Below are 72,089 nucleotides of genomic sequence, written 5' to 3' on the forward strand. Positions count from 1 at the left end.
GCTATGGGGCGAGGTGGACACGCCGGAGGGCAGGGAACAGCTGCAAGCAGACCTGGACAGGTTAGACAAGTGGGCAGAAAACAACAGAATGCAGTTCAACAAGGAGAAATGCAAAGTGCTGCATCTAGGGAGGAAAAATGTCCAGCACACCTACAGCCTAGGAAATGACCTGCTGGGTGGCACGGAAGTGGAAAGGGATCTTGGAGTCCTAGTAGACTCCAAGATGAACATGAGTCGGCAGTGTGATGAAACCATCAGAAAAGCCAATGGCACTTTCTCGTGCATCAGCAGATGCATGACAAATAAGTCCAAGGAGGTGATACTTCCCCTCTATCGGGCGCTGGTCAGACCGCAGCTGGAGTACTGCGTGCAATTCTGGGCGCCGCACTTCAAGAAAGATGCGGATAACCTGGAGAGGGTCCAGAGAAGGGCCACTCGTATGGTTAAGGGCCTGCAGGCCAAGCCCTATGAGGAGAGATTAGAGAAACTGGACCTTTTCAGCCTCCGCAAGAGAAGGTTGAGAGGCGACCTGGTGGCTGCCTATAAGTTCGTCAGGGGGGCACAGAAGGGAATTGGTGAGTATTTATTCACCAAGGCGCCCCCGGGGGTTACAAGAAATAATGGCCACAAGCTGGAGGAGAGCAGATTTAGATTAGATATTAGGAGGAACTTCTTCACAGTTCGAGTGGCCAAGCTCTGGAACGGGCTCCCAAGGGAGGTGGTGCTCTCCCCTACCCTGGGGGTATTCAAGAGAAGGTTGGATGTGTATCTAGCTGGGGTAATGTAGGCCCAGCACTCTTTCCTGCTTATGCAGGGGGTCGGACTCGATGATCTATTGAGGTCCCTTCCGACCCTAGCATCTATGAATCTATGAATCTATGGACTTCCGGAAGGCTTTTGACACTGTCTCTCACCCTGTTCTCATTAAGAAACTGGGGGGCTGTGGTGTTGACACCCACACAGTCAAATGGGTTGTCAACTGGCTGGAGGGCCGCACCCAGACGGTGGTAGTGGATGGGTCCTTCTCAACCTGGAAGGACGTGGGCAGTGGGGTTCCGCAGGGCTCGGTCTTTGGGCCCGCACTGTTCAACATCTTCATCAGCGATTTGGATGAGGGGGTAAAAAGCACCCTGTTCAAATTTGCTGATGACACTAAGATGTGGGGGGACGTGAGTACATTGGAAGGATGCAACAGGCTACAATCTGACCTAGACAGGTTACAAGGGTGGGCGGACGAGAATAGGATGGGTTTCAAAACAGACAAGTGCAAGGTGATGCACCTTGGGAGGAACAACCGGCACCATACCTACAGGTTGGGGAACTCCCCTCTTGTCAGCACAGAGGCGGAAAGGGATCTGGGAGTGATCATTGACTCCAAGATGAACATGGGCCGGCAGTGTGGAGAGGCAGTAAGGAAGGCCAACTGCACCTTGTCACGCATCCACAGATGCATCTCGAGCAGGTCCAAGGAGGTGATCCTCCCCCTCTGTGCGGCACTGGTCAGGCCGCAGCTGGAGTACTGCATCCAGTTCTGGGCGCCGCACTTCAAGAGGGGTGTCGACGGCATGGAGAGGGTCCAAAGGAGGGCCACTCGTATGATCAGGGGACAGCAGGGCAGGCCCTATGAGGACAGGCTGCAGGACCTGAACCTGTTCAGCCTCCAAAAGAGAAGGCTGAGGGGGGATCTTGTGGCCTGTTATAAACTAGTCAGGGGGGATCAGCAGGTATTGGGGGAGTCACTGTTCCCCCGAGCACCGCCAGGAGTGACCAGGAATAACGGTCACAAGCTGGCAGAGGGTAGGTTTAGGCTAGATATCAGGTGGCGCTACTTCACAGTCAGGGCGGCTAGGGTCTGGAACCAGCTTCCAAGAGAAGTGGTAGAGGCTCCTACCCTGCAGGTGTTTAAGAGGAGGTTAGATGAACATCTAGCTGGGGTCATTTGACCCCAGTACTCTTTCCTGCTATGGCAGGGGGTCGGACTGGATGATCTGCTCAGGTCCCTTCCGACCCTACAAACTATGAAACTATGAATACCCCACCAAGCTATACTTCCTCCTTAGCTGTCTCAGTCTCAGTCTCAGTAGCTTGGGTGTCTGTGGGCCTGTTTCCTGCATAAATAGTGTGGGAAAACAGTATTGGGGAGACCCCCTGCCTCTCCCTCCCACAGGGCCATTGTGGGGCCAGTGCGCACTGGTGCTGTATGCAGCAGCAGAGGATCAGCTTCATGTCGAGCAGTGCCAGGCACTGCTGCTGCCCCTGACCACTGTGAAAAGTTTGCGGGGGCTAAGCCCCTTTAGCCCCTGCCTTCTGCTGCCTATGGTTTCCTGAGGTCATCTTCCCAGGAAGCTATTCTCCCTGCAGCACACAGGACCAGACTGCCCCCTCTGCTTTAGGTCCTGGGCTCATATACTTCAAAGCACTGCCCCTTCCTGTCATGTCTCCCCAACCATACACAGGACTTTCTCCTTCACTTAAGAGTCAGCCTGTGCTTCTCTGCTGCAGCCCCACACAGCCAGCAGCACCCTCTTAGAGTAATAGGAGCCTTGGGCTCCCCGTTACAATGATGTTAGAGTTTTAGTAATTTTTTTTAATGCATCATCTGTTTTAATTCCTAAATTTGAATGATATTTAAACTTGCTGTTTTCCTATTCGTATAATATGGGTTAGACTGAGCCAACTTGTAGAGACTCTTATGGTTGATTTTTTGTTACTTAAAAGAAATAAATGTGAAACCTATTTGCCAGTCACATGACTCATTTTGGAAAGAATAAATCAGCAAATGTGATCTGCAAAGATTCTATGAACACATTTGTCCCCATAAAAATGCAAGTTTAGCTGCATAACTAGTTTTGGGCACACTGTCTGTAATTGCTCATAGAGAAAATTTGGCATTTGCAAATTCCTAGTAAAAATCTAACAAAATCTCTTGTTTATGCAAATACTTATGCAAAATACAAAACAAAACCAAAAATCCCCACAGTAATTCCAGATACAAGTTAGATATGTAGCTGTGTACCCTCGTAAGTGTGTGAGTCCTCAAAAGTGTGTTTCAACGGACTTTGAAGTCAGTAGCAAAATTCCCATCGACTTCAATAAGAATGAGAAGAAGTCCCTGATCTAATAAAAATCCTTATGAATTTTCACATGGTCTTTAAACAAGAGTTTCATGCTGACTGTATGTTAAATTAATGGTGACTACATCTCCAACACTTTGAATCCAACCAGGAGAACTGAGGCACCTCCATTCCACATGACCAAAAATCTGTTAAAGAACCAGTTAAACAGATTCAAGGTGTTAAATTACCCTTGACAACTGTTGTTCAGTCTCATAATATGCTTTTCAGAGAATAAGCATTGAAAAGATGGCAGGCCAACTTCAATATCTGCCCTCTAAGTTCCCTGCACTTAATTGTTCAGGCCCAAATAAGGTTTCGGCCACCAACAAGCCTCATAGTTGGTAAGCCTCTCATGACAATGACCAGAGGCCAGACAACCCTGATGAGTCTGCTTTAGTGATCTTGGATACAGATGATCACAGGAAGTTAATAACAAGAGCATGGGACCTTATGGATGGATGCAATTGCCTTAGAGCAGTTCTGCTTCATTCTTTTCTAATCATTTCCAGAGGGTGATGACGGGCAAGTATTTCTTCTTCTTGAGGATCCTCAGCTGTGAAATCCTTTACAGCTCAATCCCATTTTCCCTCAGCTGTTCAGCATTTAGATGAAGTCCCTGGAGATTTCATGAAGTAATAGGTATGACGGCATCAAAGTGCACTGATTATACTTAGCAGTTTGTCTCCTTTCCACCAGACCCAGACACTCTGGTCACCAAGTTTATCCAATATTCACAGAAATTGTTTTGGGTGGACGCCAGCTGGCAGAAAGTCAGTGCATACAATATGGAGAGGATGCTGATCAGGAAATATAAATTCTGGGGATCTGGCAGCATTGATTGTCAGGATGGTCCACAGCCTTCAAATATCACGTCCCTCATCACTGTTCAGGTCATATCATAAGCCAGAAGCACCTTCTTTCATCTATGGCTACCAAAGAATCTATGCTTCTTCCTCTTAGATCTCAAATGTGGGCTGCTAACCCCAATATCTCTTGGCTTGTTTACCATGCCTAGCTGTACTTGGGCTAACTGTAAAAACAACTTAGAAGCTCAGAAGCAAGAGTTTGTGATCTCTTAGAAATGCTTTTGGGCACAAAGTGCCCTTTTAGGACACTCCAGAAAATGGATGGACCATTTTCTTGGTAAGATACACCAACGAGAGCAACTGTGTTCCACAAGGGGGCAGAGGTAATACTTATATTCCTCTCTCAAAACTCATCCACCAGATTTGGAAACACACGTAAGTGAAGGAAGTTTCACTCCATAGGATTATGGAGTAGAGCAGGATTGAACCCAGCAAGAGAGGTTTGATTTAGTGTCACTGAAACTCCATAATAGGATTTTACATGCCTTTAAATATGTATTGGAGAGATTTGTGCATCTCTCTGTAAATCTTCCCATGATGTTAAATCCAAATAGTAAATAACTGATTACTACAACCTGCAAAATATCATGTTAAATTTTGAAATCCTTTTAGTATCTGGAACAAAGACAAACATTTTGTGGAAAAGTACACATAGTAGGCTGGATTCATTATATATTAGTAATTTTAGATCAGGTTAAAATGTTTCAGCCCTTAACTGGAACAAAGACATAGTATAAATCAACAAAGTAAGTTTCTAATAGACTTTGACCTTGGGAAATTCTCTTATATACTCTTTTTGGATGATGTTATTGTTTTTGGGGAGCTTATCTATTATCTTGCTGGGAACAACTATCCACTTTAATAAAAGTGCCCTAAAATTGTAATAAACATACAGCTTATATCAATAGCATCAGATTTCCCTACATACTATTTGTGTGTGGTTTAATTAGATGGAAGGATTACAGGAAAAGTTTGTGTCATAATGATTCTTTAAAGTGAAACCACAGATCAAAGTTCATAGCTGCCAAATATACAACTCCCAAAACAAGCTCAAGTGCTGCTATTAATCATGGTTGCTGAGGGATTTGATGACAAAGATTAAACTGCTGTAAAGGATACTGCTGTGCATCAAATTCTTGCAACTGTCATCAAATACTCTGCCAACCATTAATAGATCAGGAGAGTTGTCCAGCTTTTGCCATAGATGCTTCTGTTACTACACGTAGAAAGTCCTTGGAATGGTGATAGTTGACAAGCACTTAATAGCCAGAGGTTCAGAACTGTTTTATACTGTGGATCATGACTTAGAGTACATTATGGATCTCAGCACCTCCCATTTGCAATAACACAGACCATCTCCTTTCCCCCTCATTATCAGAAAATATCCCTTGGACAGCCAAGAGCAACTGCTGTCAAGAAACCTAATGTTACAAAGTACATAACGTATACTTCTCTATAAGAGAGGAACCATCAACTCATGACTGAGCAGCTTTGACCCACCTGCAAGTGCTATGCAGTGGGTCTCCAACTAATCTTAGACTACACTTGCAGTACTGTTAACCCAGAACTAAAATGTAAAAATGCTGCTGTTGCTTTGTAGGGAAGGCTAAAGCAATGTAATGCAGAAGTGGGGATTATTTCCTGAGGTCCAAATATACCCAGTCTAAAATAGATATCAATTTTTTATCTAGCTCTCAATGAAAGAGAGAGGCCAATTATACAACATGCTACAAGTTACTAGAGGACCAAACCAAAACCAGGACCAAACCAAAACCACAGGTCTACATGCTCATCAGAGGCTAGGATGGTTCAGATACGAGTTCAAATTTTAAAGCCAAGTCCAGCAACATAAAAAAACCTTTTCTAAATAATGGACTGATCGAAAATTCTTTATCTAAATAAGAAAAGGCAGACCTGAAGAAAGGTGGTTTGTGTCTACAATCTTGTCAACCCGTCTCCAGCTAACAATTGGTCCAATAGATGTCACTAAAAACCTTTTCCTTTGTATATTTCCTGGGCTATCGTGGCTACAATAATACTCCAACACTACTTCAGTTTAAGGAAAGTCTGGGGGTACATCTGGAGGTATGGTTTCCACTTCAGACTCATCTTTACTAATAACATCTTAAAATCAAAAAGGATATATTAAATTTTTAAAATTGTGTACATTCAACATTAAATTACCATATGCATTTCAGTCTTTCATTTACCAAACAAAAACCATGTCATTGGAAAACCGTATCATCAGTGAAGGGCCCATTTCATAGACCACTTCTCTTTTTCTCACCACAATTCCCTACTGCTGAACATCTTAAAAGTTTTTTCCCCCTACAGAACGTAAGTAGTCCACCAAAGAGTTATACATTATCAGAAATACTATAAAATAACTAAAACTATGTTTACTTTTCATTTATACCCAGACTTCATTTATAGAGTCTTTATTTAACTATGTTTCTATATGCTCCTAACTGAAAAAAAATCTTTTGGGGCTGAAACTTTCAACTTTACATTTTAGTGCACAGGCAACTTTTTCGTTTTCTCAGAAATGTTCAGGAAATCCATTGATTTTTCTCTGAGTTACATAGTAAAGTGAAAATGAATGGTCTCTTAAAATAACCCCCTCAACACTCATTTTCAGACTTCCCTGATTTAATCACCACAAAAATAACTGGATTGTATGGGCAAAAAATCAAGTTTAGCATGTAATTAGTCCTCTCTAGTTAGGGACCGATCTCTAATTAAAGCTTTGGGTTAAGATTTTGAAATCACCTCCTCATATTAAAAAGGCCAGATATTAGCATACAACTGTATACCTGAGCATATAGATGCACAAAAAGGTGTATGATTTAGGTTTAGCAAACATGGAACCTTAAAAAGCAAGTAGTAAAATCCCCATTAAAGTCCATTTCAAAACTCACATTGACTACAGAAGTTCTCTCTTCCAATACATATTAAGCTTATCTTGTGTTCATATTATAGCACTTATCTGAAACAATTTTTCTTTGAGAAAGATGGTGATTCTTAGATGTTGTTTTTATCCCCGTCAAGCAGTCTTTGCTTGTTTGTCATTTTGTGGGAGTGTGACATAGGATTGGACTGTGCATGTTACCATGATGCAAGAAAGCTGGAATTGCCATGGTCAGCCAAGTTTGTCCTGCAGGGAATGATGATAGAGTGGTTGGTTATGTGCATTCTCCTGGACTGGAAGATCTAAAAGCATTTCACAAATATCAGCTATGTGTACTTGCCACAACTGCTCTGTGGAAACCAAAGCACAGATAAATTAAGGCCAACTTTTTCAAGCTTTATAGCATATGTAATCAAGTACCTTCAAACTTTAAAAGCTTAATTCAACACAGATATCAGAATTTAGGCCTGTGTCTTCCTTGACAAAAGCTACAGAGTAGAATCAGTATCTAAAACAGGATTAAATCTCAAGTAAAATTTCCTTGTAGGTAATTTAGGAGTCTGCATCCCATCTTCCCAAATGTCTCAGTTTACATCTATTTGAAGTTTGATGGAACTTTAATTATGCAAGAGCTTTTAAAAAAAATTAACCTTTTGTTCTCTGAATCACTTTGCCATTCTTAGTAGCTAAAGATCATGTTAGCCAGACAAGTAACTTGGTTCAGTTGCAGGAAGCTGGTTCAGGAGAAACTTATCCTCATGTCACTAGAAGCCGAAGAAATACTGAACACCACAGCTGGGAACTTGATCTGATGTCTTTCAGAGCATCAAGAGGCAAATGGGTGGGAGAGTCTGGAACTCTGAACTATGAAAAACCTTCAACTGCAGCAGTAAATTTGCATAGGTTTACTTTGCAAGTCTATGGTCACAAGAAAAGGAGTAGAAACTTATATTCAGATGAAATTCTAAATACATAATGTGAAGGTCATTCAGATAAAGTGGGCTCAGGCTTCACGGTGAATTTGCCTTGACGATGCTCCTTGTCTTAGTCCAAATGCTCTTGCAAGGATATAGGGCATTTCTAAAAGCTTTGACTTTTTGGTTGATATATCTCATTTGTACCAGGGTCCCTAAAACCAAGATTATTTTCATAGGTTCTATGTCAGAGATCTACTAAGTGGAACAGAAGATAACTACTTTGCACTATTTTTTCTTTCTTGGCTAATTAATTTTTTTTCCTCAAAAGTAGGAGTTTAATAACAATGGTTTTAAAAAAAAGTATTTAAATGAGATGAATCCTGTTAAGTTTTTATTCCCTAATCAGTCACTGACAACATCAATTAACTCATTGCTACCACGATTGATAAAAGACCATGTCACCTCAGCTTGGCTTAACAACATGTTGAATTACTTGTGTTAACTGATTCATAAGAATGAAAATAAAGCAGGATATGTAGGCTGACTTAGTTCAGTGCAGATTAAATAAGACATATATACTCAAACTTTTCAGTAAGTATGAAGAGAAGTATTATAGCTGAGCCTTAACACACAAATTCAGAGCCTCACTGACAAATCAATATATTTTGTCAGGAGGAAGCCTAAAAGTATTAGCAATTTAAGGCTTATGATAACTTATTTAACTGAAATTTATGTTTGAACTCCAAAATAAACCTGAAAAAAATCATGCCATGGAAGTCAGAGACAATATGCAGCACACAATGAAAAAAGTCTTTCAATATATAAAAGGGCTATATTTATTGCAGTAAAATTATAAAACGATAAATCCTTAAAACCAGTTATTTTGTGGCTTATTTTTTTAAAAGTTCCTATAAAAAGCAATTGGCTCCTCTATGTTTTTTTAAAGTATAGTTGGGTTACAAAGCTTTAAAGCTAATCCTAATGATGAAAGACATTTCCACTGCTGAATTGCTCATAGCATAGATTTGCTGGAACTAACCTCAACATAATGAATTTAGAGCTACTCATTGCCCCCTTCCTTCAAACAAGGAGGTAAACTTCTAAAATATTAGGTCAAGTCCCACAGAACTTAAGGAGACCATTTTCTTATAACCAGTGAAATGCTTCCCCCCTCTCTGAATAGCAGGATCTGCCCATACAGTGTTCATTTGCAACACCGCATAGTATCAGTAGAAGACTACTGTCCCAATCTGGTATTATTTTAATCTTGTACCCCAAAGCAAGTGTAAGTATAACACAGAGAAATAGAAAGCAGGGCTACCCTAGATAAAAGTATTTTTTCAGTAGGTTTATTTACCTCCACACCACTGACTGTCAACTCGGTTGTATGTTACTAACTTTGACAAATTTGCACTTGAGGTCTTACCTCATGCTGATTTCTTTGTTGAAGGTGCAGACCAAAATAAAACCCCTTTAATTTTTCAAATGTTAAAAGAAGTGTTTAGATATACACTTTAATATAATTTCTGTGGCAATTTTTATAAAATACAGATATATAATTATAGACAAAATGCATATATAGCATTTACTATAATGATAAAAAGCTAGTCTTTGAAATGACACACCAATCACTATTTACAATATTAACTCAACTTTACAAGAAAAAAAATGTTTCAGAAAAACACTGTGAGGTTATATGCTAAAATAATGTGAAAGAAGGAAAAAAGTGATCAGTAAATTGTACCAATAAATTTACCAAAAAATTACAATGTAAATATCATCTTCAAGCACATGTGCACCTGTACACACACATATAATCCTGCAGTCTTTAATACAGGAGTTGTCCCTGTGGAAGGACTTGTAAGATTTAGTCTACCAGCCACATCCACTCAGCCAATGTTCTTCAAGGTGACACACATTATAGTGAAAAATATCTTGCTTATCCCTTTAAAACATAAGAGTAAATATAGCATTACAACCATTTCAAGCTTTGTCTGATGGTGAGATTTCAAATGCTTGCCAGAAGTCTGATATGATATGAAACCATGTTGCAAATGGAAGTCAATGAAGTTGACCATTTATACAACCGAAGATGTAATCACTACTGCATTTTAAAGCATTTCACAGTATGTATTTCCTTTGTCAGAAAGCATTGATGACGTGGGAAAGGCTGAAAGAAAAATCAGAATCACCAAGTCCCACTGATCTCTCCAGTCCTATGGGAGAGAGAGTACTGGACCACCTCACACTCTTGAATGTATCCAAACACCACCCTGCAAGGTGGGAAAGTGCTATTATTCGATTTTACAGACAAGGAACTAAGGCACAGTGGCTGAGTGAACTGCCCAAGATTATGCAGGAAGTCTGGTGAAGCAGGATAGTGAATCCATGTCTCCCCAAACCCATGATAGAGTTTTAAGCTTCCCAAAATTTGAGACTGGAGCTTTGTAGATGGGACTCCCTTACAAATTATATAAAATACCTAGCTCAGCCCCAAATAATGGGGAGGAAGCTGTTTTTCTCCCTTTACCTCAATTCCAGTGAAGATGTAATATAGTTATAAAATGTGTTTCTTAAAAGTTAAACCTGCTGAAACCATGCCAAAAGACATGGACTCTGTTGAGAAATGCAACAAGCTATTTCAATTGAAAGCTGAAAGTGAAGAACACTAAACTTACAGTTTTATTCCTATTTATACTAAACTGCCCATGCACAACTCTTGCCATGAGGGGGATCCTCAAATGACATTTGTGCCCTCTTTAAGGTATTTCTGCATCATTCATGTAATATGAAAAAGCCTCGATGTTAGCAAATATAAAGCTCTCTCCTTTATGTATGAAAAATCTTCTCCATGACGCGCAGGTTTAAAAAAATCTGGTAGGTACATAGGTGAGAGTACATCTCCAAAAATGTAGCAAAATGTTGATTTTGCTAGGATTGCACAGGTGTAACCAAAGTGAGAATCTTGCTAATGATCTTGCTTTTGACATAGGTGCACTTCGCTGTCATCCAAGAGAACTTTGTCAGGAATGGTTTGGGGCCTGTGTACTTAAAGAAATCAGTTAAAATCAACTACAGGAAGTGAACAACTTAAATTCCATGGAGAAGAGCATTTGAGAAACAAACCAGGAGTGACCTAGTGACAGAAAGGACATAGAAAGAAAGACCGATCCCAAAAAGAGGGAAATAGGCACTATATGCCATGCTGTGGAATCCCAAGCAAAGCACCATAGAATTTGATTTGTAATCATCCTGATCCCAATTCTCTCCGGTTACATGGGGCAGCTACTACCAAGTTCTGCTTCCAATAGCAGCTCTGAAACTGAAGGAAGAAACGGGCCACCTGCTTAATTTAGGCTTAAGAATCAGCATCCTTTTTTGGGCCTCTGAAGTGGAAAGAAATTTTTTCCTTAATAAGAAACATGAGGGGTATAACTGATAATGGAATTTATCATTCCATTACCTTAAACTGAAATACAAAACATTAAAAAAAAAAAAGTCTGCATTTGGGAGGGGGGTTATATACAAAAAACATTGATATATAAGAATATTCTATTTTCCTGCAAAAGTTTTAAAATAGAGAATTTCCATAGAAAACATTTTAAAGGAAAAAATAGATCAAACCTTTCCCTTGACAAAAATTAATCTCCCAAAAATCGATTCCATGCAGAGGAATGCTGGTATTTCTGTTACTGCTTATAGTTTACTCTTAGCACCATAATTTGCATCTGCATTGGTTTTTAAATGAGGTCATATTATAAGGCAAAACTAGATTAACCTCGTAAGAATGTCAAACTTCTGACAAGCTAAAAAAAGCATAGCGTGAAAAAGAAAGCTATTATTTCAAATTTATTTTGTACCTAATCCATAGCTAAATTTCTATTTTAGACTGGACTCCACATGCTTCACACAGCCAAGTCCAAATGCCTTTCATATCTCTTATAACAGAGAAGAAACGTGCAACTTGCCTTTGGTGCACCAGCTCAGCACAGTACAAACATTTTAAGGAAATCTGCTGGTTTTATGGGAAATGTATGTGGCTTTGTTGTGTTGTTTAATTCTTTAAGTGTCATTTTGTTCCTTAAAAGGGTAAGAAAGGGGGAGGGGGAAAGAGGAGAGGAAGCCTTGCTTAATTTGTTGCATATGTTCCAATGTGTTATACAACTAAGTGTATTATACTAGAGAAGCAAGTGGGCTGTGCTGCAACAAACTCAAGTGTAACTCAAAATAAAGAACAAGGCTGGCCACAACCAAGTCAAAAGATTCAGTGAAACTTCTTCTCATATTATATATACATTTACAAGCTAGATTAAGTGTTTTTTTATATTGCAAAAGAAATACATTGTAGACACCAAACATACTGTACTTTTACTTAAAGACTTAATCAAACCATATGTGCAGACACTTGAGATGAGGAGAGTGTTAAACTTCCTAGGGTCCTAGAGTCAAAGAAATTCTGCTGCCCCCCGCTGCTAAGTAAGTGCACTCCTTCCACAGGGGGCAACATCTGCCGATCAGTCATGGTTCCACTTGGTGAAGACCCCAAGAAACTTCCTTGGGAAGAAACAATTTTCTCAGGACTGGCAGCCAGTTTGGGGGATGTGGAAAAGTTATATCCATACAAGGCACAGGGACTGTGGAGTCTAAATGTATTGTAAGAGCTTTGGTGGGTTTGATTAGTAGTAAAGGCATTGCTGGATGGGGATGGCATGATGTACTGGAGCTGTGGAGACATCCCTGAAATCTGCATGGATAAGCCGGTTTGTGGGCAGCTGAATGCATCACTATCATTGCTCGCCATCGACATGTTCACAGTTGTGCTACTTGACACACCAACGTAAGAGGGAGTCCGTGGGGGTGCAAAGGTCTCGCTGGTTTGGTTTGTGAGCCTGTTGTAGGTTTCAGCCAAAGAAGTGCTGTATCTGTTAAGGGTTAAGCCTGAGCGGGCACAAGCTGTATAATCAGCTGGAGCAAGGCTACAGAGCTGGCTAGTGTTGGGACTGATGTGGAAGGCAGGAGAAGAGCAAGGAGACCCTGGTAAGAGGTGAGGGTGGGTAGATGGAACTCCACTGCCAGATCCCTGGAGTAAGGTAGAGGAGCCTGTGTTTCCTGAAAGACAATATTAAAAACATAAATCGTGTACTGCAAAAGAAGAACATCCTTGATGGTGTTTAAATCACTGACTTACATCCGACTTGCATCTTTCTTTATAAAGCTCTGACACAAGAAAGTTTGATAAGAAAGAGGATGGACGTAACACTGAAATGCTATACAATTGTGAAGAAATACCCTATCTAATTAAAGGCAACCAGCCTGACTGGCACTTTCATCTAAAGCCAATTCAAAAAGGCCTGCTGAAGTACCCAGCCTATACAGATGCTGGGGAGCTAGGTCAAACTAATGCACTCTCTCTTCCAGTAACGTGCTGTTTCCCCTCTGGAATGTCTGCCAGTGCTCTACATTTCCAGGAGGAACAGGGCAGTAGCAAGACTTACTTCTTTATTTTATGTAGTTCTTTATATACATTCCTGTAAATAAAATGTTGTTTCCATATCACAAGTATCATCAAAATACTACCAGCAGCTCAGCTACTGCATCAGGTACAAGCTACAGTGCTCAGCCAATAGCTACAGCTGGGAGAGGATTAGAACACAGGACTCCACTCCTTCAGGTTGCTGAGCAGACACAAGGGCTGTCATCTTAGCAGCTGCATGGCATGCACAGCATCTCCAGGAGTGCACCTTTTCCAGCAAAGAAAATAGCTTCCCTGCTTAAAACTCTCCCCTGAAAAATCAGGTCCCTCAAACTGGGGTGTAATGTGTGTATTGGATACAAAAAAATACGGTATTTTTACCATACTGTACTCTCCAGCTTGTTATGATCAGGAAATTAGTGTTCTTTTTGAAGCATTTACTCAATTAATGCAGGTGAGGAATAAGCCTAAAAATGGTTGTACCAAGTAGTGCATCTGCTCTCAAGATACCAAAACCTTCCCTGCTGCTAGGGGAATTTCCTGTTCTCCCTAGCAGGTATCTGAGAAGCAAGCACCTGAAACTAAAAGCCAATGGCATGTAGAGGGGAAGGAATCTAATATGCCTACCCATTCAAGCATCGTATGTGACAATCAGACAGGCCAGAGGCAGCTTTTGCCAATACACTAACAATTTTTCAAGACAGGCATAAACCAGGTCATTTAAACCACTGAATAGGGCTCCCAGCTCAGTGTGTGGGGAGAGGAGGGGGCATATGAGTTCACTGTTTGGTTATTCTACTGTTCCCAAAACAGTGACAGCTCATGAGCCCCACATGAGCCCAGGCTCCGATTCAAAGCATAACTTGGCTCTCATGTCCTTTAATCTGGCCTTAACTATAACCAAATATATAATAAAAAGATACCAGATTTCCAGTTAATTATTTTCTGCCGCCTCTCATTCTGCTTGCAACCAGGCACTGAAAAGCACTCAAAATCCCAAATAAAATTGGGATTTATCTATTTACTTCTCTCTCACGTTCTGAAAGTGTCCCCCAATGCGGAGAAAAGGTGAGAATGCATTTCTAAAAGGGGTGAACTCTAAACAAAGGAGAAATCATCTGGCCTCTGCTCTGTAAAAAGAGCTACCCATTTAAGCAGACTGAGAAATAGGAGATCCAAGATTTTGCCCAGAATCTAGCTCCCATTTCTCTCACCTGCAAACATCAATAGGAACTTCCACAGCATCCAAAGCCCCAGAAAAACCGAGCATGAGCTGTCGTGTCTTAGAAACAGAAAGTTCATTACCATGAGCTTCCTCACACAAAAAACACTGTTGTTTACAGGCATGTGGGTAGGCTGATCAGTCCCCTGGGTAGATTTGCCTGAGAAGCAAACTGCCTTTGGAGTCTTACATATTCAAGTATCTATATTCTATGGACTTTAAGTTGGGAGCTAACTTTTCATTTCGTTCCTTCATGCACGTGAACTCACATGCACACCACATAGGTGTGCACACATGTGCGCACTTCACCAGAATTCAGCCAACTTGCTTGAAGTTTCATGTGTGATCTTATGCCAGCGTGGAATTATTCTGGGGAGGCTGAGGTAAGTAAAACTGTGCATGCTGGAGATACGAGGAATTTTAAATGAAACAAAGAAAAATGATCTCACCTCCTGAACATTTTCCTAGCCCTTTTGGTTCTTTGTAATTCAAAATGGCTTGGCACAGAAACTCCACATTTTTTGTATAGCAATGGCAAAAACTGGTAGCTATGACCAATTTTTTTTAAGGAAGGAGGAGGAAACTAGTTATTAAAAGTGGTTTCTATGTGCCTTATGCACACTAAAGATTTAACTCCTCATGATCTTGATGACACTGCCACAAAGAGGTAATGGTGGGAAAACTACCATAAGGCAAGCGGAGAGAGAGAGAGAGAGAGAGAGAGAGAGAGAGAGAGAGAGAGAGAGTGCATGTATGTGTGTGCATGTGTGTTGGGGAGTGAGAAGAACATGCAGAAGAGCATGGAAGATCTAGATTTGTTTTGAAAGGGGACAAGAGACACACGCACGCAAAGTTTGGGCAGAAGAAATGATCCAGAGACTGCTTCCCCTATCCCCTCCACCACCTAGTGTTCCTTATAATAGCAAAAATGGGACAGATGAAGTTATGAATGAGTGATGCTGCTTGGAGAGAAGAAAAAAGAGAAAGCCACATAGGAAGAAGCAGTCTCCACCTCTTTGCAAGTTCTAGGGACCCAGCAACCTCCACAGAGACTCCTTGCTCAGAGATTTGTATGTTTTTAAGAGTCTAAGGGCTTTCTTGGAGAAGAAGCTAAAGTTAAGGCTGCCAATATTTATGACATCCCCGCACACACTTATTTTTTTTTAAGTTAATCACATATACACACCTAGAAAACAGTTTGGAAATGCACACCTGAAAGTCACCTATAAAGTAAATCTGTTTTACATCTCCACCCCAAAAGTAGAAAAAGTGCAAGACACTATTCATTAGGCCTCTGTGAAGTGGCTAGTATTCACTTCAGATTCAGTGATTCAAATCACTGCCCTGAATTGATTCAGCCAAATCCGATTCAGCCGCTGCTGAATCAGCCAAATGTCCAAATCTGACAGGCCCCATCCCCTGCCTGCTCTCCTGCGGGGGGGGCGGGAATCCCCACTGCCCCCCAGTGCCCTGCACTGTGTGGAGGGTTTTGCCACAAGCACCCCAACCCCCGCCCGCTCTCCCAGCCCCCCCAATGGCTGCCCCATCTACACCCAGCGCATCAGCTCTTTCACAAAAAAAAAAAAATGGCAGAGGGCAATCCCTAAGAGATCTTGATGGCTGCTGCAGCAGCCAGTGAGTGCAGTGTTGGGGGTTTTTTTGTAAAGAGTTGGGAGCTGGGGCTGGACAGGGCAGTCATTAATGGGGCTGGGGTCTAGAGGCAGAGCCCTCTATGCAGTGGGGAGCACTGGGGATGCCCCCACCCCACCCCCCCACACACACACACACACCTGGCAGCAGTGTCAGTAAGTGGGGGCTCTTAAAAAAAAAAAAAAAAAAAAAGAGCCAGAAGGGACTGTCCAAACCTCCAAAGCTCTCCAAAATGATTTTGAAAGCTACGAATCAATTCGGACCTTTTTAACAGTTTCCTGATTCAATCTGGATTTGGAGATTCGGCTGAGGGGGGGGAAAAAAAAAAAAAAAAAAAAAAATCAGGCCAAATCTCCTCCAAATCGAATCAGTACCTGAAGCTTTGCACAGCCCTACTATTTATATTCTGTCTTTAAATAACTTGTAGCTTGATCCATAATCAAGTAAAAATATCAAGGTCTGCTTAAACCTAGCAAGCTAGTCCAGTTGAAAACATGCTATTTTCTAGAGGCAATAGCACACAAGGATGCTGTATGGCTAGCTTCACATTGGCCGGCATTGACTCCCATACGCAAATGACCATATATTCTTTTACAGCTGGCTTGACCAAGGCCACCCTTTGTTACAGGTCCAGAGCTGGCCTTAATAACATTAGTGTTAACAAAAGCTAAGAACTGATGCATCCGGATTATAGTACTCTTTCAGAAAAACTAAATGTATACTGAAGCTGCATTTAAATGGAAGTACCCTCCTCTGTACTTTATCATTACTACAAGGCCCTCTTGCCTGTTTTTTAATTAATGCCCTTCTATGTCATTGAAGTTTGCTTTCTTCATTTCTTCTTCAGAAGGGACCATATCCTCGGAAATTCTGCAGACATAGGGAACTTCAAATGCTGTGTTGTGATATGGCAAGATAAATTACTACTGGGCTGGGCTGAGACTAGTATGTTGCAAAATGGGTCAAAACAGATTCAGATTTAAATTTCAAAATCATTTTCATGATCACTCTTATGCAAAATAAAAGCCACGTACAACAGAGATTGACACAACACAGTTATCCATAAATTCCATATCCTTATCAAAACCCTGTTTACAGAAAACCTTCGCTAGAAATGTCTCTGCAAACAGGGTATAAGAGGTCCACAAGAGGTAGTGTAGAAAAGGGCTAAATTAAAAGTCATTCACTTTGCCCTTCCACTTTACTTTTCAATGTAACCTTTATTTTGAATTTCCTGTCTAATATTTCAGGGGTGGGCATTTCTTGCCCTACTTTGAAAACCACGAGGTGCAACTACACGTCCCTACGGTGCCTTTATTACTGCACTATCATTTAGTACAGTAACAGCTTGTACTGTGCCGTGCACACTGTGCACCGGTATTTTTAGATGCTACATCACCGTAGCAATGAGCTATAATGAGGGAGCATGTTGCTACGACAATGTAGCTGCGGCATCAGTTTGTGACCGCTGATGTTACTTCACTGTAGTGCATTGTTGCGGCAACATAGCTTCACGTGTAGATGTGCCCACAGTGTTCTTATTACAACTTCAGCTCCAGATTAGTGAAAGGTGTTTTGCTTAATGGTAGATCGTAGTCTAGATTGATAGATTTTGTATTTTTAATGCTGGAGGGAAAATATGTTATTGGAAGTTGTTCAAACCACAATGCAAAACTATCAATAATAAATATATATTATATATGGATATGATATAGATCATATATAGTACACACAGTTTTATATAAATGTGTGCACACTTGTGCATATCTGATCTATATTCCTATGTCCATACACCCACAATTTCTTTTTTATGGATGACAGTGACTTTATCGAATTATTCTGCACCGGACATTGTAAGCTTCAGTAACAGATCTTACTTGGTCCTATACATTACCAATGTGGTTAAACTAGCGGCGCTACTATACCTGAAAATAAAATATCATCTCTATTATGATAAATGTTTAGATTTTTTTTTCCTGTAAGGGTCATTTTTTTTAGGTAAGGAACAGTAGTAATTTTATCTTTGAGTTTTCCAGATCATCAAAATAACAAACAAGACTGTTACCTTGTTTTGGTATCCCAGGTATATCTTCAAAAGTAAGTGTCCTTAGTGATGGTCTCCAGAATGCATACGACTCAACTAAAGCTTCCAGTCCCATTCTAATCAAAAACAAGAAAACCAATGGTGAAGAGTCATCTGTATTTTGCTTCTAACTATCTGATAAATTCTCTCACAGATGCACACACATGCAGTCACAAAAAGCAACTTTGCAAGATGCCTGTGCCTCTGTCTCAGCCCCCATCCATGGACTAGCTATGATCAGCAATGAACTTGCTGGTGGTCTGGAGAGACACCTGGAATACAGGCTCTCTTCCTCATTTGCAGCTGCCAAGTCATTTTTTTTAGAAGCGAGAATGGAATTAAATACTTCTAAAATATGGCTGTTTCAGATAAACATCTTCTCTAAGTGCCAGAGGAATGAACTGCCATGCCTGATTAGAAGGAAAGTGATCCACGGAACAAATTTCTAGTAAGATTAGATTCACAAACACTGTTTTTGGCTCCAAAAACTGTCCTTACACAAGGAGTGATGCATGGATGCACTGCTGAGTTGAATGTGCACAGGCAATATTAGATAAAAGTGTCTTTAGCAATTAACTTTGTTAGTTTTCTCTAAGCTTTTTGTTTCCTTTAAGCTTTTGTAATGAGAAAATAGAAATAAATGATCATCCAGCCATTCAACTAGATCTGCTAAGTAGGATAATTCCTCCCCTTTCTTAAATAATAGATGTTCCTTATTTTTTCTGCCATGAACTTATAAACAAAAGTCAGAGCATTGATATAATTTGCTGCTACTTTTTGTTGCAGCACCCATAAGGCCTGTTAAGCATCAACATCAAGTGCATACCAAATACGAGTACTTGCCTTTGAGCAGCACAGTTAGTAAAATAGAAATATGCAACTGCTCTGATTTAAGGCTACCAACATTCTCTTCCTATATTACTTTTTTCACACTGCAATTCCAGCAGGATCACAGCAGATATGTTGCAGGAAACAGTTATAAAGTATTTATTAGCTGAACCTGGACTAAAAAATAGCCTTCATTTTCTGCAGTAATGGTGACTTTTCATTTCTAGTTAAAGTGGAGATAAAAGTCACCTCCTGGAGGAGTGCAGCCAAGGCGATAATTTATACAAGATGCCTTCGAACAATTTCCACATTTTATCACCACCCTAATTTATGCTATCAAATGGCTAAGTTTATTTAACAAAACAGTTATGTTTTTCCTGAAGTATTTAAAGAGAAGAAATTTTGGTCCTTTCCTGAATAAAAGTTTTTATAGGGTCAAACTTAAAGCCTAACTGAAGAATGAAGCTATTCTCAGCACATAAATTCTATTTCACTTTGTAAGCATACAGAGTGCTTTTACAGGGTGAAGCTACCAAGCTCTATAAACCAGGACTATAAATGACCTGAAAGGAAATATTTTTTAATTAAACAGAATTACTTTACCTAGCTAGAGAGAGGAAAATTATTACAATGCAATGTACAATTAATGCTGTGCTTATTTGGCCTGGCCTAAAAAAGTTTAAAACAATGATATCACAGTATTTTAAGCTTTTGTTATGGATTAACACATCTTGGTAGTAGACATGCTACATAAAATGTTATAAATAATGGAGCCTTTAAAACTAGTCTGGAATGATTTAAAACATGGTGGGAAGATCTGGTGGACAAAGGATTAAAATTGAACCATATTCCCAAAATGTATTTAATTAGTTCCTTGGTGCATAAGCAGCACAACACTGTTGCTTTCAAGAGAAGAGAGGCCACTATACATTTTGCAACAGGCAATGCTCTAGCACAGCAGTTCTCAGCTTTCTTAGACTCAAGTTGCCCTTTGCTATACTTGAGGCACCCCTCAAAGTGACAGCTCATAGTCCTCACTTATTTTGGGACATGAAAATACTTGAGCCACTCTTCTGTTCTGAAGGACTCTGAAAGACCACTACAGGGCAGAATGTTTTTAACACTCTGAATTCCTATTTGAAATCTCTGGGTTTATTTCATAGACATTTTCATAGATTTCACAGGCATTTGGGCTGGAAGGGACCCGGGAGGATAATCAAGTCCAGCCCCCTGCCCCAGGGGCAGGAAGTCAGGAACCATGAATCATGGTTGCACACCTAACAGTGTTAAGATGGTGTGGCACTCTGCAGTACCCTTGTAAGGATCTCAAGGTATCCCAAGCTGCTGTGGCATCCTAATTGAGAACTGTAGCTAAAACAGCTATCCCATTAACTTTTGAAATGAAGGGACTTTGGCTTTTATTTAAGGCCAATACAAAATAAATATATACAGGGAACCTCTTTACTAGAATGATCATCACATCTTGCTCTGTTAAGTTACCACAGTCTCCTTGTTAAAAAAATTATCTCAATGTCCCTGACAAAGGTTTGGGGTGGGGAGGAGGGGGGGGAAGGCTCTAAAGACTCAATCCTGCAACTGGACCTTTGCAGTTGGACTCCAGCATCCAGTGACAAACCCAGTAATGACAATGATTGTTGGTACCTTCATGCAAATGGAGAGGTGCCTCATTCCACCCAAGGTTGAGTTTTGCCAATTGTTTCTAATTAGGAAGATGTTAGTTAGTGGATTTCTGGAAATCTTTACAGTCATTTCCCACTTTCTATAAAAGTTGGTCTCCTCTTCTTCTCCTAACATCATGCATTAAAAAATATGGTAGTTTGTTCTCCATAATTAAGTCTCAGAACTTCTATAATCCAATTAGAAGAAACAAAAAGGATCTCTAATACTTCACCCTTCCGATAGAATAAAAGCCTAATGAACTGGTTGACAAAAAGGCATGCTTTCCAGTGCACACGTCTACTAATATCTAGTTTACTTCACTAGAATGATGGCCATACACATACATGCACTCCTGCCCACTGCCCCCCACCCAAAAACACACACCAGCCGTAGCAAACCAAATACTGAGTGAGCACAGAAACAGTTGTTTAATGCTTTCTTTTTTCAGTTGAAAGCATTTAATATGTAGGATTCTATGTCCATTAAGTTTCAAGAGTGTAAAAGTATCATGATAAATAGTGAACATCTGAGGATGCTTCATGTACATTATGGCTGTTTACAGACGTTAAAAAAAAAAAATTCAAATGGCACCTTACTTTAAACCCAACATACTCTCGCGCCTGGCCCAGCATATACCCAGAAGAGGCATCACATTAGTTGGACCTAGCCTGCCCAATGTCTGTATAGACAGAGCACTTTAGTGAGGCTTTTTTGGTGCTTTTATTTAATAGCTGATTAAAATTGATTGAAGCACCTGATCTATGCAGATGCAGTTGAGTGGGGTTGCACTAATGCGCTGCTGCTTCTAGGAAAGCATTTTTTGTTTTGGGTTTTTTGTTTGTTTTTTTTAAATGTTTGTAAGCAGCCTTAGGCTGCATGTAGACAAAACCTCGGGCATGTGTGCATGACACTTTAAAAGCAGGCTAAATGCTTTTGCAACACTTTAAACAGTGTTGGTGTTTGTACGCCTCAGCAGCATACTGAGCATTAATTCTAGCCGCTGTAGGAAATTTGGTGATGTAACGCACGTTAAATGACTTGGGGCACAGAAAACTAAAACTCCTCAGAAAAGTTTTAGTTTGCTGCCCCTGGAGCCATGGAGAGAAGCACCAGGCTCCATGCAGCTCAGGGGTTCTGCAGGAGGCCCGTGCAAGCAGCCTGGCAGCAGCTCGGAAAGGAAGGCTCCATCCAGGAGAGGGGGGGAAAAAAAAAAAAAAGCGGTGACCTGTTTTTTATTTCTCCCCCTGGAGCCTGCCTGCCTACCTGAGCTGTGCAGAGGTCTGGTGCTTCCCTCCATGGCCCCCTGGGACCGCCTAAGCCAGGTGCCTGTGGGCAGGTGCCGCCTTGGGGGGCGGGGGGTGCCACTGCCATGGATGGAAGCACCAGCCTCCCCAGGGACCACTCCACCCACCAGCAGCTTGTCCTCCCCACCCCACCACCAGAGAGGCAGGTAAGTCAGTGTGTGCATGACACTGGGGTTAAGAAAAAAAAAAAAAGAAGAAGAATCGGCCCCAAATTGAAGCAGTGTATTTAAAAACCCACTGCTTCAATTTAGGGCCCTCATTTCATCTACACACCCCCTTAGTGTACATATTTTAGGTATAATTTGACAATCATTATCTCCTCTCTGAGCACAGCAACACTTAGCTCTTACTAGAAATAGAAAAATCTCATGTGTTTAAGGATAGTACCCATTTTTCAGACCCTTTAACAAACTGATGTGAACAGTTTACACTTTCCAAAGCTTACCTGTTACGTCCAGAATCTCTAAACCCTTTGGCAAATGGATTCCTATCAATCTTTAATCGAGTGATCTGTAAATATGAGTAGAGTGAGGGATGATGTCAATTCTGTCAATTCAAAGTTATGTGCAAAGCACATTTATCCACAAAATACGAGCTAACAGTGGAATATTCTATTTTAACTCATTTTAAGAAGTATAAAAGAAATAAAGTGCATCTTTTTTCCTATTTACAGATTCAGTGCAGTTTCTTTTGAAAAGCAATTAGGGCCCAATCTTGCAATCATTCTCCGAGTGGATCCTAAGGGAAGTCAAAAGGTGTTTATTTTACAAAAAGGCAGACTAGGATTCTTAAAATAGTCTGGAAAGTGCTACTCCTTTAGCCAAGATAATGCATGGCACGGTTGTCCGAGAGACAGTTAAATAATATATGGGCCAACAAATAATATAAAAATGAGAAAGATTATTTTTAGGCCTCAATGCTCACATGTACATAAAATAAAAAAGTAGCACAAAATATAAAAGTAATTTTAAATTTCTTTAAATTAACAGAACAGGCACCAATTGGCTGTATGACTCTCCTACTTTAAATTTATATTGAATCATTCAATGATTTTGCTTCCTGAAGAACACAGGTCAATAAGCATGCACATAGAAGTATAATACTTCCCAAAATAATTACTCTAAATTATTTAGAATAAATAAGAGGGTATTATACGAAATATGAATTAAACATGAATTAGACAAATCATTAGAACAGAATCACAAGGTTAGAGCTGGCTATTCAGATGCACTCTGGTCACAGGAGCACATGGCCACATGCAGCCTAATTTGTCCTGCTGTAAAGGTTGGAGCTCAAAGGTTAGAACGCCATGCTCCTGTATCTTTACTGTTTCTAGTACTTAAAATTAGCTTTTTTTTAGCTTTCTTAAGCATCGCTACACCACCCTGAAGTGTGCAGTACAAACACACCTGAAGAGTCAAGCAACTAGATAAGAGTCTATGGACAAATGCCTTTTTAAAACTGCTTAAAAACAATGAGAAGTTGCAACTTGGGTGTATGCATCAGCTGTTAAAATGCAACAGTTACATCTGCATGCTCCTGCACTGAGCAACTTTAACAGTGAATGAAAAAGGGTTAAAAGTTCCAGTGGTCTTTTGCACTTGTATCCCTACAGAAATCCCCAGATGTAATAGTAACATTTAACAGGAACATAACTGTTATATCTGTCCATATCCAGAAGGGTTTCTAGTTTTGTTTTTTTAAATTCCAGTGCAGGCTGAATTTGAACTTTAAGTTTTTTTTTTTTATTTATACACACCAATTTTGCTCCCTCTCAAGTAAATATTCTGCTCCAGTTAAATTTAACTTTGTTTGAAAGCCTCAGTTATTCTTTCATAAACTGCAGATAATACTTGACTAATACTGCAAAGCATTTTGAAAATCAGTGAGAGTTATGCCTTTGAAAATCCCACCAAAGGCAATTACCTGACGTGTAGATACCAAGTTTTTAAACATCTGCCTTGGGTTTTATTAACATTTTAAACACTTTCTGCCTTACTCCCTCATCTTCCTATGTCCTCTTTTTAGACTGCACATTCCTCAGAGCAGGAGCCATTTCCTACTCTATACAGCACCTACTACATAGAGACTGTAATCAGTTGTGACCACAAAAAAAAAAAAAAGTTACTTATTTTTATTTTGCGTTGTAATAACAGGTTTTCCTTTTCTTGTCTTGCTTCTGTCTGGTATATTTTGAAGACCTAGTAAATTATTAACCAGAAAGTCAAAATTACCTGTTGATTTTGGTATGCTGTTACAGTAGTGAAAACAGTTTCAGGAAAAGAGAATGCTTTAACTCCTTCTCCCGAAGGGATAGGCTTGACTGGTGACAGGTCATCTCCACAGTCTTTACGAATGACATGAACACGGGGCTGGTATTTGTGCATAGAATGAAGGATGATCTACCAAAAAAAGGAAAAGAAAGAGGTAACATTTGTTAGAAAGGAACATTTTTCTTTATGAACTTTGCTGTTTCAGTATTAATAGAAGCTTGGAATAGATTTTTGCAAGTGCTAACCATGACAGTTCCTGCAAATGAAATGTTTCTTTAACATATGGAAAATTTCATTACTGTAGCCTAATCACCCACATACTTACAGGACTGTCAACCCTAAACGTTCAAAACTGTGTTAGTCACCCCCCTTAAAAAAAAAAAAAAAGAAAAAATCCCAAGATATTAGCTTTAAAATCTTGGATGAAATCCTGGGCCTACTGAAGTCAGTGTGAATTCTGAACTTTTAGCATCTGAACTTGGATATTTTCAAGCTTTTTTCTGTTACCATAAGGTCTAAACGTATTTTGCTTTTTTTTGTTTTTGTTTTTAAATGAAAGCCAAGATCTTCACTTAGGATTTCAGGAGCAGCAGCTTTAAGGAGAATATCAAAAATCAAAAAAGCAAACACTAGCAAGACTATATTTATAGTATGTACAGACAAACAGAACAATTGCATACACATATATCCACACACAATACAAAGTACCAGTTTTGGGGCGACATTTTTTAGTAAAGATTGAGGCCTCATCTTACAAGTCTTAGGAATCTCAAAACTGTTTACAGAGCATAAACTTAAGCATGCATACTTTTCACAGAATCAATATGATATCCTTGCATTTTGGAAGAAGTTGACAACAGAGTAGAGTTTTTTTATTCTGTTTAATTTCTATTATGCACCCTATTAAAAGAAGTTCTCAAAGAAAAAGAAGAAGAAATAAGGAGATCCTTCGCTATTATTTTTAAAGACCACGGCTACTGGCCTGTAGAAATTCTAATCAAATTTCAGTAGAGCTTTTCAAATTTCTTCTTCCTTTAGCAAGCACAGGCTACCTACAAAATCAGGCACTGCATTCAGCGTTTATACCTTTAAGCCCAAGTGCCATGTGAAGTCTCATTTATCCTAAAAATACAGAGAACATTATTTTAGGCTGGATAAATAAAGGTTTGACTAAGAAAAGTAGTTTGAATACATTCACTCTTGACTAGGGTACAATGACCCCCTTTAGATAGCCAATGTTTCTGGATAATTAAGGTTTTTATTATATTGCAGTTGAAACTTTGGGCAATGATACTATAAGGACTCCAAAAGCTGTTAGAACCCTATGGACATTTTAATAAGAGATGACTTTCCAAACTTCTTCAAAATTTTACAGACGGGCCAGAAGGAGGCTGGCACCTTGTGTTCAAATCTCTCTTATAACAATAATTCCAGTGTTTTGCCTCAGAAAAGCACAGGGAAGCTGTTCTACTTCCATTCCTCAGACTAGTATGTTAAGGCTAGCTGAAGATGCTCTACACTACACTGCAGTTTGCAGTATAGACAAACCCTTAGTTTGTCTGGTGCTTAGGGCAGGAACTGCCTTTATGGTGTATGTTTGCGTAGCACCTAGCCCAGTGGTTCCTGATCCATGGCTGGGGTTTCTTGACACTACAGCAATATGAATAATCAATAATATACAAGGCACAGAACAATAATGAATTGGGCTCTGGAAGTGACACTTTCAATTTTAAAAAGATAAAAACTACAACATTGTTTTACCTCTATTGTTCCAAGTAACACCTGAGATAACTATAATAGTTGGGGGAAAAAAAGCAACTGCAAGGGGGGGTTCACTTTTATGTTTATGTATTTAACAGCACTTAATGAATTAAATCCACGCTATTCACCCTGTGGAACCAGTCAGTCAGTCTCCACCATTTGTGTGGATCTTCATTAAAGACAGGAAATATGTAAACTCTCCTCCCCCTCCAACACAACCCGCCTCCCCCGCCCCTGAAAAAAACCCACCAAACCCAAACCATCCAGTAAGAATTACTTTTAACTATTTTTAGGTTGGCCACATTCGCTTAAACATTTATTATACAGCTTAACCTGAAGACACATATATGTCTCATATAATGGTATTGTTATTTTAAAGATAAATCCCACTCAAATTTAGGGAGAGAGAGAGATATACTACAGGATTTAAATTTTGTTTCAGTCAAATATTGGTTTGCTTCATTTACAGTCAGACCATAGCTCGTTCCACAGAGTGTGAACATGTAGGGTGCATACCACTGCTTTTTGCATATGAACCATTATTTTATCCCACTTCTGCAAGTGGTTGGTAAAGGGCAGAAGGGAGAAGGAGTCTGGAGTTTGCCCTCAGCTCTCTCCCAACAGACCTGATGGCATAGCTGCACCAACACATTAAGGGATGTACACTGCAATGGATGCAACCTCTACTACTTACATACTAGTCAAAGCAGCAGGAAGGAAACTTGACGAGTCAGACTACCTCCCCGGCTGTTCCATGGACAGCAAAACACACCAGTCCTCACTCTGGGCTGGACTGCACACTGGAATTCCAGCTCTCAGAAAACAAGCTGACTTCTTGTTACTAATGAAATGACTAAATTTTAAATTTCTCAGTGTTAGAATTTTTACAGCACTGTTCCTAATATGCATTTTATTCACATTTCATTTCTTCTCTTCTTTTCAAACCCTCACCTACTCCCAGGTCTTGGTCCACTCTAAACTTCCACTAGCTTTCCTCTGTAAGCAAACATAATAAACAGGATGGTAGCCTGCAGTGGCACATAGCATTCACCATACCATTAAATCACAACTCTAGGGACTAACAATTTTTGCATGAATTTAAGCTTTCCTTTACAACTAGATGTTTCTACTCCAACAGTATCAAGATATTGGTAATGCAAAAGATAATGCAAGATAAATGCAAATACAATAAAATAAAAATTCAGCAATGAACCTGCTGACAGATGGGACACAACAATAGCTCTAAAGAAGAAACACTGGCAGCTACTGTGGAATGAATGGCCCTAAACGCAGGAACTATGGGTATAGCTAGAGGCACATGCCACACAAAAGGACTATGTCTGGAAAAGTAGGGCTATAGTAGCAAAGCGGGACAGTACACAATAATGGTGAATTACTTGGTAGCCATGTTGGTCTGAGACAAAAAAGACATACAAAAAAACCCCCTAGAATTCTTGGTTCCAAAATTTTGGTTCTAGTTTTTTGTATGTCTTTTTTGTCTCAGACCAACACAGATACCAAGTATAACCCTGAAACATAGAAGATGCCAAATTTTAGCCAATTTTGAATTTTAAACTTCATTGCAGAACAACAAGGAAGTTTTTTTGCTTCCCTGCCTGCCATCTAACACCTCCAGGGAAGGAATTCTACCTGGTCACCACATCAAAGAGCTACTCAACACAGCTCACAAAGACACTCTCATGGACCCAGAGGAACAGCCTTCCATCTTCAGCTTCCTCTGTGCAAAAATGAAGTTTATTTCCTACCTATGGGGACTTTTTACTATCCTGTACCATCTACATTTTTCCAAGGGCCTGACAAAGGGACTTTGATCCCAAAAGCTTGCAGAAAAGGAAAATTTTCTTGCCATTTTCCAGTTGGTCTAATAAAAGGTATCATTTTGGAACCAAGAATTCTTGTTTTCTGTATGTCAGAAAACTAGTAATAGTGAATGCACCCATGGCAACACAGAACCTTTTTTGCTAGGTACAGACATTCAGAAAGCCCAAAGCAGAATCAATCTAATTTACGCTGCTTTCTGTAAGTGGGGTAATTTAGATTGGTAGCATACAAAACACATTTGCCCTTTGGTGAGCACCGGGTTCCACCATTTTTAAACCAGTCTACGTGTGCCGAACTTCTGTTCTGTTATAGGTATAGAACAGTTTCTGCTCACATATATAACAGTGTAATGTCTGTACCTACCCTGTGTGACAAAAACTGTTTTTTAATAAGTGTTTATAGAGTGCCTGCCACAATGGGGCCCCAGTCCTGATTGCTGCCTCAAGCATTACTGTAATACAAACAGCACTTCCAGCACAACAGGAATCCCATTTCCCTTACCCTACAGCAGCACACAAGAAGACCCAGCCACTTTTCTACTCACTGCAAAGTTTCTGCTCTCCCTCAGACTCTCAGTGCCAAACATATGTACTCGGGCTTTGTGCACAGAGAGGAACCAACAAGTGTGAACTGCCTACTATAACCTTAATTAAGCTTAAAGGTGCAAATTTAAATGCCAAAATTTGCAGTTTTTCATTGCAAAAAGCACCGAGACAAAAATACACAGCTATTTCTAAAAAGTGACAGGCAGAGCAGAGCATGGGGGGAGTAAGAGCCTGCCTGCCTCCACTATCTGATGCATGCATTTAAAACCAGCAGGGGAGAATAGGCTTAACTAAATTACCATAGGCAAGACTCCATTTTTGCACTAGCAACTAAAATACATAAGTTTGTATCCAAGGTAATTAATTGAAAAATATGGGGAAATAGTCCAAAAATGTTGAGACCACCCCCCCAAAAAAAATTTCAACCATCTCTAATCATAAAATAGTGACCTGACCTGGAAGCCATTATTCCAGAGGTTGAGGAGAAAACCAGCTAGCATAAGGGGAAGCACAGAAATGTGAAGAACACACCATATTTGTCTTTGTCAGTTGTAAAAACAAGATTTCCTTTTCTTTATCATATTGAATCTGATTAATGCTATTCATTGCCATTGTACACTTGTTGGGGAAGGTGTGAATGAATTTACTCCACCATGTAATTTAAAACATGCCACCTATTGATTGCTTTGAAAAGGTAATTAGCTGCAAGCTCCAGGAAGCCCCTCAAGCACCAGTCTGAAAACATGTACTTATAAGTTTCACTTGCGCTATTTGATCTATGTGCAAAATGCATGTTGTCATTATAGGGTGTTGTGCATCCAGGGCTAAGAGGCTGGGGAGTGGTTGAAGGAAGGGAGGATGGAGCATCTCTATCTATCTATTTATACAACACTACAAAGTATGAAGAGATACCTTCCACCCAAAATGCTAGTGAAAATAGCAATGATCCTGAAAGATTATAGCAAACATTTAAATAGCTAATATTGGCCCTAAGCATTAGACCTTTACACCACTGCATTCTTAAACAAAGGGCTAATAGCTGGGACAGGGACTGTGATTTTCTATAATGCTGTACAACGCCAGCACAATGGGTCTCGGACCTGGCTGACCATGAATTCCTACAATAATATAAATATTTAAAAACAATGCTAACTTATTGTTGGTACACATATGAAACCTCCATTCACATTATTGAGAGTTAAACAAGGAATCCTAACCTTGTTGTATGAATAATATTTCGTTGTTTTTTTCTAAATTAGCATTGTAAGACTTTAGCTTTTATCACCATTATAATCATTTTCTAGATCTACTTATCAACATTAGCTGATGTGTTGCAACAGCATTAAGTTTTCTGCCTGAATTATGCACTGCTGTAAAGTGGGATTGTCACTTCTGACTGACAGTGTATGCAACAATGTGTCCCAAATGATCTCACACTATTCTAATACCATAGATATTAGTCACCCTGATGTAAGATCAGAATCCAGCCCTGCAACTCTAATAAAAAAAGACTCTGCACCAGCTTTAGAAAGAATATAGGAATTCTGGAAAGATAAAAGGACTAAAATCAATAGGGTACAAAGATACAGAATCAACTGCAACATGGAAAGCATGTCCAAAAGTAAAGATCAGGAACTAAACTTTGGCTTGCCTTACATGTACCATCAGAGATGAGCGACAGCTGAGTTGCAAGGGCCAAACAGAAATTCCTTCAAGCCATTTTGCCCGAGTAAGTTGAAAATAAAAATTCAGCAAGAGGAAAATAAGCAAAATTAAGAGTCAGAAAAGATGCAGAGCATACATATAGAAATTTACATTCTGGGAACGGCATGGGCTTGCCTGCTAGCTTTTCTTACGCTTCATCTTCCACTTCTCCCTCTTGTCCAGATAAAAGTGGGTCCTTCCAACTTACTTGAAACAATTGTTTTTCATATGCATCCCAAAATATTTGATTATTCCTTTTTTTGTTATAGCTGAAGGCACTCAGAGGCTACATGGCAATTTCAATACAGCATTCCACACTACCATAACTTTAAAAGAAACAAATTTACCCACTGGAAGAGGCACTTTTCTGCTTTCTGCTTTTGCCTTTTCTGGTAATTATCAATGACATGTTTGCCATTTCCCAGATTTTAGAAATATGAATTTATTTTATAGTCATTCTTCTTTTGTCTTATTTCTTAAATACTTAAATTTCCATTTTGGGGAAGAGGGAGACATTATAGCTCTGAATAAGTTCAATGTGTCCTGAATTGCTTACACTAGAATGCTATTTGACTAGCTTCCAAACTGAAATATTTATTAAAGGAGATTACTCCAGTAATTTTGGATTTTGCTGCTCTATGAATAAATGTATGCTGCACAGAAAAAAAATTTAAATTCAAAATCTGGATCTGGATCTGTACAGTACATTAGTTAATTTTTCTCGGCACATCTTGGAGGTTTAATCCTAGGCCTCAGTCCTGCAACTGAGCACAGGCATAGCAGGGCAGCTCCATGGCTGCAAGGCACAGGGCAGGGCCAGCTGCCGTGGTGCCAGTTGCAGCAGGGCACTCAGCCACTGCTGCACTGGTTACTATTTTTGGCCCCCCAGTAAATACACAGAAGCAGCAGCCAGGGTCATCTCTCAGCCCCACATCATGCAGCTGAGTGCATCCAAGTAGGCTGCCCTAGTTCAACTGAAGTTAACATAAGCAGCAATCTGCCTGTGTACCATCAGTTACAGAATCAGTCATAAAGCACAAAGGACATTTCACTTAATTAAGTATTACACACACATGCTTAGAGTGAAATGTCCTTTGTAATTTAACACTCTTTAAATGGAACTTAGTTAGTGATACCAGAGGAACTACTTATGCTGAATAACATTTACTCATCCAAGCTAAGTACAGACATTAAAAAAAGCGTGAGGCAAAAATCAATTCAAGTTGCATGGTTTTTCTGTAAGCATCAGTTAAGATCACTAGTGAACAGAGCAAACACTTGGTCCTTGATGTGGTGGGAGAGATAAAAATCTTAGATTGGGTTCTGCCATTTTTAAACCAGTCTGTGTATACTGTATACCAGTAAAAAGTGTGATGTCTGTAGCTAGCCTCAAAAATTACAGAATCAGACCCCACGGTAATAAGCGTATAGCAAAAGCTTTGTTATCCAGCACCCATGGGGAATAGGGCGAGCAGGATAACCAAATATGCCGGTTACCTGAGAGACCTGAACAGGCATCTTTGCCTGTTTGGGCTGCCACCCCTCCTGCCATGTCAGCGTGCCAGGGGACAGGGAGGCGGGCCCCCGCTTAGGCTGCTTTGCCCTGGGCTGTGGGGGCTCAGCAAAACCGGAAGTGCCACGGTGGGCACTTCCAGCTTCACTTCTGCTGGGTCAACCAGCATGCCCGTTAATAGAGCATGCCAGTTTGTAAGGTGCCGGATAAATGCAGCTTTTGCTGTAAAATAGTTTTTTTTAAACCTAAATAAAATTGATGTTGATTTTTTAAAAATTCAAACTCAATTGATTTTAAGGTGGAGCTTGATAAATTTATATAAAACACAATTATATGATGTAGTTGCTTACTGTAGCAATAGACTGGACTCAAGGACCCAGGAGGTCACTTCCAGTTCTATGTTTTATACTCCTCTATCTCCAGTGTAGCAGCAAGCCAAGTCCTGAAACATTTGATACTAATCTATTATGAGGCTTCTTGCAGCTAAGAGGGGGGAAAATTGCACATATCAATGACATAAGTAGAGAACAGGGAAAGAACCAGACTGACAAAATATATTACTGAATGCTGCAAAATTATAAATGTGTTGATAGCCATACATAGTATCTTTTCATGAAGCACTGGGTATTTTTTTTTCACTCTTTTTAGTAATTGAGGAATTATCCTGTTTAATTTGGAGGACTACTTAAGGGTCAGTATAATCAACATCCTGTCTCAAACTTGTTTCTCTGTTCTTAGAAGTCCAGCCACTCTGAGATCAGTGTTCCTTTTGAAAGAAAGCCAACACTTCCCATTTATTACTGGATCTGTCAAAAAATAAAGACTTCATCCTGTCTAAAAACAATTCTTGTTTTTTAATTATTTGCTAAGGTGTCAAGTACAACTATGTTAGAGGTTGTTGGAAAGATACTAGCTTACATCTGTCATGTTTCAACAGTTTTGAAGAGAAAAGGAAATATTAACATAACACATTTTGTCACATTAGATAATGTCATAACTAAACAATTTAGAGCTTGCAAACAGAGCACTCATACTGCATAAGTCTTTGCCAGTTTTTTTCAGGAGTAATGAGCCTCAGCTGTGAAAGGGTCTTGCTTCATAAGGTATGTAATAAATCATTATCAGAGTGAACCCAGGTCCTATGTTGTTCCTTTTTGAGTGCAATTATTAACACCTCATGGGATTTTACACAAATGTGTAGGTTAAAGAGATAGTTAAATGTATTTTAGTCACATTAAATTATTACATGCTATTATTGTTTCTTCTAGACACTTGTAAGTTTAAGTATGTTTTCTGATAAAAAATGGAGTTACAAGTTATGGGTAGAGAAGAAAAATAGAGCAAGTCTGTACTTTTAGATTAAACTGTTGCATGGCTAAACAACTAGTTAGCAGAGGTGCTTTGCTTTTGAGGGGCAATTAAAGTAGCCTCCACTTCTAAAAAGTTAGCGATTAGCAAGGTAAAAAGCAAGCCAGTTTTTCCTCCAGGCTGATAAACTTTCATGGCAGTTTTATAAGGCCAGACTCATTTTTATCAACATGAAGATAAAAGCCACAAAGCTCCTAGTGATGACTGATGTGCTAGTTTCTAGTACCATAAGAGACACGATACTCACATGTCCCTGATCGTCCAGTTCATTGTTTGTAAGTTTCAATTTGTCAAAGCTGATCACTTGCCTCATCCAAGTCTCCCCTGAGGCGGGAGAATCAGGGTGAATATAAACACGAGGTGGTACTGGCGAGTCAGCATTACCAGCCACCATCCATTTAGAGCTATGGTAAACATACCTATAAAAAGAGAAGCCCAACATCCATCAGAATGAAAATCAGAAACAATGCATCAGGTGAAGGATTTTTAAAAGTTTTAGAGAGTACCCACCAACCTACAATATGTTAAAGGACCATAACTAAAATTCAAAACAGCCCAGAGAGAAGTGAACAGTTTGCCAACAGGAAAGGTCAGAACTAAAAGAATGGAGAGAAAAACCCAAATCTGAAAGAATAGGGAGCACTGAAATATGATCTATTAAAAAACCCCCCAAACAAACAGCTGAAAAAATTGACTTTGATTTGAGACATAAAAGGCAAACAATCCACATTAAAATGGACAGCACTTTTGGAAACCTTCTGCCCACAACAGTGCTATTAATATTACATTTATACATGCACCAACAAATATCATTTGTTTTGTTGCTACTCATGAAATGTTTATTTCACTTTCATTTCGAAATGATATTTTAAATGAAAAAATAAATTTAACATACATATGTAACTGAGTTTTAAATATTAGTAAAAATATCTGCAAAACACAGGGCCAAAGCTTACTCTCGCTCGAACTACCTTTTGAGCCAGTTAGAACCTTTCTACTAAACACCAGGTGGAGTTTGAACAGGCCCTCACTCATACTGGTGCCCAATAACTGCACTGAAGGGCACCAGTGTAATAAAACAGAATCTGGCCCTTCATTTATAAAATCGACAAATAATTCTTTACACGCCTGGCATGTTTTTAAACATGGAACAGTCTAGAAGTGAAACTGTTCCAGATGCAATATGTTGCAAAAAATACTGAAATTAAGTCCAATTTCTGTGAGAACCGCACTGATCTTTTTGGCAGTACTGCAGGAAAAAAACATTTCTTGAATGTTTCATGTTAAAAACCAAATTAGAAAAGTAGGTTTGAAGTAAAAGCAATGCATCCTTCAATAAAAAATCTGATTTTGAATAAAGCCATGCTACAGACTAATTACTAAAAAAATTGCTGAAGTATATCTAACATATGCATGTCCGCCACAAATAAGTAAATGTTTATAATAGTTCCAGTTAATTTTAAGAAAAATATGAAAGATTGGCACAAAGCATGGCAGTGTATACAGTTTAGTTGTACATGAAAAATGCGGAAGTATCAATCTTGGAAACAAAATAATTACTTATATGTATGTATTAATACAAGTTATACTAAACCATCAGATATGAGATCTACACTTTCTTGTTTATTTGTTCCTTGGTGGACTATTCTTTAACTAAATCATACAACTATTTCTTTTATTATTATTATTGTTGTTGTTGTTTTAGATTTGTGAATGACATACTATTTAAATTGTTTTAAACCAAACCCTCGCCTTTAGCTATTCCTCAAAGATTTAATTCTGCTGAAAAATCTAATTTTACACACAAATTTTCCTGATTTGGCATCGTTTCAGTTAAAGTTTTGCTATTTCTTTCAATATAAACAGGATTGGGCCCAACAAACGATTGTTTTAATCTTCTAAATATGAAGATCTGCAGGGCATGTCATTTGGAAAGCAGGATTCACAATAAAGTGACTAAAATAATAGTCAACATAAAAGAATGCATGCAATACATAATTAATTTGTTTACAGAAGAGTGAAATGAAGTAAATGTGACATCAGTATTAACCAGTAAGATAAAGTAAACATAATAATATATCATTACAGAAACTTATGCCTGTCCACTGTGAAAATACTGCATTTCATTCAATTTTCCTGAAACTGAATTTGTCATTTTAGAAGACTTTATTCAGCTGTGCAGATAGCAAGGACTATACTGAATATGTAAAAATGAAAATAAGACCGTCTTGTTTAAACCTTTAACATTTAATGTAAATTTTCTCATTTTTATGTCAGAATTTTTGTTGGAGTCCTCATATTTATCACTATTTATGCCAGTTGAAGAAATTACGTCCCTTAGAAATTTCTGTGCAGATTTCTCTTAGGATCAGTGGACTGACCATCTTAATGTGAACCTAAATCAACACAAACATTTTCCATTTTAACGGAATTGCACTGGGGGAGCACCCCCTCAAAACATAAACATTTTTCTTTTTCCTCTGCTGCAATACTGTCAACCCCCACCCCAAAAAAATAAGTACTACATGCCCTTGGCATCTATATTGTCAACCTAATACAATTCTCTTTCAAACCTAAAATATTCTCTATCAAAACTATATATATATAAAATTATTTTGCACTCTGCCTTGAAAAGGGAAGGAGGTTACTATTAGTAACCTTAGGGAGGGAAGAAAACTTACATGCATATGGATTAATTTTGATATTTTTCAAATTTTCCTAGTTTAGCAATTAAATACTTTGATTTCCAATTATTTGTTTTAATAAAAGGGTTAAAAAGATCAACATGGCAGTTTTTAAGAGTCTAAATCCTGGCCCGACTGAACCACTTGGCCAAACACCACTTCATTTCAACAGGGAAACAGGTTCCAGAATCACTTCTGAAACTGTTAACAGTAATTATTGCAAACAACCCTGCAAACTTTTACTTGAGTCAGTAGTCCCAAAAATCCCCTTGGCTAAACAAGGACTGCACCAAGCGTTTACACAAATACATTCTTACCTCAAAGTGTTAAAAGAACATTTAAAATAATTGGCCAATAATTATTCTTTGAAATGTAAATTTTGACTTTATTGTTAAATAGTAAATCATTTTTGTTTTGAGAGTTTATTTTATTCAAAATCAAAAACCATGAAAATAGTTATCCATTATCCTACTGAGCTCATGTTGCAATGAACATCATGTGCATCTTTTCACAACAGAAGGAAGAAGTTTTATATGCTTTACATTTTATTGTAGGTAGCACTAGAAAATATAAATGTTCCTATATAGCCATTGTTTCCTATGAATTAATAAGTAGCACAATGTGGACTTGTTTAGCAATTAACTACGACCCCTACATGTTAACAATATTTCCCTGAATGAACTAGAAGTACAGTGGACGAAAGCAAAACACTGAATGTTTCCCTATAGTAGTATGCAATGCAAGGCAAACAAAAATTTCATAAAAAGGAGGAGTGGGGAAGAGGGGCGTCATAAATTTGGCAATGCACTTATTTTCCATGCACTAAGATACAACAGAAAAAAAAAAAGATAAAGTAAATTTGGATGAGACTTAGAATGTTCCATTTGTTAATTTATATACCATTACAAGGTTCTTGCAGCAGCCAAGATCTGTACAGCTTGTATCACAAGCTTTAGGTGTTAAAATTACTTTACCTGTATCTTTTATTATCCACTGGCACAATGTCCATGGCAATATAATATTGCTGATGTGGGTCTAAGCCCGAGATCTTCACTCGCATTGCAGGAAACATCCGCCTGAACATAGAAAGAGAGGGATCTTTTTTAATATGAAACAGACTTGGGAACATTCGTGCAGCAAAAGTAATGAGTTGGTGGGATTCACCAGCCCCCTCATCATATAGAAAAGTCTATAGAGTCTTTTTATTACTGGTCAAAGCTATGAAATGCTCCATTCGATGTCAAAACAGGTTTATAAAAGTGCATTTTAGCTGAACAATGCTTTATATGTCGTGTGGTTTGCTTTGGGAGTACAACTATTACCACATCATTTTGACTTTATTGTTAAATAGTAAATAATTTCTGTTTTGAGAGTTTATTTTAGCTGAAAGCCTGTTTGAGATATTAACTAGAAGTACCTTTCACGAGATGTATAAATAAGAGCGCTTACCTAGGAAGACTTCTCGTTACAAAAATCTAAATTGTCAGTAAGGTTTTAAATAAAAGCGTCAAATGATACCCGAATCGTATATCAAATTGCAATACTAAATATGCAGTAATACAATTATAGAACTACAAGGATGCAGTTATAAAAACCAATGTGCCATGCTATAACCAAACAATATGTTCTTTATTGAGACAGGACTTCCTGTCTGCAACATACTAAAAAGGTGACGTGGGAGACATGGTCTATGGCTGAAAGGTATAGTAAAACTTCATTATCGAAAGCAGAAATGAAAGTACAATGTACATTTATAAATAACTTCATAACTCAAATTGTTGCCCTGCCAAAACAGAACAATTAAACTCCACAGAGATTTAAAATAAAACTTTCTTTGTTTGTTTGTTTGAAATCTACTATGTTTGATATTAGTTTTTTTTTAATCTAGGTTTGTTCAAAATGCCAAAAATAAGAAGCTTGATAATAATTAGGTTAATTATAATAATTCACTGACTGTTAAAAAAAAAACCACCAACAAGAAAACAACCCATCCTTTCATTTACTTATTTGATAAATCTAAATGCCATTTCAGGTCATGAAAGTGAGATACAACTTAATTGTGGAAAGAAATAAAAAGTCATCTCTATTTTTGCTAAAGCAGTTGACTGGGGCTAACTAGGTGTTCTTTCAGTGCACCTGTAAGATAAAAAACAAAACCTGATGCAACCCTCAAGACAAAATGTTCCTTTGTGCCGCTTAAGACTGCGTTTCAATCGTTAAGAAAAGTCCTCTGAAAATGTAGAAGGTAGCATATGGATTCAATAAAATATGTTTTTGTAATTTCTAATAAGTTCAGATACTTTTATACTAGCCAGGTTTTTACCATGTGTATCCATTAGAAAGGGAGGAGGTGGGGGGGGACAGAAAGTTTATTTTTGAGCAGAGCAGCATTCATGGACTTCACCATAATGAACAGGAAATCTAGGAGCCCACATGCTCCTGTGCCCATCTCGGAGTGTATTCGGCTCTACCTGGCCCATAAATCAATAGGCTTTGTCCACTTTGACGTGTGCGCGCCTGCCGGGCCCGCATATCGTGATTAGAAATGATCTGTGCGGTCTGTGAAGAGACTCAGCAGATATTTTTGCTGTCTATGAAAAAAAGAAGTAAAGCAATATATTTTAAAAAGAAAGAGGCGGGTGAGGTGGGAAGGGGACCTGGGGAGCTTCGGCAGCACTCCGGCTTGACATTGCATTAGGAGGACTGAGCAGAGCGGCGTGTTGGAGCCACCTGAAAGAGGGCAAGGTGGGGAGGAGAGGAGAGGAGAGGGCGCGGCCGGGGGCTCCTCGCGGAGTGGACGAGGCTGCTCGGAAACGGGGAGAGAAAGCCCCGAGAGGAGCAGGGGCCGGAGGCGCTCCCGGGGCGCCGCTGGCTCTTACCTCCCAGCCTTGGTGATGATCATCTCGGTGCCGATCTCGTGGAAGCGCTTCCAGAGCTCGGCGCCCTGCAGGTCCACCCGCGGCGCCTGCGGGCCGGGCGCCGGCGAGGCCGGGCGCGAGCCCCGGGGGGAGCCGGCGGGGGAGGCGGCCGGGGACCCGCCGACGAAAGGCGCCTCGCAGCCGCCTGCAAGGAGAGCGGGCGGGGTGGAGGCGGCGCCCGCGGCTCCAGCCCCGCGGCCCCGGCGCCCGGCCGCCCTCCCGCCGCCGCCGCCTTCGCCTGCCCCCCGCGCGCCGCCGCACTCACCGGCGGGGCCGCCGCCCGCCTCGCCGCCCCCCGCGCCCTCCGCCGCCGCCGCCGCCTCCTCCTCGCCGCCCAGCTTGCGCCGCTTGGGCGCCTGCTGCTGCTGCTGCTGCTGCTTCTCGGCGCCGATGAGTGCCTCCACGGAGAAGGCGTGAGCCTTGAGGCTGAGCATGCTGCAGGGCGAGGGCGAGGCGCTCCGCTTCTCCGCCATCCCCGCGCCGGCCTCGCATAGACGGGCGGCGGGCGGCACTCCGGCCCCGCCCGGCCCGAGAGCGGGGCTGGGGCCGCTCCTTAAATCCAAGGTCCCGGCGGCTCCGGGCTGCAGCCGCCGCCGCGTCCTGCCAGCGCCGCGCGGAGCCGCCGGGGCCAAGCGGACTCCTAATTGGGCCGCGTCGCCTCCATGTGTCAGCGCTGCCGAGCCGCGGCCTGGGCCTGGGCCTGGGGCTGGGCCGGGGGGAGCGAGCTCATTAGTGCCAATAAAGCTGCCGGGCCGGGCCGGGGCGGGGCCGGGCCGGGGGAGGGGTGGCCGTCAAGCCCGCCGCTGCCCAATCAGGCCTCGGGGACCCGCCGCATCCCGGGCCGCCTTCCCCGCGCCGGGAAGGGGCTGTGGCGCCCCCTCGGGCCCCCGCGAGCCGGCCCTGCCCCTTCCCCCGCGACCACCAGGGCCGGGCACCCGGCGTCGGAGGGGGGGGGGGGCGGGCGGCCCGGGGTGGGGCTGGCAGGAGCTCGAGACGGGATCTTGCCCATTTATTCCCCCCCATTGTATCACACCGGCTGGGCCCACGGGTTTATATGCAACAAAAGTTAATCAGTGTGGCCCCCACCCTGCCCTTGCCCAGGGGCAGAGGTGGCTCCCCCCCCCCAAGTTTGCAAAGTTTGCCCCCGAGCCGGGAACTGACCCGCGCTTTACCGCAGAGCTGAGCCTGGCCGACTCCCGGCGGCGCGGGCCCGGGACCTGCTTTCAGCAGCCCTGCGAGAAGCGCCGCGGCTCCTCCAGCTCCGCCGCGCACGGGGCATCTCCAGCGCGGACCGGACTTCACGCTCCAGCTCGCGCCCGCCTCCAACCTACAAGTGACATTTGCATTGGGAAAGCAGGGACTTACGGTTCCCCGGGACAGCATTTGAACTTAAAAAATGTAAATTCGGACAAGTCTATGTAATATATATATATATATATATATATATATATATACACATATTCATACAGCATCTATAAAATGTGATATAATGTATTGTGCCCATCTTAATACATAATATATATTATAGCATATAATGTGATACGTTATGTATTATATTGCGTACCTCTTATCTAATACATACTATTTGATATATTGTATATATCTTATCTAATGAATAATGTACATTATAATATATATGTGATATGTTGTGTACATCTGATCTAATGCATAATGTATATTATAATATATATTATGTGGTATACTCTGTACATCTTGTCTAATGCATAGTGTGTATTATAATATATGTGATATATTGTGTATATCTAACACATAATATAAATGTGATATATTATATATATCTTATCTGATGCATAATGTATACTAGATATTGTTATGCACAATATAATGTCTCACATAATATATAGTATACATTATACATTAGATAAGATATACACGATATAATATATAATGTATACCCTATCTAATGCATAATGTATACTGTATATTGTGAGATATTGTACATTATATTGTGTATTTTAATCTAATGCATAATGTATATTATAATAAATTGTGATATATTATATAATATGTGATATATTATATAATATAAATAACGCACACATATACATACTTACACATATTATATATACATATTATATATATGCAAACATATATATATACATAATATATATATATCTACACACACACATATTCAGCTGCTCACATTAATTCTCCTTTTCTTCTTTGCTGCCAAAGGAACATTTTATTTACATACATAGCGAGTTGTTATTAAAAACAGTGTTTAGCGTGGATTTCAAAGCAGCCCTTCAATTCTTCTTCTCTAAAAATAAGTAATGGTGCACTGGAGCGGTAATTAAAAATATGTATAGATTTACACATATATTAAACTAACCCTCGTAAAAGCACTGACATGAGCGCAGTCACTTGAGATGCCCACTATCATCACATTGAGATGCCCTCGATTTAAGGGAGGAATCCCTTTGTCTTTTCCCAGTGAGTCAATTATTGAAGGGAAGGTGGAGACGATACACTCCGCTGTCCCAGAGAAGTGAAAAAAAACCCATTTTCCTGAAGTTTTTTTTTTTTTTTTAAATATAGTAGCGTGCGACGTTGCCACTGGAGCAAGAAAGTATTGCTTATTACAAGTAAATAGAAGAGAAATGAGTCCTGGCGTCCAGAACTATGGAAGCAATCGCCCGACTGGCTGTGAGGGGCTGCCGGGCAGCGGAGCGGGTACTAATGTGTGCCGCTGCTCCCCGCCTGCAGTCAGGCTCCTCCGGGTGCCCTTCGAGCTACTGCAGGGGCCCCGGGGCTGAGATGCTGGGTTGCCTTCTACCAAGCCCAGCTGCTGCTTATGTCCTTCAGTTTACTGATGCCACTGATGTGTAAACCTGTGTGATTTCTGTAGTGCGAGGTCCGAATCCTCGAAACCTGGGAGAGTTTGGGAGGGAGAGGGGCAGGGGGGGACTGCCTAATACATACCCCAGTGGTAAATGACCCCATCAAATAATGTTAACAGTGTTTTTTGGTTGAAGTGTGTTTAATGATATTAAGGCAGAGGCGCCCGAGGAGTGTTTAATTGAACAAATAAGCAGTGGCACTGGGTAGCCTCCTTGGGAGGGAAGGTGACTTCCCCTAACCCAGCTCGGCTCTGGGAAAACCCCTCCAGCTCATGTCATTTTGCATCTATAAGGATCAAGTGAAATGTCTCATGTCTGTCACCGAGAGGGGGCGGGGGGGGGTTCGTTTATCTTTACGTTCAATCTGGGGCATATTAACTGCTCAGCGCTCTCAAATCTCCCTGCTCTGCCTCTTCCAACCGGGACTGAATGGATCTGTCGAGCGTTTCAAATTGAAAATGAGACGGAGAGAAAAGAGGGGAATGGCTGGAGGGCGTGGGCAGAGCTGCGGGCATCTCTTGGCTCCCAGTCCCCCCACCCCGGATCCTTGTCTAGCATGGGGGCATCTGTGGGTGGCAAGAGGGCTCCGTACCATCCCCAGGCCCGTGGGGGGCGGGTTGGAGTCAGCCCGGCTCCCATCGGCAGGTACCACCTCCGTGCGCAGGTACATGGGCTGAAACGACCGAAATATTTTCAACCCACCCAGCCGGGGCTTCTGCTTGCTGGGGAGCCTCTTCTCGGGGCAGCCCATGTGTGCGCCGGGCTGTAGGGAGAGCAAGTGGGGAGAGAAGGGCTGACCTCTGCAGTAAGGGACGGTCTGGGCAGGGCGCCGTGGGGCCCACGCGATGGGCGGCTGGGCTTTCGTTAGGCAATAGCGCTCCAGAAATGTGCTCCGTGAAGGCAGCCACCTCGGCCGGTCAGGCTGCGGCTGCGATGGACCAGAACAGCGCCTGCTCTGTGCTCCGTCGCCGCCAGCGTGTCTGCCGGGGGAGCTGGATGCGAGCGGGATCTGTCCCGATTCCCAGCCACAGGGACCCCAGGGGGTCCATCCAGGGCCAAGAGCTGGTCTCCCGAATCTGCGTGTCCGATTGCACCCGGATCCAGCTTCTCTGTGCTGGGGCCAAATCAGCCGAGCAGGGAAGAGTCCCGGGGTTTAATCCGTGCGCTGCTACATTTTGCATTTCTAGAGATTAGCAGGCACCAGATTAAGCACATCAGTTAAATTCCCCGGGCCTTCCGGGCCGGTTCCCTCCCTGCCCGGCCCCAGGCTTTGCAGCCTGACATTTTCTTTTCTTTTCTTTTCTTTTCTTTTCCAAAGTGAGGGTATTTACATTTGCAGAGCAACCTGCGGTCCATGTGCCCGCGAGGTGAGGGTCTGGAGGGGCTGCTCCAGCGAGGAGGAATAATAAAGGAAACATCCCTTTGTGACGTGTCGCTACCGAACCTTCTGTTTCCCGACGTTCCAGGCGCCTCGGGCTCTGGCGCGCGGGGTGATGATTAACTCCATGCGGGGCCACGACACACTTACACCTCTTAGAAAATACTGCTAGGGGGACCCCACGCGAGGCGGTAGGCATCTGTTTAGGCTCAGTCTGAGGATGCTGCCGGGCAGATCGCGGCTTGTTGCCCTGCAGGGAGTGCTTTCTGCAGGTCTCTTGGAGCCCCCAACCCGGCTGTCAGAGGAGATAAATTATACTGATATAATGTATCAGTAATATATTGATCTAGCGTGGCTCAGCCTGCGGTATCTTGTCCCCCTTACAACCTGATCCTTCCCCCTTGCCCCTCCAGGGAATCCAGAATTGGGCCCCTTATTCAGCCTGGATAATTAAGTAACCCCCCCTGTGTCTTTTATTTTTGCCTTTGTGCTCTGGTAACCAGCTACCTCGCATACAACAGGGGCTGTAGGGGGAAACCAATCCGAGACTGAATCTCCATAGGTCGCCTCCCAAACCAGGCTGAGGCTTAAATGTAAAGCAGATCGGCAAGCTTCCCTTAGCCCTCCGGCTGGGTAACTACAACCTCCAGCCGCGGAGCCACAGGCCGGGGGATCGGGCTGGGGCGCGAGGCAGCCGGCGCTGGCAGGAGCCGGCCAGCCCTGCCTGCTGTGAAACCCGCCCCCGGGGTGCGGGGAAGAGGGACCCCGCGGCTGCTGCGGCCCCGGGCGCTCTGATCGCCCCTACACAAAACCCAGCTAGTCCCGGCCCGCGGGCATCGGCCGATCCGCTCCCAGCCAGGCTCCGGCTCTTTGCCGAGCACCTGGGAGCCCGCTGGCAGCTTTAGCAACGCGGTTGTCAAAACCCGGCCAGAGGAATCGGGCACTGACTCAAATAGGAGCCGTCGGGGTCTCGCTCCTGGTCAGACTGGAAAGCCTCGCACGCCTGCAGCTAGTAGGTGATTACCATTCGCTGGGATTATCCCGTGTTATCCCCTGAGTTTAAACTGCTTGCAGTTAACCGCCCCCACCTGAAAGAGGGCTGTTATACAAACGAGGGGGCTGTTACGCCTCTTTAACAGGGAGAAACGTAATGAGATGTCTGAGAGGTTTACTCCCGAGCTAAATCCGGAATATTTCTATCCGTTTCAGATTCCCACCCGTTCACCAGAGCCTTGGATCAAGACCCCAGCCGTGGGCCAGCAGTACTCCGGATGGCTGTGGGGAGCAAAGTGCCTCCAGTCCGGAGAGCCCGATCCTGGGAGCCTGGGAGGTGCGACATTCAGCAGGTCGGCGCCCGAAAGAGAGCCCCGTCCTCTGCAGCCCGGGTCTGTGGTGCACACTCAGCCCGGCTCTGCACAGCAGCAAGGCTCTCCCATTGCCCCGATCAGACGCTCATTGCCGCTTAGCCCCGTGTTGGTTTCAGATGCTGCTGCCAAGATACCCCGGGAGAGGCAGCCTGACCTCGGGAGAGCACTTGGCATTCAGGGCACCGTAAAACGCTGGGAGGTTGTATCGTCGGAGTCGGCAATGAACCGGCTCTCTCTCTCTCTCTCTCTCTCTCTCACACACACACACACACTTATTACACACACACGCTCATTACACACACTCATTACTGACACACCCACTCATTACATGCTCATTACACAGACACACATGGCCATTACACAGACACACATTCATCATTACACACACTTATTACACAGACACACACTCATTACACACACACATATTGCACACACATTCTCTCACTGATTTTAATAAGCACACAGGATCCGGCCTTAGAGTCCTTGGAAGTTTTTTGCCCGTATCCCAGGATTGTCCTGTCCTCTCATGTCTGATGCATTTGGTAATGGTTTTGCCCGGTGTCACTGCGCCCCTGGCCGGCGCCAGCCCGGGCTGCAGGACAATCAGCCGTACCCCAAGAGCTGCCTGCAGACAAGACCGGAGCGCGGAGCAAACACGCGCCGGAGCTGCCGAGCAGCTTTTCAGGCTCATGCCTATCCCGGGGAATTGCTTCCCAGAACCAAAAAGCACGACCCCCCCGCGTGGAAATCACAAATATGCCGTGGGCCGTGTGTTGTAGCGTTCACATCGCGACACTCATTTGAAATGAGGCGGCCGCCAGGAACGAATCGTTTTAAAGAAAACCTCCAGCCTTGTATATGACGCTGCCCCTTACATTTATTGTTCATTTTTTGGGCAAAGTCATTCAAAACACCCCCTCTAGCTTTTTCATGACTGCTCACCAAACAGAGAATCCAGGCAAATGTGAAATAAGGACTGAGGAAACTTCAGGCTTAGCTTTGTCATTCCTGTCTTAGAAATTTAGGGCATATTTTCACCATTGTCTTAAACAAAACAAAACAAAAAAGATCCCAGAAAAACTGAAAAAACGAAAACTCGTAGGGAATGAAATGAGGTAGTCTGAAATGGAGATGCTTTAGGGGAGAGGCACTAACAGGCAATATCTGGGCTTGAGAGGTGGACATTGTACCAGTCGTCTCCCAAGTCTCTCGGACCTGGGGTCCCAAAGAAGACCGCGCAGCAAAATTGGAAGCCCTTAGCACGGCTGTAAACGGCGCTGGGAAGCAAAGCCCGTGTTTTTATGGTAACCCTCGGTCTGTAGTCAGGGCTCGTTCTCATATTACATGAAATGTACTTTAAGGAGCACTACCTGCTCCAGCTGTCCAGGAAAAACTGAATTATGGAACTAGGAAACATATGGCAGTTGCATATTGCTCAAGGAAGGTACATATGAAAGTTATAAATTTCTTTTTTAAGTAACCATTGTAAACGCATTTTTATAGGTTTCACAGTATGTATTACATCTGTCATTTTAATTTTTGCAATATACCTTGTGTTTGGAGAGGGGGGTTGTTGTTGTTTTTTTAAAGATACCCCTGTTTTCTGTACCTCGGGGGAGGAAAAGCAGAGACGCGTCTGCGTAAGAAATGCTTGGAGAACAACAGCCCAGCAAGGTAAATAAGGCGGGGAGCACTTTCCCTCCCGGCTGCTTCCCAATGTGGACACTGTGCCATCTATTGGCAAAGGAGGTTCTTACAAAGCAGGGGGCACCCAAAAAAGAGGGGAAAGAGAGAGGGATGGGAACTCTCCCCCACCCCCCACCCCAAACCCCTTTTCTTCCTCTAATTTCTGTGCAAAAAACAAACCCCTCCTCGTTTTTGTACATCAGCTGGGGGTAGGCTAGAAAAATGGAGAGCAAAGTGGGGTTGTGAATGCATACCCAAGACCCCAGCTCCTGGAGGGGCATTTGCCAGCTGGTTGTAAACTCTTCGCAGCAGCAGCGGCGGGATCGCAGAGCCCTGGGCGTTTTATGGCGTTGCAAGGAAGCCGTGTCAAAGAGCGATTTTGGTTTTAAACCCCCCCGGCAAACGCCCCTTCGGGCTTGGGAGCCCCCGTCCTGCCCGCACTCCCGCTGGCTCCAGCCAGGTTTGCGGGGCAGACGCGGTCCCCTTCCTCCCGTGCCCGCTGGCAGCCGCGGAGCCGTCCCAGCCCGCGGGATCCGCTGCCGCAGCCCCGCCGCGACTGCTCTGGACTACATTTTGCGGAGGCTCGAAAGAGGACTGTGGACCCGAGGGACTTCCAGAGGGCAGCTAGTCCGACCCCGCCTAAGGCAGGATCAGCCCCTACTCCCTCCTCGACAGGATCTCACCCTCAGCCCTGGCACAGCACAGACCGAGCTGCCGCCGGCGCGCGGGCACTGGGCAGCCCCTTCAGCCCGGGTGCCCAGGCGCGGGGCAGGAGAGCGGGCGGGAGCCAGGCAGGAGGGGCAGGGCGGCCGCACCTGGCGCCTCCCTGCCGGGCTCCGCCGCGCCGGGTGCGGGTCCTGGCGCCGGGCAGGGGCCGCGTGCGAGCCTCCGGCCCCCGCGGGGGTCCGCGGCGATGTCCGGCTCAGCTCCAGGTGGCGGAGCGGCTTGCTTTTGTTTTTACCTGGCTGAGGAGAAACTGGTTCATTGCAGGTCCGGGGAGACCGCAGCGTCCAGCTAAAGCGGCTGTGTTCATAGATGCATCCCCGCGCGTGTGCGTGTCTTCCTACACGGGCATCCACATCCACTTAAGCCTCATAGCAATGACTTGCATTTTCTGATTAGAAATACAACGAGAACTACTTTCTTTTCCTCCCGAAAAGGGCAGGGTTTTAAAATTTTTGGTTGGATCTTTACCCTCTTCCCCCCTTAATAAACCTTTATAAAAAGTCAAAAAGTCTTTTCCTCTCGAAGGAAAGAAAACTAGGAAATACAAATCATTATATAGATAATACATATATTTATATATGCATACACACAAATATATATGTATAGAGAGAGAGATCGATAGGAAAAAGCTAATTAGGACATACAAATAATTAGCTTGCTTGCTTCCTTCTGCAGACAGGAAATCTAGACACATCCACATACATATCCACACGCACACATGCATCCATCCATCTATCCAGCCATTCATCCGTCCCTCCTGTCCACACACACACACACGCGCGCGCGCGCCTATGTGTGTATATGTGTGTGCGTATGTGTATACATATCTATCTCTCCACCTATTGATATATATGTATCGCTATAGATATGTATACACAGATGCATGTATATGTATATATGCACATGCGTATTCTCGTATACATACACATGTATATGAACATGTCTGTCCACACACACGGATCATCCCGCTCTGCAGAGCGGTGCCCCCCCCGGGCTCAGCCGCCGGCTGAGGAGGCGGAAAGGAGCCGGGAGGTTGTGGCGGGGCGGGGCGGGGGCGGGGGCAGGTGCAGCCCCCGGAGCCGCCTGGCGCGGCCGGAGCCGTGCAGGTTCCCTTTGGGGGCCGGGTTTGCTTGTCTGTTTTCAGCCCGGCCCCTGAGGACAGATGAAATCGCGCCGCGGAGCCCCTGCGGGGGCTGCCTGCCCGGCCGTCTCGTGCCACGCGCTGGCGGGGGGGTTAGGCCAGACGGCGCTGGCACTGCCCGCGGGGGCGGACTCCGCCCTTGCTTCACTTTGCTGGGGCTGGGCGTGCAAGGCCGGTCGGTTTCACCCACCCACGCAGGTCTCTGCATCAGAGCCGGCGGCCGGAACCGCGGGGGCTCTTGCCCCCGGGCTGGGGGTGGAGGTTTCTTTTCTTCATTCTTCTCCCCCCCACGGAGCCAGGCTGAAGCCGACCTGCCCCGGGAAGGCGGCCGCTCCCGGGCTTCGCGGGCTGCAGAGATCAAGGGGCACACAAGGGAGGGGCTCTGGGAGGTGGCTCGGGCCCCTGACAGGTCGGGGGAAGCACAGCCCTGCGCGGAGATGTGGCAGTGTAGGTCACAGGCTACTAAGGGGCCACCTTGGGGCAAATCATTTTATTCTGGGATCCTGTGGACCTTGATCAGCAATGCCTCCATTCCAAGACGATCTCATCCATGGGTGACATAAGAGTCCAATCCTTGAGCCACAGACCCACCCACAGAAGTTGCAGGTCTTTCTGCAGGGCAGAATAGGCCATAGGCCAGGATTTCTCTCCTTTTCTTTCCTCTGTTCTCTCTTCTCAGCTTCCAGAGCAAGACTTCTACCTGGAAACGGGTTGGCACTTGGTTGAGGTTGCAGTGCCGTTGGAGTCAGTCAACAGCCAGCTCCTCCCAGCTCTTGATGTCAGTATTCATTTTCTTGAAGCATGCCTTCAATTTGTTCTTGTAGCATTTCCTCTGGCCACCACCAGATCTCACACCATTACTAAGCTGGGAGTCACAGCACTTGTTTAGGGAGTTGAGTTGAGCATCCAAGCACAATGTCTGGTCCAGCAAAGTTGTTGTTTGAGAATTACCAACTCAGCGCTGGTAATACTGGCTTCAGCAAAAATGCCAGCATTTGTGCAGCAATCTTCCCATTTGATACAGAGCATTTTCCAGAGTCCTCACTGGTGATACCTCTCCAGGGTAGGGTTGCTAACTCTGTTTGAAGCTATTCTGGGAAGTTTCATCAAATGATGTAATGACATTAATGACTTTACATCAGGAAGGCAAATGCACATTACTATTACATTTTGAAAACTCACTGGACAACAGTCTAACTCAGATTCAACATTTAATATTTATTTTAATGACTGCCCTATCACTTATCTCCCAGGTGACTCCTAGCAGTCTCCCGGAGATCTGTCTCTAGCTCCTGGAGACTCCAGGGCAATCCTGGAGGGCTGGCAACCCTACTCCAGGGTCTTGAGATGATGATGACAGTAAGTCACCCACATTTCACATCCATAAAGGAGAGTGGCGATGATGTAGACCTGAATTTTGGTGTCTTTCCTGAGATGGGGCTGAGTTAAAGACATGCTGAAGCAATTTCCCAGAGGAGGCACTGTGAACTGGATCTGGTGCTGGATTTTCTCATCAAAGTTCACTATCTAAGAGAGATAGCTATGGAAGTAAGGAAAGTGCTTGATTTCCTCCAGTGTCTTTTCCTGGATGGTAGTTTGGGTAGAGGGTCACATTCATGGCTTGGGGCAGGCTACAGACCTCCATGCACCTTGTCTCACCTTAAGTACCTGTGAACTATCTGGGTTTATTGCCATTCAGTTGCCCTGTGTCAGTGATTGTCCTCAGCCTGTTTTGATGGGAGTCAAAACCCTGGACAATCAGCCCAGGATTATATCAGTCTGTTTTTAGCCCCACACACTATTCTTTGTGTGATATGTAAGGTCAGGCAACACCACCCCAGGAGAGTGCAATATCTTTTCTCTCTTTTAACCCAAGGACACAAAACTCAATTTCTTTCTCCTTTTCTAGGTTAAAAAACAGAGCTTGAATGGCAAATAACTGGAATTAGACCTGGAATTCGATTCTCCCCCCCACGCGGGTAGATTTATTACTGGCAGGCTCTGCAGAGCCTTTGGGATTCCCACTCTCTCTTACAACAAAGGGCAAGTTTATTTCTATTTGGATCTATCAGTTCCACAGAGACCACAGTGCCCCAAGCTTATCCAGAGAACCATCAGCCATCAGTAGATCAGAAAGAGAAACATTTTGAGTGTATTTTGTTTTGTTTTATGGGAATCTCAAGGGAGAATCAAGTTTGGAGGCAGAAAGAAGTGGGCTTCAGCCTAAGGTGTCCTTCACTGTGCAAAATCCACCTTTCTGGGTTTTTAGGGGAGCTGAGGTTAAAATAAAAATGGGTACCTTCAAGGAAGAGTCCACAGTGCTCAACTTTCAGGATTTAGGCTCCTGGAAAGAAATCCAGCCCCCCTAGTCAGGCACCCATGCTCCCTAGATAGGGGAGCAGGGGAGTTAGGACCTCAGAAGGGTGATCCAAAAAATCCCCAGGCTGAGGGAAGAGCTGCCTAGAGCTAACCACTAGAAGCATCAGTCTCCACTAGAAGCATCAGTCTCCAGAGCTCAGGCTCTGAGCAGAGATCAAGGCAGGTGATTCCCATCCCCTTAGAAACCAGAGTTTATGACCCTCTCTTGAGGGGAGACAACTACAACTGTTCTTTCAAAGAACCTAGTGCTGCATACAGCTGGCCTTTCAAAAGATTTTCCAGAACAGGTGGTGGTGGGATATATACCCTGTTATATAACAGCCTGCTGGTAAGAGCACTTGCTCGGAAAGAAGCTTGGATTAAATTCCTTCCTCAGCAGGAAGGGGCTGAAATCCAGAACTGCCATCTTCCGGTAGAGGTTCCTTATGATTAAGCTATCAGTGTAACTGTAGGATGGTAGTGGTGGCAACCCTATCACAGGTCATGTATTTTGCATCAATCATAAAATCCAGAAATAATCCTAGGTGTAGGGTCTAGATCTGAGAACTACTCCTTCTCAGATGAGTGCCCAAACCACTGGGCTACAGATCAGCTTCCTATGGGCTGGGATACTGGCTCCTTAAATTAGATTATCCTAAATTCCTAGATTATTTTCTAGGATTATGTAGTAGCTCATCTTCAATAGGGTAGAAAGCACCCAAATCTGTATCTTAAAAATAAAGTAGCTACACCTGCATTTTTTGAATGTAACAGGGTGCCTATCCTGGGCCCTGTTACACATGCTCCCTGCAAGGAATCTGGCTGGGGAGTGCTGATGCCACCATGCCCAGAGCTGTGGAGAAAGCCCAGCACAGTGCCAGACGGTTGAAACCGGACATGCAATGGTCAGATGCAGATGGAGCTAGCTCCCATAGGACCCCAGGAGTTCTGGTTCTCTTTAAAGGGGAGTATCCAGCTTACCTTTTTCCCTGGAGAAGGAAGAACGAGGAAGTACAGGTGCCTTGCTCCTTGCGCGGAGGCATGAACTGGGAGCAAAGACTGGGAGAAGGGTCCAGCCCAAAAAAATGAGAGAATGAGAGACCGATGCCAGGGTGGCCATCCGGGTCAAGATCCTGATGGATACGGGGTTTGTACTAGCCCCAAAGAAGGAGAGTTGTACCCTTGCCTGTTCAGAAGGTTAGCAGGTTCCGGAAGCTAAAGTAAATTTAAAGGGACAGGACCCAAAATGGAGACAGAAGTTAACTGATGATGAGGGTGGAACATATCAATTAAAACTACAGATTGAGGTCCAGTGGGATAAAATCAATTACAAAGAAAGGACTAATTGCTAATTTGAGTTGTGTTGAATTAATCAAGGAAGAATCAATTGCGATGAGAGAATCAATTGATAACTGAATTGTGTCAAGGCAATTAAGAGATAAATTGATCAGTGACTGTGTGTAACCTGGCCAGTCAAGGGGCCAAAAGAGGCCAAGCCTAGGGAATCAAAACCCGACTGAAGGGGAACCTTGCTACCGTTGGACTTCCGAGGAGATGAAGATGTGACAAATCTGTAGGCAACTAGCAGACTAAACCCAAGTGAGAACCAGACAAGGGGTACCAGACAAGACCCTCAGGCTTACAATCTGCTGACTAAGATCTAAATGGCTGTGTGACAGACTGGGGTGTAGGGGAGGAGAAGCCCCATGTGTACACCATGATCTTCAACTGCAGAAGACATCTGCTTCACTTTTCTTTATCGGTGACATCTTACTGTGGCAAGCAAAAAAAAATGATGGAGAGGTGACAAGGTAGTGAGAACCAGCTGTGGGGAGTGCCATTCTCATTAAACGATTGAGTTGGCAAACATCACAAGAAGAGGGATCGCTTACAGTGAAGAACCCAGTTGATGGGTGTTAGGCATCTCACAAGACTGGACTGGGACCTCAAAGCACTTAGATGCCACTCTAACTATGCTCTGATTTCTAGTGGCACTTAAGTGGGAGCTACATGCCCAGTTACTCGGGGGGGGGTGTCTACAAGTGCAAATGCTGTTGGATGGATTTACTCCAGAATAATTTACTCTGGAGTAATACCACCCTGGGCAGGCATCTACACGTGTGCGCATTTGGGAGCAGATTTGCTCCCAGTGGCCATGTCCAGATGAGTATGGACATTTGGCTCCCTGGGGACAACTAGCAGCAGCCCACTTTATGTTGTTGTATTCCCTTGTCACCAGGGAATACCCTTGCCATGCGCGCTCTGGTGTGCAGCAAGTTACCCTGGGTGGGGTAAGGGAGGCAACTATGCTGACCCCAGCACCCTTACTTGGGGTCCTGGGGACTGGGGAAGCTGCAGCCACAGCACTCATGCAGCTGGGATTCTGGCCGGCAGTTGGAGTGTGGCTTCAGCTAGCCAGGCTCCAGTTTTGGACAGCATGTGCTGCCTCCATGTGTGCCACCCTACTTTTTTCCTGCACAGGTTTTTTTGACCCTGGGATTTCCTTGGGTCAACCCCTCCCCGCCCACCATGCTGCAAGGTAGACATGTGGGAAATGCCTGAATATGTGGTGTGTGATGGGTCTGTGGTGCCACATACTGCATGGCTGCACTCATCTGGTTGCAGCTGAGAGCAGCTTAGAGTGGGCTGCTCCCACCCTGCTCTGCCCCCTTGCAGCAGCCAGGGGGAGATCAAGGCTCCCCATGGTGCAAGCCCAGGGGCTGGGATGGAGCACAGCTGTCTCCTGGCAGGGGCTGGGAGATTGCTTACTGCTCCCAGGAGCTACCTGATGGCAGAGCCCAGGGTGAGACAATGTGTCCCTGCCCCAGGAGCAGGGCCCTGGTTTTCCAATCAGGGTCAGGGGGATTGAAAAGAGCTGTGGGGAGGGGCAGGTCCCAGCCCTCTCCCCCAATACACCTGCAGGGCAGCTAGGAGACAGCCCCTGGCTGGGCAGGGAATCCTGTGTGACGGGCTAGCTGGCAGTGACTTAGCCCAGGGGTAAAAGATGATTGGAGGACTTGGGATTCCTTTTCCCCACCAATCAGGCCCCAGAGACTCACCCTCCATGTCCCCTGATTGGCCCCTTGGGTCACCTGGTGGGGGATAAAAGAGGCAGCACAGTTTACTCAGAGGAGACCAGCGAGGGACCACAAGGATGGAGCTTCAAAGAGCTGGGTCAGTGGGGTGGGAGCAGTTGCCCCAGAAGCACCTGAAGGAGTGGGACCTGTAGGCAGCAGTTGGACCTTCAGCAGCGTGGCATGCAGCCAGCAGGAGAGGCTCCCCGGCTCCAGCAAGGATCTGAGCAGCAACTTGAGAGGATCACAAAGCAGTACCTCCTCTGATAGTTGTGTGGTAGGTGTTTCTGCCTACCATATAAGCGGGCCAAGTTCAAATCCCAGCTGGGGTGTGTAAAGTAACAGCAAGAAATCCTTGTTGCAGTTGAAAGGGGTTATTGTGTTTTCCCTCTCCCCCCACCAGGTACCTAGGCCCTATATTCCTTGTTATTTGACGTTTTGTATTTTTTGCCTTTTATATTTCACCAACCAGTATTTTGTTCTGCTGTTTGTGTTTTATATTTTGTTAACCCTGTCTTTTGTCAATGATTGTAAGTGTCTAACCTTTGTTGAATCCTGCCCCTGTTAGAAAGGGAATATTGTTAGAAATGGAGTATTGTTAGAAATGCACAGCTTGCATCTTGCACCTGATAAGAAAGAAACACTGCCAAGGACTTTTTTCCTTGCCCAGCCTTGCCACAGCTTTTCTTATACTAAATCGCAGACTCTCCCCCAGCTTCTCCCTAGCCTTTCTCATGCAGATTACAGAAGCTGGAATTCAACTGACTGTGTCCTTGAAAGGGGGGGGTTTAAACTCTTGGTGACCTATAGTAGTCTCTGAGCATGCTTAATTAGCTGATGCATATTTACCTCTCCGCCCTGCATACTTAAGTAGTTAATGATAATATACACGCGATGTATGTAGTGATGTAACCACATGTATGCTTGTATGAAACGGAAGTGAGCTGTAAGAGTTCCTGTTTCTGCACACGTGCCCAAGAGGAAAAAGATAAATACAGCCTGCAAAATTCCTTGGTGGGTTCAGAGTAATCTGAGTTTTTGACTCTGCTCTGACCCTATTTGCAAATACACCTTTTGTGCCATCTAATGAGTGTGTGTCTGTGATTTTGGTGGCCTCCAGAGAAACGATCCGCTTTAAGCATCACCCCCTTGGGGCGTTGTAGTGTCCCCTATACCCCCTGGGTTATGCCTGTTATGTTCCCAGTACTGTTCTCTCATTAAAAGATATATGATTAAGGCCCCATAGGTGGTCTGGCACTGCTCTATAGGGGGAGGAGGGTCTCTACATCTCCCACAGTGCTTGTGTACCTGCTCTGACCCCTTCAATTGGAGAGGCAGTACCTCTTGGAGTACCACCCGGGTTGCACCTGTTATTACGACTGCAGAGCAGGGGCTTGGAGCTCCCTGCTGCTGGGATAGGGGACGTTGTCCTCCCTGGGCTGCACCACCAGAGCCTGCCCTGGCAGCAGGCAGCTTCCAGGGGCAGGAAGCAATGTACCAGCCCCAACTCCACAATTGTGATCACAGAGCTGGGGCCAGGAGCTCCCTGCTGTGGGGCAGGGAGACATTCTTCCTGCCTGGACTCTGGTGGCAGAGCCCACCCTGGCAGCAGGCAGCTGGCAGGGGCAGGGAGCAATCTCCTACCTCCTGCTGTCAGGCTGATTGGGAGCAAATTTGCTTCCTCTGGCCATCTACATGTACTTTACTGCACAGTAATTACTTGGCAGTTAATTTGCTACTTGCATTTAGGTAGCAGATTAAGTGCTGAGTAGAGAAAATTACTGCTCAGCAAGGGTTTGCACATGCAGACAGTAGTGCTTACTATGCAGTAATTTGCTCTACCGTGCAGTAAAGCGTCTCATGTAGATGCACCCAGGCTGATGTAGTTGCGTGCCTTGCTGAACTGCAACTGAACATACCCAGGGAACTTTCAGGTCTAAGTACAGAGGTATTGAGTAAGTTGTAGGTGCCACTAGGGATAAGCACCCACCAAGCAGTGATTTTTTATTGCAATTTTGGACTTATTCCCTGAAGTCCAACTAAGTCTCTGTTTCAGGTGCCTAGGTCCTTTATTTTTTATTTGGTGCTGTAGTATTTAATTGCTACTGAATCAAGTATATGATGCCTTTAGAACCGGGGAAAAGTTTGCTTGGTTTCTCTTTCTAATGAGGGTTTAGATCCTGGACCATGGCTGCTTTTGGACAGCATTAGCTAAAAAATTCCAGACTCTGAAATCATTCACATTTTGTATTTTTGGAAACAGGAGTATCTTCATACCCAAAGGATTCTATTTTTCCCCTTGCTTTTAATCTATGGACACTGAGGGCTTTTTCCATTTGATTATCCATAGTAAGATGGAGAAAGGCCTGTTTATCTTGGATCCTTACTATGAACACTTACACGAGATTTTGGTAGAAAGGACACTTTAGATGTTTCTGACTGATGAGATCTGACAGGATCCACAGGGGTCAAAAGCATGCCTGCCCTGTGATTCTATATGAGCTCTGGTCCCTTTGTCCAGTTCCTTGGCTTTGTTGGGCATGCCATTCCCAGGGTCCCTGTAGAGAGTAGAAGGTGGTTTGTGTCTAGGGTACAGATAGTACAGTCCCCTTTTAACCTCTCTTTTGCGAGGTCAGAGGGAGTGGTATATTGTGATTTCCATGTAACCTCACCCACATCCACTCAGACAGTTCCTAAATCCCCCAAAATCCCAATAGATGGATGAGAGGGCAAATGAATGAGATTTCTTTTTGGGGGGTGGGGAGGAAGCGGTTTCCTTTCTAGATAGAAGGGTGGAGTCCTGTATACAGTGATCTGCTGTTAAGTACAAATCTTGCAGGGCTATGTATATCAGGTAGTCAGCCTGACTGTTTATACGGTTAGCATTACAGCATTGTTCTAATGCATGATATGATCATTCTGGGATAATGTAACACCAAGCCACAAGTTTCCTAATGACATGTTGTCATGTCTTGGCTTTGCATGATTGTTTGTAATGCCATATGATGAGAAAAATCAGTCTTTGTGATGTTCTTTACTGCTCTATTTTTTGAAAAAAGTATGTTTTTAACTCTGGAAGGTTTAACAACTGAAATGAAGGTAGAGAGGCTTTCTTGTTTTAAAAGCAACAGGAAGGGTCTCCATCAAAGTTACTTATCTGGGCTTTTATTTATGTAAATTTACCTGGGGATGATGGGTATGGGTCTTTCTTATAATTTTCATTGCAAGTTACTATATTTTCTAGTGTAAAGCCTGGACCTTTCCCCCCAAAACCAGCTGGAGAAAATTGGAGAGCACATTATATGTGTGGGAAAGGGCACCCCACAGGTCCAGAAATTTGGGGGAGGAAGAGTGGAGCAGTGGCAGCTTTCATTGCTGTGGTTCTAGGAGCCATGGCAATTAATACTGCCACTGCTTCCCTCCCTCCTTCCCCCTAACCCCGCCACCAAAGTTCTGGACCTGTGGGGAGCTACCTTCCCAAATGTGTGCTGATTAGGTCTGCACATGGGGTTGGTCTGCGGCTGGACTCAGTGCACCAGGTCTGACCCAGAACATGGTACCAGACTCAGCATGTAGCTCCAGAGCTAGCAAGCAGTCTGAGACAGGGACTGTGCATGGCCCCAGAGGCAATGCATAGGATTAGACATGGATCTTGTATTCCAGATTGGACCTAACCAAGCACACAGCCCCAGCATTAGTCTGCCAGATTGGATCCCACTCCACTTCATGGCTCCAGTGCTAGCATGCCAGGTTAGGCCCTGCCACACAGTGTGTTGAAATGGGCCAGCCCCAGAGTGTGTCCCACAGCTACAGCACCCAGCCTCCCACTCCCAGCCCTGACACCTGGCCCCCAGTGTTGGACGCCTCAGACATCCAGTACTTACTTGTACTCTAAGGGAAGGTTTTTGCCTTCTTGGGACATTCCAAAAATAGGGTGCATGTTATATTTGGGGCATATTATACATGAGAAAATATCATATAAAGAAGTCACTGTGATTGTAGACCCTACACTTACTTTCTGGCTTGTTTCACATGACACAGTAGTTGTTCATCTACAGCTGACACCAGTTCCACCTGCTTTAAAGTGTGCTCATGTGCCTCTAATTATGCATGCAGCTTCACATTTGTACCCATTTCCTGTATTTTATGGGCACATGTGGTATGTTAAGCTTTGGAACTGCAAGCTCTAGTTTTGGGATGTTTGGTTTTTTTAATACTCATTTCCCCTTGCTGTACTCCTTGTTAAAAACAACAAACATTTTTTTCTTCATGGTTAGGACTAGCAGAAAAAAATCTTGAGAACTTCCTCACTCTTTTATATATCTAGTTTATCTACCATTTTTACTGAGTGAGTGTGCAGTAATCTGTATGGTTTACTAAGTAACCTGTCAGTTAATAAGATACACCTGTAATAAATTCCAAGTACCTGGCTACTTAGAAATACTGGAAGGCTAATATTCTACCTCCTTTCAACTCTTGTTTGAGAAATTTATACTTTGTTTAACACTGCTGAGGTCCAAGATTCCATTCAAGATTCATATGCTTTGGGATCCACTACCAGCTATAATAAATCCATTATAATTACCTTTTTATGCTGCCCTCTGCTGACATTATAATGAGATTTAGTATGTATTTTAATTTAAACAACCTACCAAGTTTTGCTCTTGCAGTTAGGAAAAAAGCTAATTTGGAAATATCAAGAATTTTTATGAAGCTTAGGTAGATGCCAGTATAAAAAGAACAGCAAACACTGAATTCTTCAAATAAAGGGATAGTCCAAAGATTGAATCCTGGCTTCACATGTGAAAATGAGATGGCATGTTGTGGCACCAAGCTAAACAGGGACTGAGATTCATTTGGGGTAAGGAGATGAGTGCATTGAGGGTTGGGAGAGATATGGGGATAACCCACCGACACTCCACCGGCTGTGAGAAGATTCCATGGGAAAAAGGATATGTGTCCCTTCCTGTGGTGCATTTTCTATGGTGAACACCCATCAACCCCATGGAGAGGTACTCTTGTTAGTAAGACTTCAGTGGGGCCTTAATGCCAGGTGTGGGGATGAAAGGCATGGTTGAGGCTGGAGACACAGAGCCAGTCTATGGTCCTGGTCTCCTGTGGATCCTGGAAAATGGAATGAGATGAGAGAAACAGGATTCACTGCATTGCTTTTATACTCCTTAGTCATTTCCCGTGGGATGGTGTGATCTCAACAAAAGTCTTTACTGAAGTCCATTTCATTTTCCTGGTACAACATTTTAAATGAATATAGATACTGCATGTTAAACAAGATGGGTATTTTTTGGTAATCATTTGACAACTACCCCAAAGTCCCATGCAGTACAAAACCACTAATAATTTCAGGCTACGTATTGCTCTTTGCCGTTAAGTGTCAAAAGGTACTGGGTACAATTTCATCTAATTGTTTTTGAAATGTATGAACAAGTCCCTTTATAGCTTCTTGCCAAATGTTCATTAATGCACTGACATGTGCCTATTAGGCTTAGAATGAAAGGAAGTCTGGAAACTTATCCCAGATGTTTATATTTCAATTAGGAAATTTATTTATGTCACTTCACTTTAAAATATCTTCTTCAGAGCAAATACTGATTTGCCTTGCAGTCCAAAACTGATTTATCAGGTTTAAATTCAAGAAAGTTTTATTGTTCAAATATCCACACAGTTCTTTTTATACCAATTTTAAAATCTGTTTGCTATTAGCATCTCTGAATCAGACAAACACAGCTAAGTTATTTACAGGCTGTGAAAGATTCTAAAGCTTTTCAGTGTAAAATTAAATTAGACCACAAATTCTCACTTTTAATAATAACTGACAACAAAATTAGCTATGAGTATTCACAGTTAGCAACAACAACACTTAGCACTTTCACAGCACCTTATATCTTCAAAGCAATGTACAAACACCAGCTGATTAATGCTTACAAAAATCTACCTCATAAGGGTGTTAAATATTGCTATCCCCATTTTACAGATGGTAAAACAAACTCAGGAGGGATGGGACTTGCTCAAGGCCTCATAGGATGCAATGGAAGTGTCAGGCCTAGATCTTATAGACTTCTGGTTTCCAGTTATGCAAACTGAGACAGTAGATAACAGCTTTAAAAGCACCTTTGTGACCTAGGAACTTAAGTCCCATTGAAAGTTAGTGATTGAAAACCAAAGGGATTAAAGTCCCAGATTCTCAGCTTAAATAGGAATGCAATTTCCAACCCAATCAATGAGAAATAGGCACCTAAACACCTTTGAGAATCAGGACCTGATCTCCTTAGTGCTTTGAAAGCCTTTGAAAATTTCGTCTAGTCATCTTTTCTTCCTTCAGTACAAGTGTATAACTTGCATTAGTATTAAGACTTGTGTGTGAAATGGAAAGTAGACTGAATTCAAACTACTTCACTGGCCTGAGTATAGGTCAATCAAAATAAAAAATGAGCAGCTTTATGATATTGAAAAGATGACAAAAATCATTTTTAATTTGAAAAAGTAACTGTAATTTTTTATAACCAAGATTTAGCTACAAATATTTTCATTTGTAAAATCATAATAAAATATATTATGGCTCTATTCAGACCTTTCTGAAATACAAAAAAAACTTAAAAAAATTTTCATGCATTTTTTTTCTCCACCACAGAGCAAAATAATTGGTGCAGTAAGGGCACCGTAACAATGGCTCTGTTAGCTCTTCTGTCTGAAGTTATAGGGAGTAGTGCTAGTCAACGGCTTTATGAGCACTCTTGGTGCTTGTGAGGGAGTGGGGCCTAGGAGCGGCTGTGTACTCCCCAGAGCCCCCTACCATCACATAAGGTGGACTCAGCACCCTCGGATTCTCGCCCGCCATGACTTTGATCTAAATTGAGTTTTGATGGGAGGCTGCCTTTATCCCCCTGGTGAACGGTGCATATGGTCCTGCCCCTACTCCAAAATGGGGTACCTCTATGCGCCCCCTCCTTAAGGGGCTATGCGTGCCTCCAAACCTCCCCTTTAGCATGCCCCAAGCCTTGCAGCTGTTCCGTGGGACGTTGTACGGTCCCCTGCCCCTCTGGTGCTCTCCCTCTGGCACCCTGGGCTCGTCAGCCGCCTGGCGCCCCCAGGCCTGGCTTGCCGCTGTCCGGCTACTACCGGCGCCCCTTGGGCCTGGCTCATCGCCGCCACCCTGTTCCCGGTGCCCCTTGGGTCTGGCTCGTAACTTCGCCACACCTCAGCCCGTTGCCCCACTCTGGGGCCTATCGCCCACCTCTGGGCTTCCCCGCCCTTCTCCGGGCCTCTGCCACGCCTCTAGCACCTCTTGCCCCTCTCGGGTTTCTGCCACGCTCTCCGCGGCCATTGCCCTCCTTCTGGGCCTATACCGCACTCCTTGCACTTGGGGCTCTGGTAGTCCCTTGACCCTTCTCTGGGTCCTTTGCCCCACTGGGCAAAAACACCACCCTTACGGGCTGGGGTCTGAAACCCCGCACACCACCTCTCCGGTGCAACACCGTGCCTCGCTGGCACAAACACCGTGCCTCTCCAGCGCAAACAATATTGCCCCACTGGCACCATGCCCCTACTAGGCACCGGGAACCCCCAAGCTGCTGGGGAGCCCCCCTGAGGCCTCCTCACTCCCCTACAGCCTCACCCGGTCCTCCGGTGTAAACTGTTACTGAAACTCAAGCCACCTGGCTACAACATAAACACAGAGCCTCCTTGCTCAAGACAAACACCAAGCCCCTCTAGGGCTTGCAATCCTATCTCCCTTTAGGGTGTTCTCATCCCTGGCATGATTGCAGCCAGTCAGCACAACAAGGCTGCAACCACCAACTCAGGCTGCTCAGCTCCACCACAGAGCTCCTACTCCTACAGCATCCAGAAGGGAACTGCTACTGGGCGCAGGCCTGAGCTGTTATAAAGGGCCCGGCCCTGCCCCCTTCTGGTCACTTGACTGGCTGGTTGCCCTAGCAACCCGCAGCTGCACTGCCCTGTTGATTGGCAGCTCTGTCAAACAGCACTTGAGCTGCCCTGGTGACTGACAGCTCACCTGCTCTCCTTCTCAGGCACAGAGCACCCCAGTGCCTCCATGACAGTGCTCTGGCATGGTGCCAGAGGGCTGGAAAAGGGCCAATATGGTTCCCATTTTCAAAAAAGGGAGGAAGGAGGACCCAGTAAACTATATGCCAGTCAGTCTTACCTCGGTTCTGGGTAAGCTTTTTGAGAGTTATCCTGGCACATGTCCGCAAGGGGCCAGCAGGGGAGATTATGCTTAGGGGCAACCAGCATGGGTTCATTAGAGGTAGGTCCTGTCATACCAACCCAGTGGTCTTCTATGGCCAGGTCACAAAATCTTTAGATGCAGGGGTAGCAGTGGATGTAGTTTTTCTGGACTTTAGGAAGGCCTTCGACACTGTTTCTCACCCTGTTCTCATTAAAAAACTAGGGGACTGTAGTGTCAACACCTACACAGTCAAATGGGTCACTAGACCCAGAGAATGGTGGTGGATGGGTCATTTTTGACCTGGAGGGATGTGGGCAGTGGGGTTCCCACTGTTCAACATCTTCATCAGCGACTTGGATGGAGGTGTAAAAAGCACCCTGTTCAAATTCGCAGATGACACTAAGATGTGGGGAGAAGTGGGCAGGCTGCAAGCAGACCTAGACAGGTTACAGGGGTGGGCGGATGAGAACAGGATGGGTTTCAACACTAACAAGTGCAAGGTGATACAGCTGGGGAGGAAGAACCAGCACCATACCTACAGGCTGAGGACCTCCCTTCTTGTCTGTGCAGAGGCAGAAAAGGATCTTGGAGTCATTATTGATGCCAAAATGAACATGGGCCAACAGTGTGGGGAAGCGGTCAGGAAGGCCTTGTCATGCATCCACAGATGCATCTCAGGCAGGTCAAAGGAGGTGATCCTCCCCCTCTATGTGACACTGGGCAGGCTGGAGTTGGAGTACTGCATCCAGTTCTGAGTGCTGCTTTTCAGGAGGAATGTGGACAACATGGAGAGCGTCCAGAGGAGGGCCACCCATATGATAAGGAGTCAGTAAGGCAAGGAGAGGTTAAGGAACCTGAACCTGTTCAGCCTTCACAAGAGAAGGCTCAGGGGGGATCTAGTGGCCGTTTACAAACTGGTCAGGGGGGACCAGCAGGCAATGGGGGAGTCCCTGTTCCCCTGAGTGCTACAAGGAGTGACAAGAAATAACGGTTACAAGCTGGCAGAGGGTAGATTCAGACTAGACATCAGGAGGTGCTACTTCACAGTCAGGGCAGCTAGGATCTGGAATCAACTTCCAAGAGAAGTGGTGCTGGCTCCTACCCTGGGTGTTTTTGAGAGGAGGCTGGATGAACACTGAGGGGGCAATCTGCCACCCCGACCCCTTAGCCCGGGAAGTCTGCTGCTTCCCGGGGGCCCACATCGGAGACATTGCGGAGAGGATCCCACAGCTCCTCCGGCCCACAGACCACTACCCCATGCTCCTTATTCATGTGGGCACCAATGACACGGCTCAGAGCACCCCCAGCCAGGTCATGAGGCACTACAGGGAGTTGGGAGTGGGGCTTAGGGGTCTGGGAGCTCAGGTGGTGTTTTCGTCCATCCTCCCAGTCTCGGGCTATGGGCTGAGGAGGGAGAGGAGGATCCACGCGGTGAACCAAAGACTGCAGTGCTGGTGTTATCGGGAAGGCTTTGGCTTCCATGACCACAGCCCGCTCTTTGGAGAGAGAGGCAGCGAGCTGCTGGGAAGAGATGGCCTCCACCTCTCTCCCCTGGGGAGGAGGCTCTTCTCAGGCAGCCTGGCTGACCTTCTCCATCGGGCTTTAAACTAAGCCTGCTGGGGGATGGGGGGACTACTGCCCCTGCTGGCCCGCTCAACGGCCCTTGCAAAGCCAGCGGACCAAGGCACTTAAGGGGGCACTTAAGGGAGCCCACCCCTGCCCCAGCCCTGGCACAATCTGTGGGCAAGGCAAGAGCCCCCAAGGGCACACTTGCCTGCCTGTACACTAATGCCAGGAGCCTGGGCAACAAGCAGGACGAGCTCGTCCTCCTGCTCAGTGCAAAGAAATATGATGTCATTGGGATAACGGAGACCTGGTGGGACTCCACCCATGACTGGACCACGGGTATAGAGGGCTATACCCTATACAGGAGGGATCGTGTTGGCAAAAGGGGCGGGGGTGTAGCTCTCTATGTGAAGGAAAGCTACATGTCCCTGCAAGCTGATGTTGGCGACAGGCATGGACAGCTAGAGACCCTCTGGGTAAAAATTCGTGGGGAATTCGGCACAGGGGACACAACGGTGGGAGTCTACTACAGACCTCCCACTCAAAGTCCCGAGCTTGACCAGGAGTTCGCCTGGGAATTGACTGAGGCCGCTTGCTCCAGGACCTTGGTTGTCATGGGTGACTTCAATTACCCGGACATCTCGTGGGAAGATCACTCAGCTAAATCTGAGTGGGCGCAAAGCTTTCTCTCGTGCGTGGATGACCTCTACCTGACTCAAGAAGTCTATGGGCCAACGAGAGGCAAAGCGCTGCTTGACCTGGTACTGGCTACGGGAGACAACCTAATCGGCGACCTAGTGATTGATGGGAAGTTGGGTGACAGCGACCACGAGCTGATCACCTTCACCATCCGCCGTAAAGCTGGCAAGTCAGTCAGCAACACAGAAGTCCTTGACTTCAGAAAAGCCGACTTCGATAAGCTCAAGAGGCTTGTCGGTCAGGCCCTCAGGGACCGTGACCCCAGGGAGATGGGAGTTCAAGAAGAGTGGTTGCTTCTCAAGGAAGCGATCCTCAGTGCGCAAGCTAAATCTATTCCAACATGAAGGAAAGGCAGCAAGAAGGCACAGCAGCCCCCCTGGCTCTCCAGAGACCTAGCGGACTTACTGTGCCTAAAAAGGAAAGCCTACAAAGGATGGAGGACGGGATTCACCTCCAAGGAGGATTACTCCACGCTGGTCCGGTCCTGCAGGGAGCAAACCAGGAAAGCCAAGGCTGCAACTGAACTCCAACTAGCTTCAAGCATCAAGGACAACAAAAAGTCCTTTTTCAGATATGTGGGGAGCCGGAGGAAAAGCAAGGGCAATGTTGGACCCCTGCTAAACCAGATGGGGCAAATGACAACTGACGCCCAGGAAAAAGCCAACCTATTAAATAGGTACTTTGTGTCAGTCTTTCATCAGTCACACGGGATGCCCATGCCTGCTGTGGGACAGGGAGATCCAGGTGAGGGGGATCCCCTACCCTCCGTCAATGCTGACCTCGTGAAGGAACACCTTGAGAAGCTGGATACCTTCAAGTCAGCTGGCCCTGACAATCTGCACCCCAGGGTACTCAAGGAGCTGGCGAGCATCATAGCACCGATCTTTGAAAACTCCTGGTGCTCTGGTGTAGTGACCGAAGACCGGAAGAAGGCCAATGTGGTGCCAATCTTCAAGAAAGGGAGGAGAGTGGATCTGGCTAACTACAGGCCCATTAGCCTGACTTCTATCCTGGGGAAGATCTTAGAAAAGTTTATTAAGGAGGCCATCCTTGAGGGACTGGCCCAGGCTAACATTCTAGAGGACAGCCAGCACGGGTTTGTTGTGGGTAGGTCTTGTTTGACCAATCTCATTTCCTTCTATGACCAGGTGACCTATCACCTGGACAAGGGAGAAGAGATTGATGTCATATATCTTGACTTCAAAAAAGCTTTTGATCTGGTATCCCATGAGCACCTCTTGGCCAAATTGGCCAGTTGTGGCCTTGGCTCCACCGCGATCCGCTGGCTGGGAAATTGGCTTCGTGGTCGGACCCAGAGGGTTGTGATTGATGGCAGTCACTCATCCTGGTGCCCTGTGACCAGTGGGGTCCCTCAAGGCTCTGTCCTGGGACCCATACTGTTCAACATCTTCATTAACGATGTGGACATTGGAGTCAGGAGTGGACTGGCCAAGTTCGCCAATGACACCAAACTTTGGGGCAAAGCATCCACATCAGAAGATAGGCGGGTGATCTAGGCTGACCTGGACAAGCTCAGCAAATGGGCAGACGAGAACCTGATGGTGTTTAACACCGAAAAATGGAAGCTTCTCCACCTTGGGAGGAAAAACCTGCAGCACCCTTATAGGCTCGGCAGTGCTACGTTGGTTAGCACTACAGAAGAAAGAGACTTGGGGGTCATCATTGACCACAAGATGAACATGAGCCTGCAATGCGATGCTGCGGCTAGTAAAGCGACCAAAATGCTGGCGTGCATCCATAGATGCTTCTCGAGCAAATCCTGGGATGTCATTCTCCCCTTGTACTCGGCTTTGGTGAGGCCGCAGCTGGAGTACTGCGTCCAGTTTTGGGCTCCACAATTCAAAAAGGATGTGGAGAAGCTTGAGAGAGTCCAGAGGAGAGCCACGCACATGATCAGAGGTCAGGAAAACAGATCTTACGATGACAGGCTGAGAGCCACGGGACTCTTTAGCCTGGAAAAGCGCAGGCTCAGGGGTGATCTGATGGCCACCTATAAGTTTATCAGGGGTGAACACCAGGATCTGGGGGAACGTCTGTTCACCAGAGCACCCCAAGGGATGACGAGGTCGAACGGTCACAAACTCCTGCAAGACCGTTTCAGGCTGGACATAAGGAAGAATTTCTTTACTGTCCGAGCCCCCAAGGTCTGGAACAGTCTGCCAGCGGAGGTGGTTCAAGCACCTACATTGAACACCTTCAAGAGTAAATTGGATGCTTATCTTGCTGGGATCCTATGACCCCAGCTGACTTCCTGCCCTTTGGGCAGGGGGCTGGACTCGATGATCTCCCGAGGTCCCTTCCAGCCCTAATGTCTATGAAATCTATGAATCTATGAAATCTATGAAAAACACCTCACCAGGGTTGTTTGACCCCAGTACTCTTTTCTGCAATGGCAGGGGGTCGGACTTGATGAACTGCTCAGATCCCTTTTGACCCTGCCAACTGTGAAACTATTAAACTAGTTAGCACTTTGGGAAGCAGATGATGGGGTGGAGGCAGTTAGGGTTTTAGGCGTGAAAAGTTGGGAGATTGCTTAAAATAGAAGTGGCAGTCCTGCCCACTCTTGTCAGTGGTATCACTATTTTGGGCCTGGAGTCAGTCTCCCTTTGAGGGGAGGAATTCAAAACCAGTTGCAAATTTACCCTGCTTGCTGGGACATAGTGCTGGTGAATGCTTTGGACTCACTGATTCTCACTTTTGTTCACTTCTGAGAAGAGAAACTTGTGACAAGGGGGCCTGCTCAGGGCCAGGTCTCAATGTCGGCCTGCCCACCTGCCTAAGGCAGTCTACTGTCTCTCCTGCCATGTCTTGCTGTTTTAAAACTGATGTAAAATGAGGGAGGCTACTCATTAAATGACCTCATGCCTAGAGTGTTATACATGGCTCTGACCTTCCCTATACCATGTCCCATGCCTCACAGATGGCATCCAAAATACTAGGCTCCATTGGCCCAAACTACCCACTATTTACTATACCCGGCTCCCTTACTGAGCCATAACACTCAGCCTCTGGCCCAACTACAGCCTCAGGCATCCATAGACTTACCTTGGCCAATCTTCCCCCTCCCTGGGGCTTCACTTGATGCCCTCATACAAAGGCCTCCCACTTATGCCCTTTCACTAGGCCTCCTACTTATGTTAACATTCTTGTGGGGCTGGCCCATGCACAGCCCTTCAGGTCGCCCCTGCAACTCTACTCTGGGTGCCCCCTGTACAGCTTTTCAGGCCCACCTCAGCAGACCCTACTCTGCATCCCTCATGCACAGTCCTTCCAGCCACTACCAGGAACCCTACTCTGTGCAGGCTTCTACTTTTGCCCCCCTCACTGGGGCCACTCTACTGCCCCCCTCACTGAGGCCACCAGGGTTTTACATCCCATGGGACTCAGGTGCTTCTTCTTAGGTGTGCCTGTTCCCCACGCCTGTCCCTACATCTGGATTACCCACCAGGTTGTGGGGGCTGGGGCTATAAGGTGCCCCATTCTCACCTTTCACTAGGGAGGCAACTGGTATGGCATTTCCTGGGGACTATCCCACCATGGGCAGTCCCACCGCACCATCCTACCCTAACAGGGTGTAGTTTTCAGTCATTCCCCAGGACCAGGAACCTCCTGTCATCCCCACAGCTCCTGTCCTTACTTCCAAGGTGTTGTGAACAGCAGCTCCAGTTGGGCAATGTGCGACTGTAACTAGTGTGACGGGCTGGCTGGCAGTGACTTAGCCCAGGGGTTTTGAAAGGGCAAAAGGTGATTGGAGGACTTGGGATTCCCTTTCCGCACCAATCAGGCCCCAGAGACTCATCCCCTGTGTCTTGGCCTCTTGGGTCACCAGGAGGGGGATAGATAAAACGGGCAGCATGAGCTGATTCAGGGGAGAGCAGTGAGGGACAACAAGGAAGGAGCTTCACAGAGCTGAGCCAGTGGGCCAGGAGCAGTGCCCCAGAAGAGCCTGAAAGAGCAGGACCTGCAGGCAGCAGTGAGACCCTCAGCAGTGTGGCATGCGGCCAGCAGGAGAAGCTCTCCGCTGGGCTCCCAGATACCCTATGAGAGGCTGCAGCCAGCCAGAGAGGCTCCCTGCACTCCAGCAAGGATCTGAGCAGTGACCTGAGAGGTTCCCAGCTCTGCTTCCAGCTCCTTCAATCAGAAGCCAGGCAGCTTGACATGAAGCCAGGGCTCCAGGAAGGTCAAGGCCCATAGCAGGCTAGAGCTGTAACACCACTGGTGGCTATCTAGCAGTGTTCCTGCCTACCATGTGGGAGATCTAGTTTCAAGTCCCAGCTGAGGTGAGTGCACTAACAAGAAGCAAATATTCTTGCAGTGGAAAGGGGCCACTGTGCTTTCTCCCCCTCCAGGTACCAAGGCCCTATATTTCCTTGTCATTTGACATCTTGCATTTTGTGCCTTTTTATATTTCACCAACCCATATTGTTTGTTCTGCTGTTTGTGTTTTATATTTTGTTAAACCTGTTTTTTGTCAATGATTGTAACTGTCTAACCTTTGTTGAATCCTGCCCCCTGGGGCATTGTAGTGTCCACTATACCCTCTGATTTATGCCTGTTATGTTCTCAGTATTAAAAGGTATATGGTTAAGTCCTCATTGGTGGTCTGGCTCTGCTCTAAAGGGAGAGGAGAGTCCCTACACCTTCCACAGTGCTTGTGCACCTGCTTTGATCCCTTCAATTGGAGAGGGGGTACCTCTTGGAGTACCACCTGGGTTACATTTTATGTCCAGGATTCCTATGTAGCGGGTGCTAGAATATTATTCAAGCGCTGTGTACCCCTGTAGAGAGAGAGCGAGCACCACCAGGAGATGTGTCCAATGCTGACCAGTCTGCTGTACACTCCGGGAATGATGGGACTGTGTAAGAGGGAGTGGGGCAAGCTGCTGGTACTGAAGCTATGCTGGAATGGGTGGAGAGTTTTCCAGCAGATTCTGTGGGAGGTGACCCAATCCTCCAGTGACCAGGAAGCCTATAAGAGACTCCAGAGTTTCTCGGGAACCCTGCCAGTCCCGGCAAGGGAGGAAGGATTTGATTCTTGGCTCTCCCATATTCAACAGACTTTATTGACTTGGCAAATACCTGGTAAGGATAAGTGACGCCGTCTGCTGGAGGTTCTGAGGGAGCCTGCCTTTCAGGTTGTGAGGACAGCCAAACTCCAGAACCCTGCTATCACCACCCAGCAATGTGTGCAGGTCCTTCAGGATGCTTTTGGCCAACCCGCAGGGAGTGGGGGGCGCGTACTACGAATTGCTGGGAACTTTCCAGCATAAGGGTGAGACTCTTTCAGCATATGTCCTTCGCTTAGAGCCTGTGCTACAACTCCTGGTGACCCAAGGAGTGCTTAGTGTCACTGACGCTGATCAGATATGGCTCCGGCAAATTTGGGGCATGGTATAGCTCAGACTTACTCCGGAACCTCAACTTAGTGGGGAGCAGGAGCAGCCCACCTGACTTCAGTCACCTTCTCCGAGAGATTCATGAAGAGGAAGAGATATCCAGACTCTGGGAGACTATGTGGGTCCCAGAGGATGTTTCCCCCCAGAGAGGACCCATGGGTTGGGTGCTAATGGTGGCTCCCCATGAGGACACCTTGTTGGGAGTGGAGGAGGAGCCTGTGGCTCCAGCACTAGCAGCTGCCATGTCCAGAACCCCCCCAAGGGGTCAGCTCTTGCCCCGTCCTCATGCCTCGGGAGGACTCGGCCCCATATGCGCTCTAGGACCTCGGGGTTCTGCTATAGATGTGGGGAGCCAGGGCTCATGGCTCGGGAGTGCACCCAGCCTGAGAACCCTGAATTGGTATTTGAAAGGTTAAAAGGGTGCTGGGTAGCGGGACATGGGGAAGGGGCAGAGCCATGGAGTAGGCTCCACTCTGGACCCAGACAGACTCCCGCACATTACTGTCAGTAAATTCACTGCCAAATGCACTAGTGAGACCCCATTCAGAGATCCCCATGATGGTGAATGGTCACCTGTGCCAGGCCATTCTAGACAGTGGGTCCCAGGTTACCATCCTATTTAAATTCTTCTATGAGGAACATCTGAGACAACTGCCTTTGCTTCCCCTTACGGGGTTGGGACTTTGTGGCTTAAGTGAGGGACAGTATCCTTACAGGGGTTATGTGAATGTGAGGCTAAAATTCCCTGCTGAAATAGCTGGGGTGGAGGAAGAAGTGTCAACCATCGCTCTAGTGTGCCTTGATCCGGGGTGGATGAAAGGGGCCACTCTCATTGTAGGGACCAACTCCAGCCTTTTCTAGGTTCTTGCTTGCTACTGTAAACAACAGGTTGGCCCAGATTACCAACAACGGTTAACGATGCATGCCTTGTGCTCAGAGGCATATGACCGATGGGAGCATAGAGAGATGTGGGGTCACCCTGAGGTTGTGGGGACCCTGCACTTCTCTGGAGTAAAGCCCCAGTGAGTCCGTGCACAGGGCCAGTGGGCTTTGTCTACTGTATGCAATTGGATTGAGAGGGATGAAAATAATAAGCTGCTGGTGGTGGAGACCCCCTACCAGGAGAGAGAGACCAGGTGCACTGAGGGTCCCTGATGGCATGATCGAGACAAAAGGGCTCAACCAAGACCCAGTTACAGTGATAGTGGTTAACCCAAACTTGAAATATATTGTGGTCCACCCAGGACAGAAGGTGGCCTTGATAAAGGAAGCTGAAGTGGTGAACCCTGAGCAGGAGGGAAACCCCTCTCCTATTCACCCTTCGAAGGTCTTTTTCTGGAACTCTCCAGTGCCTGAAGCCTGTAAAGCTCAGCTCAGGGACAAACTTGGGGCTCGGGCCGATGTTTTCTCCGTACATGACTGGGATGTGGGGGAGGCTAAGGGGGTGGAGCATCACATTCGTCTGAGCAACCCATGACCCTTTTGCGAAAGGTCTCAGCACATTCCCCTCACTGAGATTGGGGAAGTAAGACGTCATCTGCAGGAGCTCATGGACCACTGCATCATCACGGAACCTAAGAGCCCTTATGCCTCTCCCATTGTGATTGTGCAAAAGAAGAATGGCTACGCCAGGTACTTGATTGGCTGGAAACCGCTGGACTTCAGTTGGCCATTAATAAATGTAAGTTCTGTCAGGCCTCTGTGAAGTACGTAGGACATATTGTGTCACAGGAAGGGGTCAGCACTGATCCAGAGAAAGTAAGTGCTGTGACCACCTGGCCTTGACCCAAGAACCTTAGGGAATTGAAAAGGTTCCTGGGATTTGCGGGTTTCTATCAGCAATTCATTAAAGACTATGCTACAATAACTGGACCTTTAAATGCCTTAACTTGCGGACACCAGGTGGGAAGGTTGCCCCACAAGAAGGGGCAAAACAATGGCTTAAATGGGCTTCCTGCGACACGAAGTCCCATAGAGCCTTTTGGTCCCTGGTGGGACCCACGGTCTGAAGATGCCTTCCAGGAGGTGATCCGGCAGTTGACTCAGGCACCTGTGCTGGCATATGCTGATCCCAACCATACTTTTATTTTGCACACCGATGCTAGCCTGTCAGGACTGGGGGCTGTACTGTACCAGGAACATGAGGGACACCGGTGACTAGTGGCTTTTGCCAGCAGGGGATTGTCACCCAGCAAGATGCGCTACCCAGTACATAAGCTTGAATTCCTGGCCCTCAAGTGGACCGTCACTGAGAAATTCTGGGACTATGTGTATGGGACTACCTTCCAGGTGTGCACAGACAATAATCCCCTTACCTATGTGCTCACCAGCGCTAAGTTGGATGTGACCGGCCAATGCTGGATCATGGCACTAGCCAACTATACCTTCAACCTGCACTGTCAAGCAGGACAAAAGAACATGGATGTTCATGCCCTGTCTCAACAACTCCCTAGCAACCCTGGGAGTGTTTGGAGCCCCAAGACAGTGAAGACCATTTGCGACCTGCAGATACAAGACTCTGTGGGGACGAGGGAAAGTACTGTTTGCATGGCTGAGGTGGTGGGGTTGCCCCCTGAGGGGATCCCACAGGCTTGGGTTCAGTACACCACGCTGACTCCCTCTTTGTTGCCCCAGGTCATGGCCACAGAATGGCGGACCGTGTAAGAACAGGACCCAGATGTGCGAGAGGTGCTACATGCCCGGAGATCAGGGAATACCCGCCCCGCAGCCCTTAATAATGCTACCTCAGCAGCCCACTTCCTTCACTTGTTTAATGGAGTGCTACATTGGGAGGTGCAGGACCCAGAAGGATGGAAATATTGGCAGCTGGTCCTCCCTCAGAAGTTTAAGGCCCTTCCATTATGGGCCTTGCATGATGACTTTGGGCACATGGGGGTGAAGCGCACCCTGGGGTTAGCCCCTGAGTGGTTCTTTTGGCCCAAAATGGCTGAAGAC

General features: G+C 44.7%; 1 protein-coding gene and 1 long non-coding RNA gene across 3 annotated transcripts; one reads left to right on the plus strand and one right to left on the minus strand.

The window, feature by feature from the left end:
- Nucleotides 1-8,619: 8,619 nt before the first annotated feature.
- TBX18 (T-box transcription factor 18) lies at nt 8,620-39,361 on the minus strand. Of its 2 annotated transcripts, XM_090035944.1 has the most exons (8): nt 38,921-39,361; nt 38,617-38,800; nt 36,712-36,813; nt 33,301-33,472; nt 24,282-24,449; nt 22,493-22,557; nt 18,218-18,312; nt 8,620-12,916 (listed from the first exon to the last, which is right to left on the minus strand). In XM_090035944.1, exons 1-8 carry the CDS (start codon nt 39,126-39,128, stop codon nt 12,192-12,194), a joined length of 1,719 nt encoding a protein of 572 aa, XP_089892070.1. In that variant the 5' UTR covers nt 39,129-39,361; the 3' UTR covers nt 8,620-12,191. The 2 variants fall into 2 exon arrangements, with proteins under 2 accessions (XP_089892070.1, XP_089892061.1); XM_090035935.1 differs by having other exon boundaries at nt 38,617-39,361.
- A 2,825-nt stretch (nt 39,362-42,186) lies between these two features.
- Nucleotides 42,187-45,823, plus strand: LOC149872881 (uncharacterized). The gene is made up of 2 exons (XR_016440708.1): nt 42,187-43,910; nt 44,104-45,823. It is a non-coding gene; the product is annotated as an uncharacterized LOC149872881 (long non-coding RNA).
- The last annotated feature ends 26,266 nt before the right edge of the window (nt 45,824-72,089 follow it).

This window comes from Crocodylus siamensis, chromosome 1, assembly GCF_052110815.1.
Source record: "Crocodylus siamensis isolate JL-2025a chromosome 1, ASM5211081v1, whole genome shotgun sequence".
Lineage (NCBI taxonomy): Eukaryota > Metazoa > Chordata > Crocodylia > Crocodylidae > Crocodylus > Crocodylus siamensis.

Excerpts from the sequence above, each read along its gene's own strand:
- TBX18 (XM_090035935.1), bottom strand. The coding sequence starts at position 39,128 with ATGGCGGAGAAGCGGAGCGCCTCGCCCTCGCCCTGCAGCATGCTCAGC. Across the intron at positions 33,473-36,711 it reads GTGGATAATAAAAGATACAG|GTATGTTTACCATAGCTCTA; the intron begins GTAAAGTAATTT and ends CTCTTTTTATAG. Across the intron at positions 24,450-33,300 it reads AACTGGACGATCAGGGACAT|ATCATCCTTCATTCTATGCA; the intron begins GTGAGTATCGTG and ends TTTTTTTGGTAG.